Source organism: Triticum aestivum, chromosome 2B (assembly GCF_018294505.1).
Source record: "Triticum aestivum cultivar Chinese Spring chromosome 2B, IWGSC CS RefSeq v2.1, whole genome shotgun sequence".
In the NCBI taxonomy this organism is placed as follows: Eukaryota; Viridiplantae; Streptophyta; class Magnoliopsida; order Poales; family Poaceae; genus Triticum; species Triticum aestivum.
This window is the reverse complement of record NC_057798.1, coordinates 639706226-639778314: the sequence shown is the minus strand read 5'-3', so window position 1 is coordinate 639778314 and position 72089 is coordinate 639706226.

The following is a 72089-nucleotide window of genomic DNA, read 5'->3' as shown; positions in this document are numbered from 1 at the left end:
GCATATTCATACATAATGATCATATTGTCCACCATCAATTGCATGATAACATACACATGTTGAGCATCCATTGCCATATTCATGCTATTGATAAACCGTCTCACTATGACATCATTTTGCACCGTGGTTGCATTGATCATATATACAACACATTTGTGTGCACAATGATTGCATTTCCTCCCATGAATGCTTTGCATCTCATTCTAGATCATCTTGATAAGCTTCATGTGTTTTGTCACGACCAATCTTGCCGCACGGACTCATTCTTACATGATGGACACTTTGTGTGCGCTAACCATTGTATTTCCGAGTGTTGCTTGTGTTTGCTCTTTTGCACGTATACGAATCCGGCTACACCATACTTGGATTGCGCCATGCCTTCAACTTCGTCCAACTACAAGTCTGTCCACGACAAACCGTTTTTCCGTGGTGATGAGGATCACGATCCGAGGTCGGATCTTTCACAAGGGGGGGAGATGATGCGGAGCATCCCACGTTCATCCCCATGTACACTCCGACTACTCCCAAGCCCTGAGGATACATAAGATGAGACCTCGACTATGCGCCATTGGACACAAGGTGAATTCACTCTTCTTCGAACCGTCACTTTCCGCATGTGAGACATGGCTACTACCTCATGCATGGACCTTGCATATACTCAGGTACAACAAGATGATCATGGAAATCCAAGGACCAAGGCAAGCAAGGAAGAGGAGAAGGAAGAGAAGAACGGAGCGCTGCAGGAGCCAGGCCGGACATCCGGACCGCCGTCCGGATCATCCGGGCTTAGCCGGATCATCCGGGTCCCCCTTCGGATCATCCGGATAATTGCATCCGAAGACACCCGAAGGCCTCATGTGAAGCCGGATCATTCGGGCCCCCTCCCGGATCATCCGGACGACAGCTGGATCATCCGGACCCCCATCCGGATCATCCGGGCCTTGCCTGCGTGCAACGTTTCGGGCTGAGGCCCGTGTACCCCTTCGCCCTCACTTATCCCTTCATGGCTTAGCACTTTAAATAGACCTCCTCCTCCCCATTTTGAGGGTTAGCATTGATTTAGCTCAAGTTAGAGATAGAGCTTCGCTCATCCATCGGATCTCCTCCTCGTGAGAGACCGCGGCCTCTTCGGAGTAGATCCTATCGGATTCAAGACCCCCATCGTGGGAAGATCCCCTTGTGGATTCAAGCCCTCCTCACGGAGAAGATCGGTTACCTTTGTATCCTTACCTTTGTTGACTTTGGATCTCATGTATCTCTTTGTGTTCTTCGATCTAGCACTTGTGTGACCAATTCCTTGTTGGTTGAGTGTTTTCCCTCGTTCCTCCCCGTGATTCCCTCGTGTTCTTCCGTGCGTTCTTCGTGTTTCCCCGTAGGATCCACTCAAAACGTGAAAGATCGTCACCATAGGGTTCCACCCTACATCACTTTCTCAACTTCCTCAGTTCAATTTCTTCAGTCTGTCCATCTTCTTTCTTGTGTTATCCTGTGTTTACGCTTTTTGTACTCTGTGTGTGTCTTCATCTCGCCATGATGACTATGCTAGTATTCTGTTATGTTTACTTCTGAGTACTTATTCCGCTGCAATTAGTTCTTCAGTTAGGAATTTCCTCACCAGCAAATTCCTCAATGAAGAATTCATAAAAATCGCCTATTCACCCCCCCTCTAGTCGATATAACGCACTTTCAATTGGTATCAGAGCGAGGTACTCCCTTGTTCTGTGTGATTTTGGTTTAACCGCCTGGAGTTTTAGTTATGTAGACCGCAGGTATGATCAAGGTCTCTGCTGGGTGTCCTACCTTCGATGGAACGGACGATCCCTACTGGAAGAACAAGATGCGAATGCACCTTGAGGCAATTGACAATGATCTCTGGTATGTTGTGGAAAATGGTGTTCCCACAGTCTCACCCTCTCTGAACGCTACTGATTTTAAGAGATTCAAGCAACTCAATTCTCAAGCGAAGACTATCATATGTTGTCATCTGAGCAAAGGACAGTATGGAAGAGTGAGTGCTTTGGAAACTGCTAAGCTTATCTGGGATAGGCTGTCCAAAGTGAATGAAGGAGTCTCAACTCAACGTGACTCTAGTGTTGACGTTCTTCGCAATCTCTTCAACCGCTTCAAAAGACTCGATAATGAAAATGTTTAGCAAACCTTCGATCACCTCACTGACATCTCAAATGAGCTTCAAGCGCTTGGCGCCACTGACATCACTGACCATGAGGTAGTGAAGAAATTGCTGAGATCGCTAGATTCCTCATTTGACACTTTGGCACTGATGATTCAAGAGCGCGCTGACTACAAGTCACTTGATCCCGCTGATATCCTCGAGAGGCTAAACACTCATGAGTTCCAGCTTGCTGAGAAGAGAGATCTCTACGATTCGAGCTATGGCAGATCACGTGCTTTGAAGGCCAAGGTAGTCTCTGAGTCTGAAGATGAAGACTCTGCTAGCAGCCTTGGTGACCCTGAAGAATTGAGCCAGGAACTTGCACTGCTCGTGAAGAAATTTCAGAAGTTCTCAAGACGTGGTCGCTTTGGAAAACCCTCAAGGAGCAATGATTCCTCATCCAGTGACTACAAGAAGAGGCTATGCCACAAATGCAAAAAAAACCTGGTCACTACATCCAAGATTGTCCTCAGTGGGATAAGGAATCAAAGAAGAAGAAATACAAGGATTACAGTTCTGATGACGCAAAGAAGAAGAAGAAATCTTCAAAGTCTTCATCATCAAAATCCTCGAGGTCTTCATCTCACAAGAAGAGCAGCTCCAAGAAGGCTCGGGCATTCATTGGCAAGGAAATGGACTCTGAGGCTGAATCTGAGGAACATGAGGACGAGGAGGCATCTGAGGAGTCAGAGTCTGGTGTGGCGAGCCTAGCTCTTGCTACTGCATTCGTCAACAAGTCTATCTTCAACTCTGAAGAAAACGACTCCACCAACAAGGCTGATGAAGGCAATGATGACTACGCTCCCACCTATTGCTTCATGGCAAAGGGTGCCAAGGTAACTAAATACGCCTCCTCTGACTCTAGTGAGGATGAATCTGATGAAAATCTCAAGCCCAACTACTCTAAACTTGCTAAAATTGCTGTGAAACAACAAAAGGCCTTTGAAAAGGTTCAAAACATGCTAGACAAAAGTGATGATATGTTGGGTGAAGAAATGGATCGCACTAAAACCTTGACTGAAAATCTTCAGAGACTTCAGTCCAGGTTTGACAACCTTCAAGGTCATCATAACACTCTCTTATCTGATCACGAGAAGCTTTCTTATGAATTTCTTCAAAGAAAGAAAGATCTTGAAAAGCTAAGAGTGGATTATGAAGATCTTCAGAAGGAGCGCGATTCATTACTTGCTCAACAAATCAGCACTACCCAGGAAGAATTTGTTCCTCCATGTCTGAAGTGCATTGAATGAGAAACTGCTAATTTTTCACCTGAATGTTCAAATGCTTCTAATGCTACAAATTCTTCATATGTCTCTGCTGTCACTAATTCCTCATCTGAGGACAATGCAAGTATCACTGATGACGCAGGGCTGAAGGAATTGTACGTGACAGGCATGTACAAAAGCCTCAAAGGGCATCAGACTCTTTGTGATGTGCTCAAAAAGCAGATCCTCAACAGAAACCATAGGAAAGATGGTATTGCCTTTGAGAGGAAACTCAATGCTGATGGAACATACTGGAAGCCTGAACAGTACCCCAAAACCTCATGGGTTGCTGCAAAGGGACCTCCAGTTGATCCATCCAACTTATCTGGATTTACATGTGAATCTCCTCATTCCTCTGATGAGTCATTTAACTCCAACTATAAACTGTTCAAAAATCAGAATGGTGAAGTATTTGCAAGATATGTTGGCACTAACTGCAGGAACAGTTTCCCTATGAAGAAAATCTGGGTTCCCAAAAGTTGCCTTGAAAGTCTTCAGGTGAATGTCCTCATGACACCACCTGTGAAGAATAGGAACTCCAGATCAAATTCTTCATATGGACCAAATTCTTCATATGGATCCAAGTCCTCATACGGACAAAATTCCTCAAAAGGATCAAAGTCCTCATATGATCATTATCGTGCTAACTCTTCTGTGGTAGAGCTAAGGGCTATGAATATGTGCATTATTCTTCAAATCATTATGTTCATAAGTCCTCGAAGAATTTCTCTGCTTATTCATATGCTTACCCTAACCCATCTTATGTGAAATGAAGTGGACTGGCGTCCATGCCACCTTTCTCATATTGTGCTCGCAGAGTGATGAATTCTTTGCCACCCCTCCAAATGTGGGTGGTGAAGAAAAAGAACTGATCTCTTATGCAGGGTCAGGTCTCCAGTCGTGCTCAAAACGACTGAAGAATTTGCTGGAGACCTGAATAGTGCCTGATAGGACGCAGGCTAATCATGATGAAATGAACCTTCATTTCACATGTCCTCCTACTGATTATCTGTTTACATTGCTTGATGAAATTGACCTGATGATACTGATGTCATATTCTTCACTGATGAAGTATATGTGTTTGAAGCTGCACTAATTCATCTGCAGGATGATCAACCCAAAGCAAATGAGTGGGTCCTCGATAGTGGATGTACAAATCACATGACTGATGTCAAGAATCTCTTGATGGATGTTCCCTTATCACCGTCACATCTGAAGCATATCATCTTCGCTGACAAAGGCAAAAGTCAGGTATTGGGTCTAGGGAAGGTTGCGATCTCTAAGGACATACACATGGACAAAGTCATGCTTGTTGAGTCCTTAGGATACAACCTCATGTCTGTCTCAATGCTTTGTGATCTTGATATGGTTGTTGTCTTTGGCAAGTATCGTTGCGTTGTGATCATGGAAGCTAACAATTCCAAAGTCTTCGAAGGCTTTAGGAGAGGAGACTTGTACATTGTTGATTTCTCTATAGGACCACAACCTACCGTGTGCTTACTTGCAAAAGCTTCAGAAGGCTGGCTATGGCATCGACGACTTGGTCATGCTGGCATGAGGAATCTGCACACGCTCGCGAAGAAGAAGCATGTCATTGGCATTGAGAATGTCAAATTCCTCAAGGATCATTTATGCGGAGCCTGTGAAGTTGGAAAGATGACAAAGGCCAAGCATCCAGCGAAGACTATCATGACTACCACTCGACCATTTGAATTGCTTCATATGGATCTTTTTGGTCCTAATCATTATTCTGCTGTGACAAATGATGCATCTCTATATGGATTTGTTATTGTTGATGATTATTCTCGTTACACATGGGTACACATTGTTACTTACAAACATGAAGTGCAGGAAGTCTTCAAACGAATTTCCTCGAGGGCGTCAACCAACTTTGGTGTGAAGATCAAGCACATCAGAAGTGACAATGGAACTGAATTCAAGAATTCTGGTCTTGACGACTATCTTTATGAACTTCGTATTACTCATGAGTTATCTGCTCCTTATACTCCTCAACACAATGGCGTCGTGGAGCGCAAAAACAGAACCCTTGCTGAAATGGCACGCACTATGCTTGATGAATACAAGACACCTCGTCGGTTCTGGATTGATGCAATTGATACAGCTTGCCACATCATCAACAGAGTATATCTTCACAAATTCTTCAAGAAGACTGCCTATGAACTCCTCATTGACAAGAAACCCAATGTAAGTTACTTCAAAGTCTTCTGTGCTAAATGCTGGATTAGAGATCCTCATCACAATTCTAAGTTTGCACCGAAAGCACATGAGGGTTTCATGCTTGGTTACGGAAAGGACTCGCACACCTACAGAGTCTTCAACAACGTTCTTCACAAGGTTGTTGAAACTGTAGATGTGCGGTTCGATGAAACTAATGGCTCGCAAAGAGAGCACCTACCTTCTGTGATAGATGAACCAGCACCTGAGGATTCTATCAAGTTCAAAGCCACTGAGGATGTCATTCCTACTGAAGAATCTGCTGAAGAATTCATTCCAGAACGTGATGAACGTCGAGCTGGCGCACCTGAAGAAAATGGTGCTGAGGAAAATGCTCCTGAAGAAAATGCGGATCAAATTCCTCAAAGACAACCCGCTCATCCTCGTATTGCAAATGAAGTGCAAATCGAGAAGATTATCGATGACATTGAAGCACCAGGTCCTCTCACAAGCTCAAAAGCTTCACACTTATCTAACTTTTGTGGGCACTTTGCTTTTGTCTCTATCACAGAGCCCACTAAGGTAGATGAAGCATTTCTGGAGCCTAAGTGGATTCAAGCTATGCAAGAAGAATTACATCAGTTCGAGCTCAACAACATCTGGGAACTGGTCAAACGTCCAGATCCTCGCAAGCACAACATTATTGGCACAAAGTGGATCTACCGCAACAAGCAAGATGAAAATGGCCTTGTGGTGAGGAATAAGGCACGACTTGTAGCTCAAGGCTACACACAGGTTGAAGGAATTGACTTTGATGAAACTTTTGCACCTGTAGCTAGACTTGAGGCTATTCGCATATTACTTGCTTATGCTAACCATCATGGTATTATCTTACAACAGATGGATGTGAAAAGTGCATTCCTCAATGGTAAGATTGAGGAAGAAGTATATGTTGCTCAACCCCCAGGTTTTGAAGATCCAAAGAATCCTGATAAAGTCTTCAAGCTCAACAAGGCCCTGTATGGCCTCAAGCAAGCCCCTCGGGCGTGGTATGATACCTTGAAGGAATTCTTCGTGAAGAATGGCTTCAAACCCGGTTCACTCAACCCAACTCTTTTCACTAAGTCTTATGATGGTGAATTGTTTGTGTGCCAAATATATGTTGATGGTATCATTTTTGGCTGTACTGACCAACGATATAGTGATGAATTTGCCTATATGATGAGTTAACAATATCAAATGTCTATGATGGGAGAGTTGAAATTCTTCTTAGGTCTTCAAATTCGTCAATAGCGCAATGGAATATTCATATCTCAGGAGAAAATACCTCAAGGACGTATTGAGGAAATTCGGCATGCAAGATTGCAAAGGGGTCAAAATTCCAATGCCCACAAATGGCCATCTATGCACTGATGAAAATGGTAAAGACTTCGATCAAACGGTATACCGCTCCATGATTTGCTCTTTATTGTACCTATGTGCATCTAGGCCGGATATTATGCTTAGTGTTTGCATGTGTGCCCGATTTCAAGCTACACCGAAGGAATCACACCATAAGGTTGTGAAGCATATTCTTCGATACTTAGCTCACACACCAACACTTGGATTTTGGTATCCCAACGGCTCCACTTTTGATCTCATTGGATATTCAGACTCTGACTATGCTGGCGACCGCGTGGACCGCAAGTCAACATATGGTACATGTCATTTCCTCGGACGATCTTTGGTCTGTTGATCCTCGAAGAAACAGAACTGTGTATCCCTCTCCACTGCAGAAGCTGAGTACATTGCTGCTGGATCATGCTGTGCTCAACTAGTATGGATGAAGCAAACACTCAAGGACTATGGCGTCAACGTGAAGAATGTGCCTCTCTACTGTGACAATGAGAGTGCCATCAAGATTGCTCATAACCCAGTTCAGCACTCGAAGACCAAGCACATCCAAATTTGTCATCATTTTCTTCGTGATTATGTGTTGAAGGGCGACATCTCCATCGACCACGTCAGCACTGAAGATCAATTGGCTGATATCTTCACTAAGCCCTTGGATGAGAAGAGATTTAGCAAGTTGCGGTGTGAGCTAAATATCCTAGAATCTTCGAATGTTCTCTGAAATGGACACACATCCTAACACTTATGCTGACTTGATGACTTAGATGCGCAACACACGAAGTAACGTTTTTCTTCAATCAATGAAGACTAACCCTCTAAGTGTGAAGAAATTAATGAAGAAATTGATTCTCAGAACCCTACGACAATTGTGCGCGGTGTCTGAAATCAGCTTTCTTATACGGCGGGTTACGCCACCAACCAAAGTTGAAAATCTTCAATTTGAGTTTTTCTTCAATTTTTTGAAATTCCTCAGTTCTTCAAATTCTTCAACTTTGCATTGTCTTCACTCTTTCCGGTGTTGTTCTTCATTCGAATATATATATGTGTGTGTGTGTGTGTGTGTGTGTGTGTGTGTGTGTGTGTGTGAGTTTTAAGTCCTCTACAGCACATTCACTTATTGTTATCTCTTCATGTTGATTTCTTCTGCTAAGTGAATGTGATCGGACCCTTCCCCCTCTATGCTAAACTCAACCCAGTCTATTCACAAATTCCTCATATGCGTTCTACTTGAAACTCGCTCAAATTCTTCACTGTGTCCTTGACAGCTGAAGAAATTGTGAATGGAACTTTTAAATTATCTTATCTAAATTTTCGGTTTTGCCGCTCAAACCATTCCGCATCCCACAATACACTTATCTATTCACCCACGATCCTACATGATCGCCACCTCACAGTACATGGGTGACACATGTCAGGCAGATGAGAAGGGCCAGGGGCACGTTCGTCCAAAATCTTTGGGCGAACAGTTTTTCACTGCGACTATAAATACCCCCTCACCCCTTCCTCACTTCCTTTACTCCGCTCGAGCTCTCTCTCCCGCTCGAGCTTCTCAAACCCTAGCGCCGCCGCTACTCCATCGTCGCCGGTGAGGAAGAGCTTCACTGCCTCGACCTCGTCACCGTCGTACTCGCGCCGGTCGCGGAAATCTTCACTCCACCGCCGCCGTAGCCGTCTTCCTCTGCCAAGTTAGGGCGTGGAAGATCTGAACTGATGAACTTCACATCTGTTCTTCCCGGTTCATCATGTTCTTCACTTCGGGTAATTAAAAGTTACTTTTAACTGCTTGCTTTGATTCTCAAGTTTTTCTGAAAATCTTCAAAGGTGTTTATTCTTCAATTCTTCACACACATGAACACCTCACATATCATCTGTTCTTGATTCGTTTCTCTAAGCTATGATTTTCTTCAAGATTCCTCAATTGTGTGGATTTTCAATCTATACAACTCTGGAACCTAAGACAAAGAACGCTTAGTGAAATTCCTCAAGACGCTTCTGGTCAAATTCATCAAACTTGTTCTTTTTGAAAAACCCTCTGAGAACGCATATGACCTCTCCAAATTCCTCGCAACTACACTCTATTCACAGGTACAAATGACTGTTGCTGAATCACTAGGTTCTCATCAACTTAACTCATTTGCAGCATTCCTCAAAGAAAAGTTGCATACTCCCTCAGAGAATTCGATTGTTCAAATTCCTCAACTCAAGAAAATGGCAGATGGTAAGAAGCCATAGAAGGGAGGAAAGAAGCCTGCGGTCATGACTGCTTTTGAGATCCCTGAGGACATTTACGCAGGCTATTGCACACCTGATGAAGCCAAGTTTGGCAAGGAGAACAAAAATCAGCGCAAGGTGCGCATACAGATGATTCAAAGGAGATGGGCACGAGAATGGAGGGAGTACAGGTATGTAACTCCCAAGTACATGAAGAAATTCGCACTCAACCCTCCATGCCCAAGACCTCCATTGGCACCAGGCCAGTTGGCGGATCCCACTAGCCTCAAGCGCGGTGAGGATTATCCTGACGAATGGGCAAAACGCCAAGCCAAACTGGCCAAGCAAGCAAAGGAAGCAGTGAGGAAATTCAATGCTGACTCTGCTGCTGCTGCTGCCTCAGCTGAGGCCTCTGCCAGTCAGCCCAAGAAGGCTATGCCCAAGAAGCCTGCACACAAGTCCAGTGCTTCACCTTCAATGCCCTCACGGCCAAGCTCCTCTGCTATGCCATCAAGGCCAGATTCCTCAAGGCCCTCACGGCAAACTCCTCGGCCTGCTCCGTCAAAGTACTCAGCACCTCCGACAAAGTGTTCAGCTACTCCCACAAAATCCTCGGCACATGTGCACCTCGCCACGTGCCAAAGTACTCAAGGCTTCTCTATTGCCTCAGGAGCATCTGCAAGCTCCTCTGCTGCTCGAAATTCCTCAGCTGGTCCCTCTCTGCTGAAGAAAAAGGCCACTGCTGGACGAGGCACTCACCCAAGTCCTAACAAGAAGCGGGTAGCCTTCCATGTACCTTCTGATGATGATGAGGCTGATGATGAAGAACTTGCAGAAATCATTAGAAACAAGCAAGCCAGGGCCGCTAGAGCCAAAGGCAGCAATCTGCCACTGATGTTGGATCCCAAGCTGATCCTTGATTACATTGACTTATGGCACAAGGACCCCAACACACCTTTGCCGTAGATGAACCTCACTCCTGGTGAAAGCCATGTCCTCATTGCCTTCATTAAAGAAGAGAAATGGAAATTTGAACAAGGCAGAAGTCTGAAGAAAGCACAATACAAGAAACAGCGCTACCTGAAGGACAATGTCCTCACTCTCACTCCTAATCAGCTCCTTGCCTTGCAAGTGGAAATCAAACAACTGAGCGATGAATTTGATCGCTATTATGCTGACTGGAATTGCGCCAAGGTGCGTTTCCTCAATATGACGAAGAAATTCACTTCAAGTGCTGCTCCACCTATGCACGTTGAAGTTACTCAGGCTGAGGCATCTGCTCAGCCTACCGAAGAAAATGCCAGCACCACTGATGACAATCAGGCTGCTGAAGACAATGAGAGTGCCAGGGCTGATGACTCCATTCCAGCCGCTGAAGATATTGCCAGGGCATCCACTAGTGGTGCGCCTGAAGAAAGTGAACAAGTCAGAGCAACTGCATCAGTTGCGCCTAAGGAAAATGAACCAATGTCCTCTGGACCTCCTGCGCCTACACCAACTCCAATCCTTCCATCTGCATCAGATGCGAATAAGACCAAGGCTGCAGAACGTGCAGCTGTGAAGAAAAGGAAGGCATCAACCTCATCAAATTCTTCAGCTCCGAAGAAGATGAAGACTCTGATCAGTTCAATTGACAATCCAATTGATGCCGTTCCAGTTTCATCAATGCCATCAAAGGACCTTGTTCCTTTTGGTGAAGACTATGTGATTCCTGATGAATCTGATGAAGAAACTCCTTCTACTGCTTCTTCAGAGCAGTTGGACGAAGAAATTGAAGTGGGTGAGATACCTTCAACCCCAATCATTTTCTCACCTTTGCCTCGGTTTACTGCTGAAGAGGCAGGTGTTGAAGAAATTGAAGAGGAGGATGTGGACATTGGTTGTACCACTCTGGTCCTAAATGATGAATTTTGGGACAGTCAGCATCCCAACTCCCCAATGTTCACTCCCCTCCAATCTATTCCTCAGTCCCCTACTACCACTGAAGTACAAATGGGATCTAAAGAACCTCATGCAACCCCAAGTGTTCATGAAGAAATTCCAGCCACTAGTGCTGAAGAACTTGTCAATGAAAAATTGGCAACCCAGGCTGAAGTTGTTGAACAGCCTGAAAATCCTCAGCCTGAGGAACCTGAGATTGCGATTCCTGAGGGGGTGCTGCAATTGACTGACACTCCTCATCCCAAGCCAAAGGATCCCTTCTCTAAGAAGCAAAAATTCAGGGCTGATGATTTCTTCAGCGAGCACGTGTTCTTCACTGACTTCAACCCCTACGACAATGCTCGTCTTAGAAGGAAGCATTTCTGAACTGCCAGCCAGGCCAACTTCTATTCCTCAGTGCTCTTCAACAAGGACAAAGTCTTCGATCATAAGCATATTCCTCATGTGGACATGGAATCCATGCCGTGCTTCTCTCAAGTCCTCAGCATGATTCATGACGCTGGCATGCTAAATTTCTGTTCTGACATCGTTGATTGGAACGAAGAGCTTATTCTTCAGTTCTACGCAACTTTGCATATCACAGGCAATGCTGCTGACGTCAACTCATGGGTGTTGGACTGGATGACTGAAAACACGCATTAGAAGGCACCAGCCACTGAATTGCTTCGTGCCCTGCCAATCAGTCCTCCACTTGACAGTGCTCGTTGTCTGTATGATGAGCCTGAACTCACTGATCATTATATGCAAGTGCTCATGAAGCCGCTGAAGCCAGGACAAGCTCCAAGGACCAAATTCCTCATGAAGGAATTGCTCTATGTGCCGAGGACAATCTATCGCATTCTGACGAAGACCATGAGTCCCATCAAAGGCCATGACTCTTCTGATGAAGAAATTATCGGAATGATGAAGAACATGCTTTTCAACATCATGCATGGCTTCCCCATGAACTATCATGATTTCTTCATGAGGACTCTGGCAAATATTGCACTTTCTCCATTTGAGCTGAAGCCTTACGCGCCGTGGATCATGAGATTCCTCAGAACAAGGTCTTCACTCAACTACAAGGCTGATTTTCAGAATCACCTCAGCTACTTGCCCCCCATTGAAGTCCTCAAGCGGACAATTTCCTCATCTTATGAGAAGGGCAAGTCACCAGCTGTGATCGATGAAGGCATTCGTCCATTGGATGGTCAGTTCCGCAAAGCTGCATTTTACTCCACCAATGATGACTCTGCCACTCATGATACTGCTGCCAATGCTACCAAGACAAGTCCTCAAGCTACTGCTCCTCGTGTGCTAACTGATCGTGAACTGCTGATAAGTCTTCACTAGAAGGTGGATCGCAACCACAACTGGGTTAAGCGTCAGTTTGGTTCTATTCTTCACAACATGACTTCCACACATAATGCAGTGAAGAAAAACCACTACTACCTCCATGAAGTGTTTGATCGCACCTGGGCTATTCTGTCACATCTATATGGTGAAGAAGATCTGAAGCAAATGGGCTTCAAGGAAGATTTTGACTGGTCTGCACTTCCACCAAAGAAATTCAAGAGAGTCAGGGTTCCTTCCGTGGTGGCCAGCTCATATTCTTCATCACGCGCCATGGACGAGCATGAAGACTTGGACGACACTACACCAGGCCCTACATCGACTCAAGACCCTGACAATGCTGGCGCTCCTCCATCAACATGATATTCTTCAGGGGCGTTAGTCCTCAGTTTCAACCCTTTTGGTCATTCGATGACAAAGGGGGGGAAATTTGAGTTAGTCTTCAAGAGGGTCTATCTTATATGGGCGTTCTTTTTTGCTAAGTTACAACTCTCGTTCCTCTAATGACTTTGCTGGATCGAGTTGTAATCTTAAACTCTATGGTGACCTGATACTTTTGATGTGTTCTTCTGCATGCTTATTCCTCATTAATGTTAATGCACGCATGCTGAATTACATCAGTCACCATATTTCATCATGCATTTCAAATTCTTCATATTATATATCAAATGCGTGTAAGAGTTACAAGATATAGGGGGAGACCTCCATGATTATACTCTTCAAGTTTGCATTGCTTCAAAAGCAAATTCCTCACTATGCACATCTTCGGGGGGAGTTCTTCTATATCTTGCAACCAAATTCCTCAATATCAGTAGTTACACTTCATATGTTTATCCCCGTTGAAAACTTAACCTATATTGTCATCAATCACCAAAAAGGGGGAGATTGTAAGTGCATCTAGTGCCCCTTAGTGATTTTGGTGTATTGAAGACTTATAGGTTAAGGGACTGATGCGTTTGTGAGTGTACACAGGTCTATAAGTCTATTAGGAGTTTGATAATTACAGAGAAAGTCGACCCCTAAAAATGAAGTTCTTCGTCTGAAGACTTTGGATATCTGAAGACTTTGAAAGTGAAGAAATTGGTGTGACCTTGAAGACTTGGTATTCATTTGAGGAACATGAAGCATGAAGACTGTTGTTTTCGTAGTTTCATTTTCTCTTTCTTGAGTCATAGGAAACACCGTACTGTTAAAGGGGGTCGAGGAAATACTAAGGAAAAATTTCCATGTGATGCTCAAATCAAAATCCTACACCTACTAATCCCTTCGAGTGAAGCCATTGGAAATCTCATACAGTCCAGTCATATTCTTCAGTAACAGAAACAAAGTTCTTCTGGTCTCTGAGGAATTTGTTCTGACTGAGGAGTTAGGAATTCACCAGTGTGAATTACCTACACAGTGAGGAACATGATAGCCCTGAGGATTTTGATAGCCAAAATTCTGACCGTTGTTGTGCTATGCGCCAGCGGTTCCAAAATATCTACCCACCTAATGGTCATATCAGACAAGGGCATTTATATCTTATCATGTCGGGCTGCTCCCTAGGCTATAAATAGCCGCCCCCTTCAACCACTAGCTGGTTGGCTACTCCGAGAGAAACTGACACTTGTCAATTGAGAGCATCCCATCCTCCGAGGAATTTGAGCGAAAATCATCAAGTGAGGAAAACCCAAACCCAACACCTACAAACCCAAAGTGATTGAGCATCACTGAAGAGATTGATCCTGCATGGATCCGATGCTTGTTTCCTTTGAAGACTGTGCTTCTTCCACACGGTAAGGCGTCAAGGTCTAGAGCATACAATAGGAATTGTGGATCGTCGAGTGACCGAGTTTGTGAAGGTTCGGAAGTCACCTGAAGACTTACCACGAGTGATTGGGAGAGGTCTGTGTGACCTTAGCTCAAGGAGAATACGGTGAGGACTGTGTATTCCGGGACTGGGTGTCCTCGAGTTTAAATACTCAGCCGCTCCAACCAGATGTACAACTGAGACAGCAGTTGGAACTGGTCTACCAAATCATTGTATTCACCGAGCTAACTGGTTCTATCTCCTCAACTCTTTCAGTTCCTCATGTCTGTTGTTGCGTACCTGTTCATATCTGTTTGAAGACTTTGACTGAAGACCTTCTCAATTTCCTCAGTTCAATTTCTTCAGTCTGTCCGTCTTCTTTCTTGTGTTATCCTGTGTTTACGCTTTCTGTACTCTGTGTTTGTCTTCATCTCGCCATGATGACTATGCTTGTATTCTTCTATGTTTACTTCTGAGTACTTATTACGCTGCTAGTAGTTCTTCATTTAGGAATTTCCTCACTAGCAAATTCCTCAGTGAAGAATTTATAAAAATCGCATATTCACCCCCCTCTAGTCGATATAACGCACTTTCAAACCCTAGGAAAGAGGGTATTGCCTTTGAGAGGAAACTCAATGTTGATGGAACCTACTGGAAACCTGAGTAGTGTCCTGAAACCACATGGGTTGCTGCAAAAGGACCTCCCATAGATACATCTACTCTATTGTGTTATACATTTGAATCTTCATGTTCATCTGATGAGTCATTTGACTCCAACCATAAACTGTTCAAAAACCAGAATGGTGAAGTATTTGCCAGATATGTTGGAACTAACTGCAGGAACGGTCCCCCTATGAAGAAAACTTGGGTTCCCAAAAGGTGCCTCGAAAGTCTTTAGGTGAATGTCCTCATGACACCACCTGTGAAGAACAGGAACCCCAAATCAAATTCTTCATATGGTCCAAAGTCTTTGTATGGATCAAATTCCTCATATGGATCCAAGTCCTCATATGATCATCCTCGTGCTAAAGCATCTGTTTCGGAGGGAAAGTCTAAGGGTCATAAATATGTCCATTATTCTTCAAATCATTATGTTCATAAGTCCTCAAAGAATTTCTCTGCTTATTCATATGGATACTCTAACCCCTCTGTTGTGAAACGAAGTGCATTGGCTCCAATGCCACCTTTCTCTTATGGAGCTCGCAGAATGATGAATTCTTTGCCACCCCTCCAGATGTGGGTGGTGAAGAAAAAGAACTAATCTCTTATGCAGGGTCAGGTCTCCAGACGAACTTCAACGTCTGAAGAATTTGCTGGAGACCTGAGTATGCTTCAAAGGACGCAAGCGAGTCATGCAGAAATGAATTACTCATTTCTCACATCCATATATTGATGTATTTGTTGTACTGCTTATGAATTTCTATCTGATGAATTTGATGTCATATTCTTCACTATGAAGTATATGAGTTTGTAAGATGCACTAATTCATCTGCAGGATGAATCTCTCAAAGCTACTGAGTGAGCCCTCGACACTGGATGTACAAATCACATGGTTGGTGACAAGAACTTACTGATGGACTCTGCTCTATCTCCATCACATTTGGAGAATGTAACCTATGCTGACAAAAGGAAAAGGCAAGGTATTGTGTCTAGGTTGGGTTGCAATCTCAAAGGATCGACAGATGGACAAAGTCATGCTTGTCGAGTCCCTCAGATTCAACCTCATGTCTGTCTCAATGCTTTGTGATCTTGATATGGTTGTCGTCTTTGGCAAATATCGATCCATTGTGCTCATGGAATCTGACAATTCCAAAGTCTTAGAAGGCTTTAGGAGAGGAGACTTGTATATTGTTGATTTTTCTACAAGACCGCAGCCTGCCACATGTCTACTTGCAAAAGCTTCAGAAGGCTGGCTATGGCATCGATGACTAGGTCATGCTGGCATGAGGAACTTACACACACTCGCAAAGAAGAAGCACGTCATCGGCATCAAGGGTGTCAAATTCCTTAAAGGCCATCTTTGTGGGGCTTGTGAGGCTGGAAAGATGACCAGATCCAAGCATCCCTCGAAGACTATCATGCTACCTCTCGTCCTTTTGAATTGCTTCACATGGATCGCTTTGGCCCTACTCATTATGCCACACTAACAAATGCAACATCTCTATATGGCTTTGTTAATATTGATGATTATTCTCGTTACACCTGGGTGCATATCATCACTTACCAAACTGAAGTGCAGGAAGTCTTCAAACGATTTTCCTCAAGGGCCTCGACGAATTTCGATGTGAAGATCAAGCATATATGGAGTGACAATGGGACCGAGTTCAAGAACACTGGTCTTGATGACTATCTTGATGAACTTGGTATTACTCATGAGTTACCTGCCCCATACACTCCTCAGTAGAATGGCGTCGTGGAGCACAAGATCATGACTCTTGTTGAGATGGCTCTCACTATGCTTGATGAATACAAGATGCCTCGTCATTTCTGGCCTGAGGCTATTGATACTGCCTACCACATCACCAACATGGTATATCTTCACAAATTCTTCAACAAAACTTCTTATGAGCTCCTCACTGGCAAGAAACCCAATGTGATTTATTTCAAAGTCTTCGGTGCTAAATGTTGGATTAGAGATCCTCATCACAATTCTAAATTTACACCGAAAGCACATGAGGGTTTTATGCTCGGTTACGAAAAGGACTCGCACACCTATAGCATATTCAACACCTATCACCACATGGTTGTTGAAACTGTAGATGTGTGATTCGATGAGACTAATGGCTCGCAGAGAGGGCACCTACCTCCTGTGCTAGATAAAGTACCTCCTGGAGAATCCATTAAGCTCAAGGCTATGGAGGATGTAATACCCACTGAAGAACCTGCTGAAGAAGTTATTCCAGATCATGAAGGAAATCATGCTGGTGCATCTGAGGAAAATGATTCTGGAGAAAATGCTCAGCCCAATCAAAGTTGTCAACCTGCTCATCCTCGCGTGGCAAATGAAGTGCAAATTGACAAGATCCTCGATGACATCAATCCACCAGGTCCTCTCACACACTCAAAAGCTTCACATTTGTCTAACTTTTGTGGGCACTTAGCTTTTGTCTCTATCACAGAGCCCACCAAAGTTGATGAGGCATTTCTGGAGCCTGAGTGGATTCAAGCTATGCAAGAGGAATCGCATCAATTCAACCTCAACAATGTGTGGGATCTTGTCAAGCGACCAGATCCTCGCAAGCAAAATATCATAGGTACCAAGTGGATCTACCGCAACAAGCAAGACGAAAATGGCCAAATGGTGAGGAATAAGGCTCGTCTTGTTACTCAGGGCTACACACAGGTTGAAGAATTGACTTCAATGAAACTTTTGCACCTGTTGCTAGACTTGAGGCTATTCGCATATTGCTAGCTTATGCTAACCATCATAATATCATCTTGCGCATTCCTTAATGGTAAGCTTGAGGAAGAAGTATATGTTGCTCAACCCCCAGGTTTTCAAGATCCTAAGCATCCTCACAAAGTCTTCAGACTCAACAAGGCCCTCTATGGCCTCAAGCAAGCGCCTCCGGCGTGGTATGATACACTGAAGGAATTCCTCATGAAGAAAGTCTTCAAACCCGGTTCACTTGACCCAACTCTTTTCACAAAAACTTATGATGATGAATTATTAGTGTGCCAAACTTATGTGGATGATATTATCTTTGGTTGTACTGACAAACGTTACAATGATGAATTTTCCTATATGACTAGTGAAGAATATCAAATGTATATGATGGGAGAATTAAAATTCTTCTTAGGTCTTCAAATTTGTCAACAATGCAATGGCATCTTCATATCTCAAGAGAAATATCTCAAAGATGTACTGAGGAAATTTGGCATGCAAGATTGCAAAGGCGTCAAAATCCCTATGCCCACAAATGGCCATCTATGCACCGATGAAAATGGTAAAGACTTCGATCAAAAGGTATACCACTCCTTGATTGGCTCCTTATTGTACCTATGTTCATCTAGGCTAGATATTATGCTTAGTGTTTGCATGTGTGCCCATTTTCAAGCTATACTGAAGAAATCACACCATAAGGCTGTGAAACATATTCTTCGATATCTAGGTCACACTCCAACACTTGGATTATGGTATCCCAAGGGCTCGGCTTTTAATCTCATTGGATATTCCGACTCTGACTATGCTGGTGATCGGGAGGATCGCAAGTCAACATCAGACACATGCCATTTCCTTGGACGGTCCTTAGTATGTTGGTCCTCGAAGAAGCAGAACTGCGTACCACTCTCTACTGCTTAAGCTGAGTACATTGTCATTGGTTCTTGCTGCGCTCATTCTTGTGGATGAAGCAAACCCTCAAGGATTACGACATCAATGTAAAGAACATGCCTCTCTACTGCGAAAACGAGAGTGCCATCAAGATTGCTCACAACCCAGTTCAACACTAAGCACATCCAAATTCGTTATCATTTTCTTCGAGATCATGTGTTGAAGGGCGATATCTCCATCTACCACGTGAAGACTGAAGAACAGCTAGCAAATATCTTCACAAAGCCCTTGGATGAGAAGAGATTTAGCAAGTTGTGGTGTGAGCTAAATATCTTAGAATCTTCGAATGTTCTTTGAAAGGACACACATCCTAACACTTACGCAAAATTGATGACTTAGATGTGCAACACATGAAGTAACTTTTTTTTCAATCAATGAAGACTAACCCTCTAACTTCAATGAAGAATTTGATCTCAGAGCCCTACGACAATTGTACGTAGTGTCTGAAATCATCATTCTATATGGTGGGTCACGCCACCACCCAAAGTTGAAAATCTCCAAATTTGAGTTTTTCTTCATTTTGCAAATTCTTCAATTTTCAAATCCTCAATTTGCAATTTCTTCAAATTTTTGACTAATGTTCTTCATTGACAATATATATATGATTCGGGTTTTCATGTCCTCAATAGCATTCACTTATTGCTAATTCTTCAAGTTGATTTTCCTCTAAGTGAATGTGATCAGACCCGTTCCCCCTCTATGCTAAACTCAAACTAGTCTGTTCACAAATTCTTCATGTGCGTTTTATTTGAAACCCGTTCAAAATCTACACTGTGTCCTTAACAGAGGAAGAACTTGCAAACAAAACTTTAAAATATTCTTATCAAATTTTTGGTTGTTGCTGCCCAAACCATTTCGATTCCCACGATGGATTAAACTACTCAACCACGATCCCCTGTGATCTCCACCTCTCTGTATGTGGGTCACACATGTCATTAGGATAGCAAGGGTCAAGGGCATGCTCGTCCAAACTCTTCGGACAAGCAGTTTTTCACCGCGGCTATAAATATGCCTCACCCTCCTCATACCTCAGTTACTCCGCTCGACCTCAACTTCCCTCGCTCGAGCTCTCTGACCTAGTGCCACCGCTACAATCCATCATCGCTGGTGAGGAAGAGGTTCATTGCCTCGACCTCGTCGCCGTCGTACTCGCGCCGACTGCGGAAATCTTCACTCGGTCGTCGCCGTAGCTATCTCCCGCCGCCAAGTTAGGGCGTGGGAGATCTGGACAGACGAGCTTCCAAGTTCTAACTCCCAATTCGTCGTGTTCTTCGTTAGGGTAAATAAAATATATTTTTTGAGGAATTAGACAGTAGGCTCCTACTATGTTTTCATATATATATATATATATATATATATATATATATATATATATATATATATATATATATATATATATATATATATACATAAACACTATTCTGATCACGGGATCAGAATAATATTCTGATCACAACCTGAACTGTCTGAGTAACGCGACTGAAGTTCCCTCTATACTGGGTTGAACTTCAGCTAAAAAGTGTTCAAATGGGGCTTGTGATATACCGTTGGAAAGCTATGGAAACCAATATCATGATCCAAGTTAAATTTTTGGCAAAATGTAAGCGGTTTAAGAGCAGTTTTGAAAACCGTTTTTTCTTCATACAAAAAACGTGAATCGTATTTTTGATCGCATTTCTAAACCGTTTATCGGAATGAGGTAAATAATATAGCATTGGAAAGCTGCTGCAAAACCGCTCCTTCCACATGTTGAAAGTTTTCTCTAATTCCCTATGGATAAAGAGTAATTTTGAAAATCGTAAAATTTCGCAAACCGAACAGCCGAGTTCGTATTTTCAATGTAATTTCTAAATGGCTAATCCATTTGAGGCAAATAATATGGCATTGGAAAGCTTGTGAAAATGCGCTACTTTTTCATGTTAAAAGTTTTTTCTAATTTGGAACGGTTTAAAAGTAATTCAGAAAACGGTACAAGTTCCACCGAGTTCATATTTTCGAGATAATGTTTTAACCGTACGGCCGAATGCAACAAATAATACGGCGTTGGAAAGCTTGAGCAAATGCGAAACTTTTTAGTATATATTGTTTTTCCTAATTTCTGATAGTTTTAAGTCAAATTGGAAAATGGCTAAAAACGTATTTTTGGCATAATTTCTACATACTTTATCGAAATGGGGCAAATAATATACCGCTGAAAAGCTATGGAAAATCCAAAACTTTTTCATGTTGATGGTTTTCTCTGATTCCTAGCCGTTTTCAAATAATTGCGAAAATGGCGAGATCATTCGTTCTGCCTTTATCGCGAAACTGATTCTGCGAACATGCATCGCGTGAAGAACCTGAACTTCTCGACATGTGTACTTGAACTTCACTCTGTTTTTCACGTGCTTTTTTTGCTCGTATATCTCTATCCACTGCTCCTAGCTCTCCATCCACTCACCGGAATTGAGCAAGTGATATACCGATGGAAAGCTGCTGTAAACACGCAACTTTCCCGTGTTGATCATTTTTTCATACTCGCAACGATTTTAAAAGTTTTTCATCTCAAAATTCATTCAGCATAGTAGTTGAACTTCATGCTGTTTTCATGTTGAACTTCTGTGACGTATTTTTGTTTGTATGCGCGCCTGAACTTCTCTCTATACGAACCCGACCTTCGGGCTATCTTCGCAACTGTGTTCCATGTGATGTAAGTGTAATCTTCAAACGATTTTTAGCAACTAAATACTCGTTTTAGATAGGAATCTCGCTCATAGGAGGATTTTGCACTCGGGTCGTGAAGAACTCGCGTTTTTTGCGATTTTACTGCCTGAGTTGTTCGACCTGAACTTCCCCCTGTACTAGGTTGAACTTCCCGCAACATTGCCCAAATAGGGCTTGCTATATACCGTTGGAAAGCTATGGACACGAGTATCATCACCCAAGTTAAATTTTTTGTAAAATGTAAGCGGTTTAAGAGTAGTTTTGAAAACCATTTTTTCTTCACACAAAAAACGTGAATCGTAATTTCGATCACATTTCTAAACCGTTTATCAGAATTAGGCACGTAATATGGCTTTGGAAATCTGCTGCAAAACCGCTCCTTCCACATGTTGAAAGTTTTCTCTAATTCCCTACGGTTAAAGAGTAATTTAGAAAATCGTAGAATTTCGAAAACGGAACACCCGAGTTGGTATTTTCGATGTCATTTCTAAACGGCAAATCCAATTGAGGCAAATAATATAGCGTTGGAAATCTTATGAAAATGCGCTACTTTTTCATGTTAAAAGTTTTTTCTAGTTTTGTACTGTTTAAAAGTAATTTAGAAGACGGTACAAGTTCCACCGAGTTTGTATTTTCGAGCTAATTTTTTAACCATACATCCAAATGCAACAAATGATATGGCGTTGGAAAGCATGAAGAAATGCGAAACTTTATTGTATATATTGTTTCTCCTAACTTATTACTGTTTTATGTCAGTTTTGAAAATTGCTAAAAACGTATTTTTGCCGTAATTTCTACAAACTTTATCGGAATGGGGCAAATAATATACCGCTGAAAAGCTACGGAAAATGCGAAACTTTTTCATGTTGATGGTTTTCTCTGATTCCTAGCCGTTTTTATGTAAAATTTTGAAAACGGCGAGATCGCTTGTTCTGCCTTTATTTCGAATCAGATTCTTCAAAAATGCACCGCGTGAAGAACCTAACCTTCTCGACATGTGTACCTGAACTTCACTCTGTTTTTCATGTGCTTTTTTTGCCCGCAGCTCTCCATCCACTGCTCGTAGCTCTCCATCCACTCACCGGAATTGAGCAAGTGATATACCGATGTAAAGCTGTTGTAAACACACAACTTTCCCATATTGATATTTTTTTCATACTCGCGATGATTTTAAAAGCTTTTAATCTGAAATTCATTCAGCGTAGTAGTTGAACTTCCCGCTGTTTTCACGTTGAACTTCTGTGACGTATTTTCAGTTGTAATTTTCTCATACATTCGTCAGTGTTACACAAATAATATTCCTTTTGTACAAATCTCTCTCATAATAATTTTTTAAACTTTCTTCGACCGAGGACTTGCACTCATAACAACAAAACTTTGAGTCTTTGCTCTTTTATTCCTTTTTAATACAAAATTCACACCGTGTAGTACGTGAACTTCTTGCAGTTATTAATCTGAACTTCTCTCGGTTACGTGAAAATATCTGAGTTTTTTATGAATATTAATCTGAATTTTTAATCCTTTTTTATGAATTCTGAAGTGCTCTATTTTTTAAAAGTTGAACTTCTTGTTATTTTATTTTTGAACTTCTTGTTTCCATTCTTTAATAACGAGGGAAATCTGAGTTTCTATAATCATCGAACTTCTCCATCTTTTTAATATGGACTTCCTAGTTTTTATTAATCTTTTTCATGAAATTTTGAAGCGCTCTATTTTTAAAAGTTGAACTTCTTGTATTTTAATTTTTGAACTTCTTGTTTCCATTCTTTAATAACGAGGAAAATATGAGCTTTCTATAATCATCGAACTTCTCCATCTTTTTAATATGGACTTCCTGGTTTTTATTATTCTTTTTTATGAAATTTTGAAGAGCTCTATTTTTAAAAGTTGAACTTCTTGTTATTTAATTTTTGAACTTCTTGTTTCCATTCTTTAATAACGAGGAAAGTATGAGATTTCTATAATCGTCGAACTTCTCCATCTTTTTAATATGGACTTCCTGCTTTAATTTCTTTTAGCAACGGAAAAAATCCTACATTTTGATAGGCATCGAGCCACCCCGTTTTTAAATTTGAACTTCTAGGTTTATTTTAAGAGAGAAAATGTTTTTTTATAAAATTATTTGAGATGCCTTTTTTAATGACCTTCTTTGGGTTTGTAACAAGCATTAAACCTGTTGCGCTGCAAACATTATTTTTTGTAAATTGAACTCCATAGTTTTATTTTTCTTACAACGGTAATAATTTGAGTTTCCCGTATACATCAAACTACTCCTCTGTTGTAATTTGAACTTCATCATTTTTATTCTTTAGTAACAAGGAAAATATGAGTTTCTTTATAAGTATCGAACTTCTCTATTTTGTAATTTGGACTTCTTGGTTTATTTTCTTTCAGTGACGGCGAAATCCAAGTTTTCTAATAAATATTGAACAGGTCTGTTTTTAAATTTTGAACTTCTAGTGTTTTTCTAGAAATGGTGATAATCCCATTTTTACGATTTTTTGAACTGCTCTATGTTTAAAATCCGAACTTCTTAATTTTTTATTAGAAACGATGAAATATCCGTTTCAAAGTGCTCTCTTGTTTTTGTACTATTGTGTTATTTTTTGTATGAACTTCTTATGTCCTTCCCATCAACAGATTCAGATTTTCCATTTTTTTATACATCAAACTTTTGCATTACTTTATTTTGAACTTTCTTGTTTTTCATTTTTAAATAATGAGAAAAATCATAGTTTCTATAATCATCGAACTTCTCCATCTTTTTAATTTGGACTTCCTGGTTTATTTCTTAGTAGCAGAAAAAAATCTAGTCATGTAATAAACATGAAACCACTTTTTGAAAAATAGTATGCTTGTTGGCAATATCAAAGAACATGTATAGAGCGGAGAAGCACAATTGATTTAACGAAACATTTATGAGGATTTTGTAAAGAATAAACTACATTCCCTTTTTTTATTAATTTTTGTTTCTGTTCGAGAACAAAGAGAACATTCTTTTTCCTATTAATGATTTGAAGTGAATTTTATAGACTTAAATTTTGTTTATGCTCTTTTTAAATTTGTTTGTCACTTCAAGTTCTAAAAAATCGCAAATCTCCCATGTTTTTCTTTTGCATGTTTAAATTATTTGAACTTGCTGAGATACACATAACACTCTTGACCTTCTCGAACACAACATTCTGACCTTCACAAATAAAAATTTAGGCATACAAGACAAACAGTGCATTCTCTGCATCCATTTTTTGGGATGGCAACATGGGTCCAGGGGCTCGTCGATGCGTTGTACATTTTTGCAGATGGCAACAAGAATGAAATCAGTTTAACAAAACCAAATAAACTGATTGTAGAACATGTGTAAACGAACCGAGGGGTACATTTCTTTTTTCAACAAACAAAATAAGTGATACATGTAGCCAGACCCACACAAATTACAGTAGCAATAATAACATCTAAAAGGTATTTGCTGAAGATGATCATTGCATCGTGTTGCTGCAACTTCTCTAAGCAGAGTCTCCATGTGCTTATGTGAGTGTATAGGGGGAAGTTGGACTGCATGCATGCACTTTTTTGCAGACAACAGCTGCTGCAGTCAAACAACAGGATGTTGGTGTGATCCAGGCGCTGCGGTGGCGAACGTCCTGGGGCCGCGTCGTTGAACGCCCAAGTCGATGGAGTTGAACGGCGTTCATGCTGCCGCAGCCATTGGAAGGAGACTCCGTGGTGGTAGGGGAGCCTCGCCGGGGACTGAGAGTAGTTGCACGGTGCCGTCCGAGCTTTGCCGTTGGCATCGGCCGGGAGGTCGAGGAGCGGCACGGATCCGCTGGGGAAGCAACGCATCTGGCGATGGGTAGGATCCAGGGGGAGCTCCCTGGAGGTAGAGAAGGAGAAGGGGAAGGCAGAAGGAGGCAGGGAGGAGGAGCGGCGCACCTTGCCGGGGACCAAGCCGGGAGCAGGCACTGGGCGGCGTGGCCGGCCATGACAGTGTTATTGGGGCAGAGCCAAGAGGAGGAACGAGAGAAAGGGGGCGCGGACTGGAGTTGGGAGGCGCGCTGGGGGAGGCGGCGGCGGCATCCGATGGTTGGGATCCTCGGCAGGAGCAGCAGGAGGGCACGTCGGAGCAGAGGGCAGGCCAAGCCATAGTTGAAGGAAGGCCGCGGCGGAGTAGAGGGAAGGTGGCACCGCGGGGAGGTTGGGGGCAGGGCGGAGGTGGTCAGGGCGGGTGCAGTGCCGCGGCGGGAAGCAGGTGTGGCGCGGCGGCCGGAAGCTGGTGCGGTGCGGCGGACGGAAGCATGCGGGAGGCGGCCAGAACCAGGCGGGAGGTGGCCAGAACCAGGCGCGGGGGCGGTGCAGGCATCAGATCCAGGCGAGGGGGTTCTGCAGGGCCGAATCCAGGTGGGGGCAGCTCGAGCGCAGCTGGGTTGGTCGGCCGGCGGGAGGAGGCGCGCGGGGCGGTGAGATCCAGGGAGGGTGGCGGCGCTCGGGGGAGGGGATCGAGGGTGGTCAGGGTGGCGATCGGGCAGCGGGTAGGGTGGGATGGTTTTTTTTTATGTAATCGTTCCGGTGGGGTTTTCGGGAGTTCGGGAACACCTCGTGGCTCCTATATAGGGCTGGCTGTGATCCAAATAGTTATTCTAATCCCAGGATTAAAATAGTGTTGTCCTATATATATATATATATACATATATGGGGGGTGTTTACATAGTTACAACTCATGTACAAGGGGTTGCACATATTCACCCCTAGGGTGGGGGTGAGCAAGCTAAAGAAAAGTACAAACGTTAGGTTATAGAGTGTACAAACGAGGCAATGGAGGCACTAAGGGCCTCTTTAGTTCTATGTTGTAGCAAGCTAAAGTCTTGGATGAATCTATTAAGCGAGGTGTCGATACTGGGATGATGCCTCTGAAGTGTTTATTGTTCCTTTCTTTCCATAGGCTCCAAACAGCGATCAGAAATATATCAAAGAAGAACAGCGGACCGTCCCATGTTTGGTGCATCCCATGGAGGAGTTGGAGCCTGCATGAATATAAGGGCCAAACAATGCCAAGTTTATTCCAACAGGCTTGACTGAACAAACATGAGAACATCATGTGGTCAACCGTTCCCTCAACTTGCATCCCACAGAGCAGGCACGTGTGGTCGTCGCCAATGTTGAAATGCCTTTGTTTCAGCATATTCCTAGTGTCGAGGCAATCATGAATGAGAATCCACCCGAAGACCTTGATCCGCATAATGTAGTGTGTTCCATAAGTGCGAGAAGGTAGGATGTGTATCAGCCTCTCTGAAGTAGTACTTATAATAATCAGTTGCTCTAAAGTCATTTTCCCCCCAACCATAAGACCAAACATCATTCGTGGAGGTGGAGGGTTGCAAGTGCATGGATACTTCCTGGAGATTACGGACCTCATCCAGCGCTTGGGGAGACAAGGGTAGGTGAAAGGTTTAATCAAGCATCGTGTTGCCCAAGAAATCTTCAACTGACATGTCCTCATTGGTGGCGAAGGAGAAGGCACGGGGGTGAGTGGTCTCAAGCACATCATCACTCCAGAGATCTTTCTAGAATAGGGCCATCGAGCCAGAAACGATCTGAACACGTGAGACTCCCCTATAGATGGGTGTGAGATTGATGATATCACACCACCAGAAGGAGTCCATAGGCTCATGTGCGTGTGGGATTTTATCCGTATAGTAATTGTCCCAAAGAAGATTTACCCAGGGGACGTCCATCTTGTTATAAAATTTGTGTAAGAATTTCAAGAGGAGCGCTTCATTCCGAAGCTTAATTTTGATCACCCCAAGACCACTATGTTTCTTGGGCTTGCAAACCATCTCCCACGCAGCCAAAGAGCTGCAGTTGTCACCTTGATCTGTCTTTTTAGTCCAAAGACATCTTCTTCTTATCTTGTTGACCATCTCGATCAATTTTGGAGGGAATTTCAGGGTACACATGGCGTATATGAGGAGGGAAGTGACCATGGCATTGAGCCAAGAAACTTTGCCTCCATAAGACATCATGGCAATTGTCGAGGTGAGGCGCCATTCTGCAGAGCAAACCAATGGCATAAGATTCAGTACCATTGGTTTGGACATGCCAAGAGGTAGCCCGAGGTATGTGAAAGGCATTTGGCCTACAGAACAGCCGAACACGCGCCAAATCAGCTGCCACGTCAGGAGGGGTGTTGATCGGCACAAGAGTGGACTTGTGAAAGTTGATGTTCAGGTCGATGAACGACGTGTAACCCTTTAGAATCTCTTTGACAGTGGCGGCCTGCTGAGGACAGGCAGGTAAGACTAAGATCGTATCATCCACGTACTAGATAATTGGATAGTCTGTCTGGCCTGCGCACGAGAAGGGGAGTTGAATTCGCCCTTGCCTAAATGCCTCATTAATGGCAGCTTGTAGGAGATCGGCAGCAAGGACAAAAAATAGAGGCGATAGAGGGTCGCCTTGCCGGACACCATTACGACAGTGGAATTGTCGACCAGGAACGCCATTAAGGAGAACCGAAGAACGACCAATGGAGAAGATGCACTTGATCCAGGAGAACCACTTGTTGTTAAACCCCATGTGCTTCATGATATTGATCATAGGAGTATGCTCGATGGTATTAAGGCCTTTGCAAAGTCTAGCTTCAAGAGAATGATTGCGCGTTTGGATGTTTGGCACTTGTGGATGTATTGGAAGGCCCAAGCGAGGTAGTCTTGGATCGTGCGTCCTTTGATGAATCCATACTGGTTCCGGTAGATGAGCTGAAGAATGACACGTTGAAGGCGATTAGCAAGAATCTTGGTGAGAAGCTTGACACAGCAATTGAGTAGTATGATCGGCCTATAGCCATTGACTGTCTCAGGAGAGTTTGTATTGGGAATGAGGGTAATGAGGCCATCATTTATACTTGTGAGATCAAGGTCACCAGCATGAAACTGATCACAGAGGGCATAGAAATCATGTTTGATGATAGGCCAACAGGCTTTTAAGAATGCCCCACTAAAGCCATCGGGACCCGGGGCACGATCTGCTGGCATTTCTTTGACAATATTATCAATCTCAGCGTGAGTGCAGGGGTCCGTTAAGTGATCAAGGTTGTCATTATGTTTGATTATATCCTGGAGATTGAATTTCATCCCAGATGGATTTGAAGTACCCAATCGATCTTTATAAGTTTGGAACAATAGGGCTTCTTTGCTTGGATAATCTTCCAGAATCGTGCCATCATCAGTGTGGAAATTGGCGATATTGTTTTTCCTGTAGCGTTCAGTGGCCTCTGCTTGAAATTTTTTGGTGTTTTCATCCCCGAACTTAATCCAATGAGTGGTGCAGTGCTTTTTTCAATACTGCTTCTGATAGTTAAGGAGCCGTAGCACGTGCTTTTTCAGAATTTTTCTGAAGTTCATCCAAATCTGCTAAAGTTTTATTACAGTTGTCAATTGCCACAGAGAGACGGGAGATGTTCTTGGTCCAAATTTTGAGGGCATGTCTGAGCGTTTTGAATTTGCGATAGAGAATGGTGGCAGCATTGTTGGATCGGACAGGTCAATCCCACACCTCTTGAACAAGATCAAAAAAGTCGCGGTGCAAAATCCAATAAGGTTCAAATCGGCAAATCTTGCTGCGAGGGATAGAGGTTTGGATGGATACTTTACATGGCACATGATCTAAGACAGGCTTGCCCAAGGGTTTAACAATAGTATTGGGGTAGACATTAGTATAGTGAAGCGAGGTAAAAAAACCAGTCGAGTTGTTCCAAAAGGGGTTCCTATTGCATGTTGATCCACGTGTACGATCGACCTTTTATGGGGAGCTCAATGAGATTTTGCGTACGTATAATATCGTCGAACATGAACATATAATTAGGGCAGCCCCCAGGTTTGTTTCGATTGTCAGGGGCACAGATGTAGTTAAAATCCCCAAGTAAGAGACAATCTTGATCGCTTGGCATGTCAAGAGCATATAACCAATTAGTGAAATCAGTACGTGCATCGCTAGAGCAAGGGCCATAAATATTGGCTAACGTCCATTTTTACGTAGATTGTGTACTAATAAAATCAATCACCAGGGCGTATGAATCAGAAGACACCACACAGCCAGTAAAAATAGAGCTTTTCCAAATGGTAATTAACCCCCCAGATGCACCTTGCGAGGGAACATAGGCAAACTGGTCGAATTGTCTAGGACAACAAGACTTAATAAAATGCAAATCGAAAGAAGTCTTTTTTGTCTCCTGCAGACAGACAATGGAGCAACCACTAGAGCGAATGGCATTATTAAGGGCTAGCTATTTGTCTTCGGAGTTAAGCCCACGAATGTTCCAACACAGAACATTCCAACTACACAAAAGAGCCATAAAGAGCAGGAGAATTAAGCAGCAGGCGAAGCTGGGGCTCCCACATGATCTTCAGGTGGTGGAGTACCTGCTTTCGAGGTTGGCGCGGCGGGAGCTTCAGCTAGCAGGAGAGCTTCAGTCACATCTTCAGCGGGGACATCACATCTATTAATGGCAATATCTTGCATGGTGCTGATAGGAGTAGGTGGAATCACCTCAGACTGATGCCCAGAAGCGTTGGCAGATGAAGAAGTGCCAATGGAGGGGATCACTCTTGGTTTAACCCTAGAAGTGACAGGACGAGCATCAGACACTGGTGGCACCTTGAAACCATTGTACCTGGTTGAACGGCTACTGTGGCGAACTTCAGCAGTAGAGACCGGAGCAGGGGCACGAGCACGACGACCACGAGTCACAAGTGGACCTGACGGGTACTCAGTGGCATTGATAGCAGCGAGACCAAGGTTGTCCTGCACCATCCTGGGAGAGGGTGCGTCAGAAGGCAGGGAAACAGAGCCATTCATCAGGTTATCTTCAGTGTTGTGTGGCTCCATGAAGTTGCATTGGTATCACAGGCTCGATGGCAGTGTGAGGGACAGAAGAATCCAAGTTCTGAGGCACAACCTGAGAAGGAGTAGTGTCCAAGATTTCTTCTGGCACCACTGTGGAGGAAGGCAGAGAAGGTTGTGTATAATGAAGACCTTTGGCATCAGCAGACACAGTGATGGACACCTGGGTGACATTATCCCTGAACCCATAGCCAGAATGCTAGGGACCAATGGTAGCAAACGCGGGGCGTAAAGCATGAAAGATCATCGAGTTGAGCTGCTGCCTTGGAATGGGATCCGCTAACAGGAGGTTGATCAAGTCATTACCGTGAGTAGAAAGACCAAAGTGGAGGCCCTGGTTATGCATAGCCACTGTGACAGTAACAGCCGACTAAACTTCAATCTGAACAGGAAAGTTTGCAGCATGTGGCACCAAGAGCAGAACAGGGATGTCAGTAGAGCTACCATCAGAAGAAAAGATTGCATCATTCCAGGCTTCCATGGCATTGTCAGTGACGTTGTTCTCAGGAACCACACCATGTTGGACAGTAAGCCCATGTGCAGCAAGCCAGGCCTGGTAGTTGACAAGGTGGGGCAACATAGGCGGAAGAGGTGGGGCAGGAGGTGTTGGCCACTCTCCCCACCCTGTATTGTGATGCGCAGGGTGAGCATTTCCATTGTTGGTTGCTCCAGCAACCGGCACAACATTCTGAATTAACCAGTTATGCACTTGCTGCTAGTAAAGTTGTTCAGCAGCAAGTTCAAGTCCAAACTGTGGGTGGGGGTTTCCGTCAGGTGGTGGTGGTTCTTCTCCAGCTGGAAGAACTTCAGGAAGCAGGCCGTTCCAGTCATTGCTGCGAAGGATAGTGATTTGCATGGTCCAATAATCCCTGGCTCCACCAAGTTGCCACACCACAAAACTTTTTGGAATTAAGTGGAGCCTAATGACACAAGCCTTCAGCAAAATAAAATGCATGTCCTGCCTCGGATTGTACCAGGAGACAAGAGATCCATAGCCACCCAGAGCCTTGGTAATGTAGTAGTCGGTGTTGGGGAACGTAGCAGAAATTCAAAATTTTCCTACGTGTCACCAAGATCTATCTATGGAGAAACCAGCAACGAGGGGAAGGAGAGTGCATCTACATACCCTTGTAGATCGCTAAGCGGAAGCGTTCAAGAGAACGGGGTTGAAGGAGTCGTACTCGTCGTGATCCAAATCACCGGAGATCCTAGTGTCGAACGGACGGCACCTCCGCGTTCAACACACGTACAGCCCGGTGACGTCTCCCACGCCTTGATCCAGCAAGGAGAGAGGGAGAGGTTGAGGAAGACTCCGTCCAGCAGCAGCACAACGGCGTGGTGGTGATGGAGGAGCGTGGTGATCCAGCAGGGCTTCGCCAAGCACCGCGGGAGAGGAGAAGGGAGAGAGGTAGGGCTGCGCCAGGGAGAGGTCAAAACTCATGTGTTGGCAGCCCTCAAGACCTCAACTATATATAGGGGAGAGGGAGGGGGGTGCGTCCCCTCTAGGGTTTCCACCCCAAATGGTGCGGCAGCCCCCAATACCATCTAGGGTGGCGGCCAAGGGGGGGAGAGGGGAAACTTGCCCCCCAAGTTAGGTGGGTTTGCTCCCTCCCCCAAACCCTAGGCGCCTTGGGCCCTTGTGGGGGGGGGCGCACCAGCCCACCTGGGGCTGGTCCCCTCCCACACTTGGCCCATGCAGCCCTCCGGGGCCGGTGGCCCCACTTGGTGGACCCTCGGGACCCTCCCGGTGGTCCCGGTACGTTACCGATAAAACCTGAAACTTTTCCGGTGACCAAAACAGGACTTCCCATATATAAATCTTTACATCCGGACCATTCCGGAACTCCTCGTGACGTCCGGGATCTCATCCGGGACTCCGAACAACATTCGGTAATCACATACAAACTTCCTTTATAACCCTAGCGTCATCGAACCTTAAGTGTGTAGACCCTACGGGTTCGGGAACCATGTAGACATGACCGAGACGTTCTCTGGTCAATAACCAACAGCGGGATCTGGATACCCATGTTGGCTCCCACATGTTCCACGATGATCTCATCGGATGAACCACGATGTCAAGGACTCAATCAATCCCGTATACAATTCCCTTTGTCTAGCGGTATAGTACTTGCCCGAGATTCGATCATCGGTATGCCGATACCTTGTTCAATCTCGTTACCGGCAAGTCTCTTTACTCGTTTCGTAACACATCATCCCGTGATCAACCCCTTGGTCACATTGTGCACATTATGATGATGTCCTACCGAGTGGGCCCAGAGATACCTCTCCGTCACACGGAGTGACAAATCCCAGTCTCGATTCGTGCCAACCCAACAGACACTTTCGGAGATACCTGTAGTGCACCTTTATAGCCACCCAGTTACGTTGTGACGTTTGGTACACCCAAAGCATTCCTACGGTATCCGGGAGTTGCACAATCTCATGGTCTAAGGAAATGATACTTGACATTAGAAAAGCTTTAGCATACGAACTACGATCTTTGTGCTAGGCTTAGGATTGGGTCTTGTCCATCACATCATTCTCCTAATGATGTGATCCCGTTATCAACGACATCCAATGTCCATGGTCAGGAAACCGTAACCATCTATTGATCAACGAGCTAGTCTACTAGAGGCTTACTAGGGACATGGTGTTTTCTATGTATCCACACATGTATCTGAGTTTCCTATCAATACAATTATAGCATGGATAATAAACGATTATCATGAACAAGGAAATATAATAATAACTAATTTATTATTGCCTCTAGGGCATATTTCCAACAGTCTCCCACTTGCACTAGAGTCAATAATATAGTTCACATCACCATGTGATTAACACTCACAGGTCACATCACCATGTGACCAACATTCAAAGAGTTTACTAGTGTCATTAAACTAGTTCACATCATCATGTGATTAAGACTCAATGAGTTCTGGGGTTTGATCATGTTTTGCTTGTGAGAGAAGTTTTAGTCAACGGGTCTGCAACATTCAGATCCGTATGTACTTCGCAATTCTCTATGTCATATTGTAAATGTTGCTTCCATGCTCCACTTGGAGCTATTCAAAATGGTTGTTCCACTATACGTATCCAGCTTCTCTACTCAGAGCTATCCGGATAGGTGTTAAGCTTGCATCGACGCAACTCTTTACGTCGAACTCTTTATCACCTCCATAACCGAGAAACATATCCTTATTCTTCTAAGGATAATTTTGACCGCCCTCTGGTGATCTACTCCTTGATCACCTTTGTACCCTCTTGCCAGGTATGTAGCAAGGCACACATCAGGTGCGGTACTTAGCATAGCATACTGTAGAGCCTACGTCTAAAGCATAGGGGACGACCTTCGTCCTTTCTCTCTCTTTTCAGCCGTGGTTGAGCTTTAAGTCTTAACTTCATTCCTTACATCTCAGGCAAGAACTCCTTCTTTGACTGATCCATCTTGAACACCTTCAAGATCATGTCAAGGTATATGCTCATTTGAAAGTACCATTAAGCATTTTTGATCTATCCTCATAGATCTTGATGCTCAATGTTCAAGTAGCTTAATCCAGGTTTTCTATTGAAAAACACCTTTCAAATAACCCTATATGCTTTCTAGAAATTCTACATCATTTCTGATCATCAATATGTCAACAACATATACTCATCAGAAATTCTATAGTGCTCCCACTCACTTCTTTGGAAATACAAGTTTCTCATAAACTTTGTATAAACCCGAAATCTTTGATCATCTTATCAAAGTGCATATTCCAACTCCGAGATGCTTACTCCAGTCCATGGAAGGATCGCTGGAGCTAGCATACCTTTTAGCATCCTTAGGATCGACAAAACCTTTCTGATTGTATCACATACAACCTTTCCTTACGAAAACTGGTAAGGAAACTCGTTTTGACATCCATCTGCCAGATTTCATAAATGCAGCTAATGCTAACATGATTCCGACGGACTTAAGCATCGCTACGGATGAGAAAATCTCATCGTAGTCAACTCCTTGAACTTGTGAAAAACTCTTCGCCACAAGTCGAGCTTCATAGACGGTGACATTACCGTCCACGTCCGTCTTCTTAAATATCCATTTATCTCAATGGCTTGCTGATCATCGGGCAAGTCTACCAAAGTCCATGCTTTATTCTGATGCATGGATCCTATCTCAGATTTCATGGCTTCTAACCATTTGTTGGAATTTGGGCCCACCATCGCTTCTCCATAGCTCGTAGGTTCACTGTTGTCTAGCAACATGACCTTCAAGACAGGATTACTGCACCACTCCGAAGTAGTACGCATCCTTGTCACCCTACGAGGTACGGTAGTGACTTGATCCAAAACTTCATGATCACTATCATAAGCTTCTACTTCAATTGGTGTAGGTGCCACAGGAACAACTTCCTGTGCCCTGCTACACACTTGTTGAAGTGACGGTTCAATAACCTGATCAAGTCTCCACCATCCTCCCACTCAACTTTTCGAGACAAACTTTTCCTTGAGAAAGGACCCGATTCAAGAAACAATCCCTATTGCTTTCGGATCTGAATTAGGAGGTATACCCAACTGTTTTGGGTGTCCTATGAAGATGCATTTTATCCGCTTTGGGTTCGAGCTTATCAACCTGAAACTTTTTCACATAAGCATCGCAGCCCCAAACCTTTACGAAACGACAACTTAGGTTTCTCCAAACCATAGTTCAAACGGTGTCGTTTCAACGGAATTACGTTGTGCCCTATTAAAGTGAGTGCGGTTGTCTCTAATGCCTAACCGATGAACGATAGTGGTAATTCGATAAGAGACATCATGGTACGCACCATATCCAATAGGGTGCAACTATGATGTTCGGACACACCATCACACTATGGTGTTCCAGGCGGTATTAATTGTGAAACAATTTCCACAATGTCTTAATTGCGTGCCAAAGCTTGTAACTCAGATACTCATCTCTATGATCATATCATAGACATTTTATCCTCTTGTCACAATGATCTTCAACTTCACTCTGAAATTACTTGAACCATTCAATAATTCAGACTTGTGTTTCATCAAGTAAATATACTCAACATCTACTCGAATCATCTGTGAAGTGAGAACATAACGATATTCACTGCATGCCTCAGCACTCATTGGACTGCACACATCAAAATGTGTTACTTCCAACAAGTTGCTATCTTGTTCCATCTTACTGAAAACGAGGCTTTTCAGTCATCTTGCCCATGTGGTATGATTTGCATATCTCAAGTGATTCAAAATCAAGTGAGTCCAAACGATCCATCTGCATGGAGTTTCTTCATGCGTATACACCAATAGACATGGTTCGCATGTCTCAAACTTTTCAAAACGAGTGAGTCCAAAGATCCATCAACATGGAGCTTCTTCATGCGTTTTATACCAATATGACTTATATGGCAGTGCCACAAGTAAGTGGTACTATCATTACTATCTTATATCTTTTGGCATGAAAATGTGTATCACTACTATCGAGATTCAATAAACCATTCCTTTAGGTGCAAGACCATTGAAGGTATTATTCAAAATAGAGTAACCATTATTCTCCTTAAATGAATAACCGTATTGCGATAGACATAATCCAATCATGTCTATGCTCAACGCAAACACCAAATGTCAATTATTCAGGTTTAATACTAATCTTGATGGTAGAGGGAGCGTGCGATGTTTGATCACATCATACTTGGAAATACTTCCAACACATATCGACAGCTCACCTTTAGCTAGTCTCCGTTTATTCCGTAGCTTTTATTTCGAGTCACTAACACTTAGCAACCGAACCGGTATCTTAATACCCTGGTGCTACTAGGAGTACTAGTAAAATACACATTAACATAATGTATATCCAATATACTTCTATCGACCTTGCCAGCCTTCTCATCTACCAAGTATCTAGGGTAATTCCGCTCTAGTGACTGTTCCCCTTATTACAGAAGCACTTAGTCTCGGGTTTGGGTTCAACCTTGGGTTTCTTCATTAGAGCAGCAGCTGATTTGCCGTTTCATGAAGTATCCCTTCTTGCCCTTGCCCTTCTTGAAACTAGTGGTTTCACCAACCATCAACAATTGATGCTCCTTCTTGATTTCTACTTTCGCGGTGTCAAACATCACGAATACCTCAAGGATCATCATATCTATCCCTGATATGTTATAGTTCATCACGAAGCTCTAGCAGCTTGGTGGCAATGACTTTGGAGAAACATCACTATCTCATCTGGAAGATCAACTCCCACTCGATTCAAGTGATTGTTGCACTCAGACAATCTGAGCACAAGCTCAACGATTGAGCTTTTCTCCCTTAGTTTGCAGGCTAAGAAAATCGTCGGAGGTCTCATACCTCTTGACGTGGGCACGAGCCTGAAATCCCAATTTCAGCCCTCGAAACATCTCATATGTTCCGCGACATTTCGAAAACGTCTTTGGTGCCTCAACTCTAAACCGTTTAACTGAACTATCACGTAGTTATCAAAACGTGTATGTCCGATGTTCGCAACATCCACAAACGACGTTTGGGGTTCAGCACACTGAGCGGTGCATTAAGGACATAAGCTTTCTACTATCCGCATAATCGCTACTGTCAACTTTCAACTATATTTTCTCTAGGAACATATCTAAACAGTGGAACTAAAGCGCGAGCTTACGACATAATTTGCAAAGATCTTTTGACTATGTTCAGGATAATTAAGTTCATCTTATGAACTCCCACTCAGATAGACATCCCTCTAGTCATCTATGTGATTACATGATCCGAGTCAACTAGGCCGTGTCCGATCATCACGTGAGACGGACTAGTCATCATCGGTGAACATCTTCATGTTGATCGTATCTACTATACGACTCATGCTCGACCTTTCGGTCTCTTGTGTTCCGAGGCCATGTCTGTACATGCTAGGCTCGTCAAGTCAACCTAAGTGTTTCGCGTGTGTAAATCTGGCTTACACCCGTTGTATGTGAACGTAAGAATCTATCACACCCGATCATCACGTGGTGCTTCGAAACGACGAACTTTCGCAACGGTGCACAGTTAGGGGGAACACTTTCTTGAAATTTTAATGAGGGATCATCTTATTTACTACCGTCGTTCTAAGCAAATAAGATGCATAAACATGATAAACATCACATGCAATCAAATAGTGACATGATATGGCCAATATCATTTTGCTCCTTTTGATCTCCATCTTCGGGGCTCCATGATCATCATCGTCACCGGCATGACACCATGATCTCCATCATCATGATCTCCATCATCGTGTCTTGATGAAGTTGTCTCGCCAACTTATTACTTCTACTACTATGGCTACCGGTTAGCAATAAAGTAAAGTAATTACATGGCGTTGTTCAATGACACGCAGGTCATACAATAAATAAAGACAACTCCTATGGCTCCTGCCGGTTGTCATACTCATCGACATGCAAGTCGTGATTCCTATTACAAGAACATGATCAATCTCATACATCACATATCATTCATCACATTCTTCTTGGCCATATCACATCACATAGCATACCCTGCAAAAACAAGTTAGACGTCCTCTAATTGTTGTTTGCATGTTTTACGTGGCTGCTATGGGTTTCTAGCAAGAACGTTTCTTACCTACGCAAAACCACAACGTGATATGCCAATTGCTATTTACCCTTCATAAGGACCCTTTTCATCGAATCCGTTCCGACTAAAGTGGGAGAGACTGGCACCCGCTAGCCACCTTATGCACCAAGTGCATGTCAGTCGGTGGAACCTGTCTCACGTAAGAGTACGTGTAAGGTCGGTCCGGGCCGCTTCATCCCACAATACCGTCGAAACAAGATTGGACTAGTAACGGTAAGCATATTGAACAAAATCAACGCCCACAACTACTTTGTGTTCTACTCGTGCAAAGAATCTACGCATAGACCTAGCTCATGATGCCACTGTAGGGGAACGTAGCAGAAGTTCAAAATTTTCCTACGTGTCACCAAGATCTATCTATGGAGAAACCAGCAACGAGGGGAAGGAGAGTGCATCTACATACCCTTGTAGATCGCTAAGCGGAAGCGTTCAAGAGAACGGGGTTGAAGGAGTCGTACTCGTCGTGATCCAAATCACCGGAGATCCTAATGCCGAACGGACGGCACCTCTGCGTTCAACACACGTACAGCCCGGTGACGTCTCCCACGCCTTGATCCAGCAAGGGGAGAGGGAGAGGTTGAGGAAGACTCCATCCAGCAGCAGCACAACAGTGTGGTGGTGATGGAGGAGCGTGGTGATCCAGCAGGGCTTCGCCAAGCACCGCGGGAGAGGAGAAGGGAGAGAGGTAGGGCTGCGCCAGGGAGAGGTCAAAACTCATGTGTTGGCAGCCCTCAAGACCTCAACTATATATAGGGGAGAGGGAGGGGGTGCGCCCCCTCTAGGGTTTCCACCCCAAGGGGTGCGGCAGCCCCCAATCCCATCTAGGGTGGCGGCCAAGGGGGAAGAGGGGAAACTTGCCCCCCAAGTTAGGTGGGTTTGCTCCCTCCCCCAAACCCTAGGCGCCTTGGGCCCTTGGGGGGCGCACCAGCCCACCTGGGGCTGGTCCCCTCCCACACTTGGCCCATGCAGCCCTCCGGGGACGGTGGCCCCACTTGGTGGACCCCCGGGACCTTCCCGGTGGTCCCGGTACGTTACCGATAAAACCCGAAACTTTTCCGGTGACCAAAACAGGACTTCCCATATATAAATCTTTACATCCGGACCATTACGGAACTCCTCATGACGTCCGGGATCTCATTCGGGACTCCGAACAACATTCGGTAACCACATACAAACTTCCTTTATAACCCTAGCGTCATCGAACCTTAAGTGTGTAGACCCTACGGGTTCGGGAACCATGTAGACATGACCGAGACGCTCTCCGGTCAATAACCAACAGCGGGACCTGGATACCCATGTTGGCTCCCACATGTTCCACGATGATCTCATCAGATGAACCACGATGTCAAGGACTCAATCAATCCCGTATACAATTCCCTTTGTCTAGCGGTATAGTACTTGCCCGAGATTCGATCGTCGGTATGCCGATACCTTGTTCAATCTCGTTACCGGCAAGTCTCTTTACTTGTTCCGTAACACATCATCCCGTGATCAACCCCTTGGTCACATTGTGCACATTATGATGATGTCCTACCGAGTGGGCCCAGAGATACCTCTCCGTCACACGGAGTGACAAATCCCAGTCTCGATTCGTGCCAACCCAACAGACACTTTCGGAGATACCTGTAGTGCACCTTTATAGCCACCCAGTTACGTTGTGACGTTTGGTACACCCAAAGCATTCCACGGTATCCGGGAGTTGCACAATCTCATGGTCTAAGGAAATGATACTTGACATTAGAAAAGCTTTAGCATACGAACTACGATCTTTGTGCTAGGCTTAGGATTGGGTCTTGTCCATCACATCATTCTCCTAATGATGTGATCCCGTTATCAACGACATCCAATGTCCATGGTCAGGAAACCGTAACCATCTATTGATCAACGAGCTAGTCAATTAGAGGCTTACTAGGGACATGGTGTTGTCTATGTATCCACACATGTATCTGAGTTTCCTATCAATACAATTATAGCATGGATAATAAACGATTATCATGAACAAGGAAATATAATAATAACTAATTTATTATTGCCTCTAGGGCATATTTCCAACAGTCGGACTGATAATCGTACGGGAAACCAAAGAACATGAGCCAAACCTCAGGGCCGAAGGAAGTGGTGCGGTGATTGAGCGCCTCATTATGAGGCACAAACATGATGAGCAGATGCTCCTCTTCAAGCAGAGGTGTGTTGACCGTAGTATCCCGCATGAACGAGTCGACGAAGCCGAAGAAACCAATCCCAAACGGGTAATCACTGGACTCGGTGGTGAAGAGATGGGACTGTGGGGCAGGCCCTCGACCATGGTGCGGATGGCCGCGCAGCATTGTAGAGGAACGTAGGCGCTGGCCTCTGTCATAGCAAGAAAGTCATGGTTGAGCGAAGGGATCGGGCCGACGACCATCCCGCTGCGAACCAGATGATCGGCAGGGCCAGGCTCGACGGCAAAGCCCGGCGGCAAGAACGGCACCGGGTTAAGGGGGTAGTTCGCCATGGCTAAGGTGGTGGAGGTGGGCGGTGGAGTATGCTGCGATGATGGGACTGGGCGATATGGTGGTTGCTACGTCTTGAGCTTGTGTTGGTTTTCCTCGAAGAGGAGAGGGTGATGCAGCAGAGTAGCGTAAGTATTTCCCTCAGTTTTTGAGAACCAAGGTATCAATCTAGTAGGAGGCTCCTCAAAAGTCCCACACACCTACACAACCAAACTGAGAACTCGCAACCAACGCAATAAAAGGGGTTGTCAATCCCTTCACGGCCACTTGTGAAAGTGAGATCTAATAAAGATAGTAAGATAAGATAGATATATTTTTGGTATTTTATAATATAGATGCAAAAAGTAAAGATGCAAATAAAAGTAGATTGGAAGCAAATATGATAAGAGATAGACCCGGGGGCCATAGGTTTCACTAGTGGCTTCTCTCAAGATAGCATAAGTATTACAGTGGGTGAACAAATTACCGTCGAGCAATTGATAGAAAAGCAAGTAATTATGAGATTATCTAGGCATGATCATGTATATAGGCATCACGTCCGCAACAAGTAGACCGACTCCTGTCTGCATCTACTACTATTACTCCACACATCGACCGACTCCTGCCTGCATCTAGAGTATTAAGTTCATAAGAACAGAGTAACGCATTAAGCAAGATGACATGATGTAGAGGGATAAACTCAAGCAATATGATATAAACCCCATCTTGTTATCCTTGATGGCAACAATACAATACGTGCCTTGCAACCCTTTCTGTCACTGGGTAAGGACACCGCAAGATTGAATCCAAAGCTAAGCACTTCTCCCATGGCAATAAAGATCAATCTAGTAGGCCAAACCAAACTGATAATTTGAAGAGACTTGCAAAGGTAACTCAATCACACATAAAATAATTCAGAGAAGATTCAAATATTATTCATAGATAAACTTGATCATAAACCCACAATTCATAGGATCTCGACAAACACACCGCAAAAAGAGTTTACATCGAATAGATCTCCACAAGAGAGGGGGAGAACATTGTATTGAGATCCAAAAAGAGAGAAGAAGCCATCGAGCTAATAACTATGGACCCGCAGGTCTGTGGTAAACTACTCACAACTCATCGGAGGGGCAAGGATGTTGATGTAGAAGCCCTCCATGGTCGATTCCCCCTCCGGCAGAGAGCCGGTGAAGGCTCCAAGATGAGATCTCACGGATACAGAAGGTTACGGTGGTGGAAATTGTGTTTCGTCTGCCCCTGGATGTTTTCGGGGTACGTAGGCTTATATAGGAGGAAGAAGTACATCAGTGGATGACCGAGGGGCCCACGAGCCAAGGGGGCGCGCCCTATAGGGAGGCGCCCTCCTATCTCGTGGGATCCTCGGCAGCTTCTTGACTTGCACTCCAAGTCCTCTGGATCACGTTCGTTCCAAAAATCACGCTCCCGAAGGTTTCATTCCGTTTGGACTCCGTTTGATATTCCTTTTTTCGAAATACTAAAATAGGCAAAAAAACAGCAATATGGGCTGGGCCTCCGGTTAGTAGGTTAGTCCCAAAAATGATATAAATGTGTGAAATAAAGCCCATAAACATCCCAAAGGGGTAATATAATAGCATGGAACAATCAAAAATTATAGATACGTTGGAGACGTATCAGTGGTGCTGGGAAAACCAAGGCAGAAGTTGGACCGTGAGGGGTGAGGGTGGGCGAGTGAATAGCCTTGGGTCTCCACATCCATTTTTTGCTAAAAACAGCATGCGACAAGATTTCGCCACGTGTCCATAGAATCCACAGATATTACATCAGACAGTCAATTTCGGTCTAGGCTTCGAAGCAAGCAAATTGGGGGCGCCGGGTTAGCGGGCTCAAAAATATAGTTGCCCAAAATTGCATCATTAGGATGGGCAAAAGGATTTGTTGGTGGAAACGACACCTATGGGATCACGGGAATCCCTACTACGGTTGCGGGGCATGGGGTCATGAGAAGAGCGGGATCAACAATCAGCACAAGCACACGGGTCGTTTACCCAGGTTCGAGACGCGAGGATGCGTAATACCCTAGTCCTGCTTTTGGGTCTATTTGAGTGTTCTTGAAGTTCTTGAGCAACTATGATGAGTGTAACTTGTCCAAGGGTCTGAATCCTTCTCCTGGATGCCTCGGGCCTCCTTTTATAGTCAAGGGGATCGCCACAGTGGCACACAGGAGGTGGCATCGGTGTAGAGTGGCTAAGCTCATTGATAACCCACAAGTATAGGGGATCGCAACAGCTTTCGAGGGTAGAGTATTCAACCCAAATTTATTGATTCGACACAAGGGGAGCCAAAGAATATTCTTGAGTATTAGCAGTTGAGTTGTCAATTCAACCACACCTGGATAACTTAGTATCTGCAGCAAAGTGTTTAGTAGCAAAAGTGGTATGATAATAATAGTAACGATAGCAAAAGTAAAGATAAATGTTTTTGGGTTTTTGTAGTAGTTGTAACAGTAGCAACGGAAAAGTAAATAAACGAATAACAATATGTGAAAAGCTCGTAGGCAATGGATCAATGATGGATAATTATGCCGGATGTGATTCCTCATGCAATAGTTATAACATAGGGTGATATAGAACTAGCTCCAATTCATCAATGTAATGTAGGCATGTATTCCGTAAATAGTCATACGTGCTTAAGGAAAAGAACTTGCATGACATCTTTTCTCCTACCCTCCCGTGTTCAGCGGGGTCCTTACGGAAACTAAGGGGTATTAAGGCCTCCTTTTAATAGAGAACCGGAACAAAGCATTAGCACATAGTGAATACATGAACTCCTCAAACTACGGTCATCACCGAGAAGTATCCCGATTATTGTCACTTCGGGGTTGTCGGATCATAACACATAATAGGTGACTATAAACTTGCAAGATAGGATCAAGAACACACATATATTCATGAAAACATAATAGGTTCAGATCTGAAATCATGGCACTCGGGCCCTAGTGACAAGCATTAAGCATAGCAAAGTCATGGCAACATCAATCTCAGAACATAGTGGATACTAGGGATCAAACCCTAACAAAACTAACTTGATTACATGGTAAATCTCATCCAACCCATCACCGTCCAGCAAGCCTACGATGGAATTACTCACGCACGGCAGTGAGCATCATGCAATTGGTGATGGAGGATGGTTGGTGATGACGACGGCGACGAATCCCCCTCTCAAGAGCCCCGAACGGACTCCAGATCAGCCCTCCCGAGAGAGATTAGGGCTTGGCAGCGGCTCCGTGTCGTGAAACACGATGAAACTTTCTCCTTGATTTTTTCTCCCCGAGACAGTATATATGGAGTTGGAGTTGAAGTCAGCAGGTGTCCAGGGGGGCCACGAGATAGGAGGGCGCGCCCTAGGGGGGGCTGTCTCGTGGACAGCCTGTGGCCCCCCTGGCCTTGATTCTTTCGCCAAAAATTCTTATTAATTCTGAAAAGTGCCTCCGTGGATTTCCAGGACATTCCGACAACTTTTCTTTTCTACACATAAAACAACATCATGGCAGTTCTGCTAAAAACAGTGTCAGTCCGGGTTAGTTTCATTTGAATCATGCAAGTTAGAGTCCAAAACAAGGGCAAAAGTGTTTGGAAAAGTAGATATGTTGGAGACGTATCACTTATCGCTTAGCCATTACGGGACAAGACGCATTAAATGCACCTCTGAGGTGTCCCTTTGCTTTATCGCCGCCTCGCCCTGCTTTGACATGCGCCCTGGCCAGCGAGGCGGTCAGCGCCATGTAGGCTGGCAGGCTACTGAGGTGGCGTGGTGGCAGTGTCTTCACGAAGATCTGCATGCCACCACGCAGGTGCTTGCTGAGTTTGCCTGGAAGCCTCATGCTGACAGCAGGTGCCTGCCTAGCTGGTGGGCTGGCAGCTACATGGGAGCGGTGGTGGAAACTTGGCGGGCATGGGCCTGGCTGTGGCCCCACGGATGTCCTCGGCAAGGGCCTTGTCGGGCCCTGGCAAGGGTCTTGTCATGGCGTCGTGGTCGTCCCCGGCAAGGATCTTGCCGGAGGTCTTGTGAGTTTCCTCGGCAAGGATTTCACTAAGGTTTGTCGTCTTCTAATCCTCATCTGACTTGGAGTTCATGATCTTCACAAAGATCTGCATGCCATCATGGAGGCGCCTCCCGAGCCTTGGTCCCAACGTGGTTGGTGGTGTTGGAAAACCTGGGGCTCAAGGGTGGCGCTCTCCGCTGGTGTCGGGCAAGTTGCCTTGGCAAGGTTCTTGCCGTGGCTGCGGAGGCTGTCCCAGCAAAAAGGTTTCACCGGGGGAGCCTGTCCTGCCCTCTTGCTCTTTGTCTTTGTGTCTTGGTGTTGCTTTGACCATCCTGCGGCCTTGACCCCTCCCTCGGCCCTGCTAAGTGTGGCCGTGGGCGCGGCTCTGACTGCCCGTGCACAAGTAAGGGGTACAAAGGAGTGCCCCTACTTTAGTACACCGACAGGATTGTTGCCTTTTGACGGGCAATTAGCTGATTTGTGTCCCGGAGCGAAGCAATCAATGCAAATTAATCGAGCTTGGCAAGATAACTTTTGGTTCCCCCATTGTAGGCAACGAGAGAAAAGGGTCGCCTAATTATGCGATAAATCTTGAATTTCCTTGTGAGAGTATTGGCCATGGGCCAGATTAGCTTTGTGACGGGCCGAAAGCCTCGCGGGCCATGTAACATCTGGGGGGCATATTTGAAAGCCGACGACAGGAAGAATTGTGGCAGCGGGGGGTAAGGCACCGATAGAGGGCAATTAAATTGTCCCAACTTAATGCATGCTAAATTTTGCCGCTCCTCAAGCTCCGCCTGGTGCAAGAAATGCTCAATTAATGACGCTTGGTCGGCGGGCTCCGTTGTCAGTGAGGAAGAACCCAAATTTTGAATGTCCAAATCTTGCATGGGTTGAGCATGAACATGCTCCAAATTGTGAGCTCGCATAGGCTGTTGATTAGAAGAATTCCGGGATGCCGTAGAGGAGGAAGCTTCAGCAGCAATAGCATTAGAAAACCTCATATGATCAATAGGTAATAACCCAAATTTGCATAAAACCTCCTTGGAATTAACATCCAGAGCTGAGCCATGATGGAGAAACTTCGATGAAGATTTAAGCGCGACCGGCCGACGGATAGAAATATCCAAAAGTTCTTCGTCTGCATGCCAAGCAGAATCCAAGATCGGGGCTCGTGAAAAACGACCATTAAACAGATGGAAATGGCATATGAAATCAGACCAGACATGATCCTTGAGGCGATAAATGAAATGCCCAACTTTGTTATTTTCCACAGAGAAGCAAAAAGATCGAGCATTGATCTGAGTAACACGGAACCCTGAGCTGACACCACCAATACAACATTGAAGAGCCACTCCCACAGAATCCACAGAGAGAGTGAACGGGGCCGAAGAGATGGAGACCACTAGAAAGAATTCCTTGGAGTCTCGAGAAGGTGAGAAGTGTATGGTGGATCCAAACTTTTTTCTCACCTGATCTGCAAGGGCTAGGCCAGGAGCAAAATCCCAATGCAGAAGACCTTCCATGATGATCTAGATCAGAGGAAGCCATGGGTTATGGTGGAGAGAGGAGAGGAGAGCGTGGTGGGAGGAGGAGGGGAGGGGAGAGCCATCTCGGTGGAACCGTTTTGTGGTCTTGGACCAATAAAATCTAATTTTACTATCCTACTTTGATTCTTATGATTTCCACAAAATATTCAAAAGGTGTTTATTCTTCAACTTCCCACTCCTTAAACACCTGGATGATTTTGTTCCTTGATTTGTTTGGTTTCATGCCTGGGAGGTCGACCATGGAAGCCATTTTCTTGGTACGACAGCTTATGGAGAGATATAGGGAGCAAAAGAAGGACTTGCATATGGTGTTCATTGACTTGGAGAAGGCCTATGATAAGATACCGCGGAATGTCATGTGGTGGGCCTTGGAGAAACACAAAGTCCCAGCAAAGTACATTACCCTCATCAAGGACATGTACGATAATGTTGTGACAAGTGTTCGAACAAGTGATGTCGACACTGATGACTTCCCGATTAAGATAGGACTGCATCAGGGGTCAGCTTTGAGCCCTTATCTTTTTGCATTGGTGATGGATGAGGTCACAAGGGATATACAAGGAGATATCCCATGGTGTATGCTCTTTGCGGATGATGTGGTGCTAGTTGACGATAGTCGGGCGGGGGTAAATAGGAAGTTAGAGTTATGGAGACAAACCTTGGAATCGAAAGGGTTTAGGCTTAGTAGGACTAAAACCGAGTACATGATGTGCGGTTTCAGTACTACTAGGTGTGAGGAGGAGGAGGTTAGCCTTGATGGTCAGGTGGTACCTCGGAAGGACACCTTTCGGTATTTGGGGTCAATGCTGCAGGAGGATGGGGGTATTGATGAAGATGTGAACCATCGGATCAAAGCCGGATGGATGAAGTGGCGCCAAGCTTCTGGCATTCTCTGCGACAAGAGAGTGCCACAAAAGCTAAAAGGCAAGTTCTACAGGACGGCGGTTCGACCCGCAATGTTGTATGGCGCTGAGTGTTGGCTGACTAAAAGGCGACATGTTTAACAGTTAGGTGTGGCGGAGATGCGTATGTTGAGATGGATGTGTGGCCACACAAGGAAGGATCGAGTCCGGAATGATGATATACGAGATAGAGTTGGGGTAGCACCAATTGAAGAGAAGCTTGTCCAACATCGTCTGAGATGGTTTGGGCATATCCAGCGCAGGCCTCCAGAAGCTCCAGTGCATAGCGGATGGCTAAAGCGTGCGGAGAATGTCAAGAGAGGGCGGGGTAGACCGAATTTGACATGGGAGGAGTCCGTTAAGAGAGACCTGAAGGATTGGGGTATCACCGAAGAGCTAGCTATGGACAGGGGTGCATGGAAGCTTGCTATCCATGTGCCAGAGCCATGAGTTGGTTGCGAGATCTTATGGGTTTCACCTCTAGCCTACCCCAACTTGCTTGGGACTAAAGGCTTTGTTGTTGTTGTTGTTGTTGTATTTGTTTTTCTAAGCTATGTTTTTCTTCAAGATTCCTCATTTGTGTGGATTTTCTAATCTGTACAACTCTGGCACCTAAGTCAAGAACGCTTAGTGAAATGCCAGAAGACAACAATGGTCATATTCCTCAAACTTGATGCTTTTTGAAAAATTCTGAGAATGCATATGACCTATCCAAATTCTTTGCACCTATACTCTGTTCACAAGTACAAATTGGCTGCTGATGAATCACTAGGTTCTCATCAAGTTAACTAATTTGCAGCATTGCATGAAGTAAGTTTGCATACTTCCTCAGAAACATCCAAAGTTCAAAGTACTCAAGTGAGGAAAATGGCAGATGGGAAGAGACCTCAGAAGGGAGGCACTGAGACAAACACTGCGTTTGAAGTCCCTGAGGACATTTATGATGAATACTGCACTCCTGATAAATAAACTCATGGGAAAGAGAACAAGAATCAGCACAAAGTGCGCATGCAGAGAATTGAGAGGAGATGGGCGAAGAAATGCAGGGAATGCCGCCATGTAACCCCCAAGTACATGAAGAAATTTGTTTTAAACCCTCCATGTCCAAGACCACCTTTGGCCGCTGGCCAGCGAGCTAATCCCACTAGCATCAGGCGCGGTGAGGAATTTCCAAAGGAATGGGCCAAGCGCCAAGCTAAGCTTTAGAAAGTTGATCCAGAAGCAGCGAGGAAATTCAATGTGGATTCTCAAGCTGCTGCCGCTGAGGCCTCTGCTAGTACAACAGCGTCGAAGAAGGCCATGGTAAAGAATTCTGTTGTGAAGAAATTTTCAAGCTCAATGCCCTCACGGCCAAGTTCTTCAACGGCAAAGCCCTCTGGGAAAATTCCTTGAGTAACTTCTTCAAGGGCAGTGCCAATCCCCTCAGTTGCCTCAAAATCTTCAACTGCTGCAACAAAGTCCTCAACACCTATGCACCTTGCAACGTGTCAACGGACTGCAGGCTTTTCTATTGCCTTAGGAGCTTTTGCATCTTCCTCAGCTCAACCACATTCCTCAAGTGGTCCAACTCTGCTGAAGGTCAAGTCCACTACTGGACATGGAAAGAGGCCAAGTCCTCACAAGAAGTAAGTGGCATTCCATGTTCCTTCTGATGATGATGATGAAGCTGATGATGAAGAATTGGCTGAAATCATCAAGGATAGACTAGAAAGGGCTGCAAGAGTCGAAGGCAGCTATGTGCCTCTTATGCTGGATCCGAAGAAGATCCTCCACCTCATTGACATATGGCACATAGATGCCAACACACCACTCCCTGAATTTAACCTGACTCATGGTCAAAGTATTATGTTGAATGCCTTCATAGGTGAGGAAAAATGGAAGTTTTAGAAGGCCAGACAAGTCAAGAAGGCCCAGTATAAAAAGGAAAGATTTCTGAAGAAAAATGTGCTGAATATGTCTTATGAAGAACTTGTAAATATGCAAAAGGAAATCAGAGACCTCGGTGATGAATTTGACCCAATCATGCAGATTGGCTCGGTGCCAAAGTCAGATTCGTCAAACTCTCGAAGAACCTCAAGCTAAATGTTGCAGCTCCATCGCAATGGAGAATTCCTCAAGCTGAAGCATCTGCTCAGCATGCTAAAGAAACTACAAGAACATCCCATGAGAATCAGGCTGCTGAAGAAGCTACAAGGGCTGCTGAAGAAGCTACAAGGACTGCTGAAGAAATTCCAGCTCCTGATGACAATGTCAGGGCAACCACCAATGTTGCGCCTGAAGAACAACCCAGGCCAGGTGAAGAAACTGAGAATGCTAGGGCGATTGCATCAGTCGTACCTGAAGAAAATGAACCAACTTCATCTGCTCCTCCTGCAAAATCTTCAAAGGTGAAGACAACCACTCTTCCTTCTACATCAGAAGTGAAGAAAACAAAGGCTACGGGGAAGGAAGCCGCGAAGAAAATGAAAGCATCAACCTGATGTCTGCTAGAACTATGTCGGTATTTCCCCAAAGAGGAAGGGATGATGCAGTATAGTGACGGTAGGTATTTCCCTCAGTGATGAGACCAAGGTTATCGAACCAGTAGGAGAACCTCCTCGCACCACGTAAACAGCACCTGCACACAAATAACAAATACTCGCAACCCGACGTGTTAAAGGGGTTGTCAATCCCTTCCGGGTACGGCGCCTCAAGATAGGCAAATAACGTGAGGTAAAAGTGGTAGATAGGATAATTAGATCACGGAACAAATAAATTGCAGCAAGGTGTTTTTGTATTTTTGGTTTAATAGATCTGAAAATAAATGAAAGAGAAAAAAGATCGCAAAGGCAAATATGATGAAAAGAGACCCGGGGGCCGTAGGTTTCACTAGTGGCTTCTCTCGAGAAAAATAGCAAATGATGGGAAAACAATTACTGTTGGGCAATTGGTAGAACTTCAAATAATCATGACGATATCCAGGAAATGATCATTATATATGCATCACGTCCAAGATTAGTAGACCGACTCCTGCCTGCATCTACTACTATTACTCCACACATTGACCGCTATCCAACATGCATCTAGTGTATTAAGTTCATGGAAAATGGAGTAATGCAATAAGAACGATGACATGATGTAGACGAGATCCGTTTATCTATTGCGGAGATATAGATCTCATCTTGTTATCCTTAGTAGCAACGATACATACGTGTCGGTTCCCCTTCTGTCACTGGGATCAAGCACCGTAATATCAAACCCACTACAAAGCACCTCTTCCCATTGCAAGATAAATAGATCAAGTTGGCCAAACAAAACCCAAATATCGGAGATGATATACGAGGCTATAAGCAATCATGCATATAAGAGATCAAAGAAGACTCAAATAACTTTCATGCCAACAACAGGTCTATGTTTATTTTTAGTATCGGGTCTAGCAATTCTAGCAGCTTCATCACAGAAGTAAATAACATGCCCATCAATGTTATCGACCAAGAGATCTTTAACCATAGCAATACTAGGTTCAACTTTAATTTTCTCAGGGCGTGTAGGTGTTCTAGCATTACTCCTACAAACCACAGTTGAAGCTTTAGCATGATCCTTTATTCTAACAGGGAAAGGTGGTTTCTCAATGTAAGCAGTAGGAATAATAGGATCAACATTATAAGTGATAGTATTCTCTTCAACTTTAATAGGTTCTACTGCTTTAACTTCAATGGAAGGATGATATTTAAACCACTTCTCCTTAGGGAGATCAACATGAGTAGCAAATGATTCACAGAAAGAAGCTACTATCTCAGAGTCAAGTCCATATTTAGTGCTAAATTTGCGAAAAGCATCGGTATCCATAAAAGATTTAACACAATCAAACTTAGGTGTTATACCTGACTCCTTACCTTCATCGAGTTCCCAATCTTTAGAGTTGCATTTAATTCTTTTTAATAAATCCCATCTAAATTCAATAGTCTTCATCATAAAAGAACCAATACAAGAAGTATCGAGCATGGAGCGATTATTGAGAGAAAGTCGAGCATAAAAATTTTGAATAATAATTTCTCTTGAGAGATCATGATTGGGGCATAAATATAAAATTAACTTAAGCCTCCCCCAAGCTTGAGCGATACTTTCTCCTTTGCGAGGCCAAAACTTATATATATATAATTACGATCACGATGAACCAGATGCATAGGATAAAACTTCTGATGAAATTCCAATTTCAATCGGTTGTAGTTCCATGATCCAATATCATCACATAGCCTAAGCCATGGCAATGCCTTTCCCTTCAAAGATAAAGGAAGACCTTCTTCTTGATAACATCCTCGGGCATACCTGCAAGCTTAGATAATCCACAAACTTCATCCACATAGATTAGGTGCATATCGGGATGTAATGTTCCATCTCCTGTAAAAGGATTAGCTAGCAGTTTCTCTATCATACCTGAAGGAATTTCAAAGTAGATATTTTCAGTAGGTTCAGTAGGTTCAGTAGGTTGAGGAGAAACTCTTTGCTCTACTGGTCAGGGTGAAGATACCCCAAACAAGCCCCTCAAAGAATTATTTTCCATAGTAACAAGTGACAGTAAATTTCAGCACACTATATAAATTTTTTCCTTACCAAAGGCGCTTCACTCCCCGGCAACGGTGCTAGAAAAGAGTCTTGATGACCCACAAGTATAGGGGATCTATCGTAGTCCTTTTGATAAGTAAGAGTGTCGAACCCAACGAGGAGCAGAAGAAAATGACAAGCGGTTTTCAGTAAGGTATTCTCTGCCGGCACTGAAATTATCGGTAACAGATAGTTTTGTGATAAGGTAATTTGTAACAGGTAACAAGTAACAAAAGTAACTAAGGTGCAGCAAGGTGGCCCAATCCTTTTTTAGCAAAGGACAAGCCTGGACAAACTCTTATATAAAGGAAAGTGCTCCTCAGGACACATGGGAATTATTGTCAAGCTAGTTTTCATCATGCTCATATGATTCGCGTTCATTACTTTGATAATTTGATATGTGGGTGGACCGGTGCTTGGGTACCGCCCTTCCTTGAACAAGAATCCCACTTATGATTAACCCCTCTCGCAAGCATCCGCAACTACGAAAGAAGAATTAAGGTAAACCTAACCATGGCATGAAACATATGGATCCAAATCAGCCCCTTACGAAGCAACGCATAAACTAGGGTTTACGCTTCTGTCACTCTAGCAACCCATCATCTACTTATTACTTCCCAATGCCTTCCCCTATGCCCAAACAATGGTGAGTGTCATGTAGTCGACGTTCACATAACACCACTAGAGGAAAGACAACATACATCTCATCAAAATATCGAACGAATACCAAATTCACATGACTACTTATAACAAGACTTCTCCCATGTCCTTAGGAACAAACGTAACTACTCACAAATCATATTCATGTTCAAAATCAGAGGGGTATTAATATGCATAAAGGATCTGAATATATGATCTTCCACCAAATAAACCAATTAGCATCAACTACAAGGAGTTATCAACACTACTAGCAACCCACAGGTACCAATCTGAAGTTTTGAGACAAAGATCGGATACAAGAGATGAACTAGGGTTTGAGAGGAGATGGTGCTGGTGAAGATGTTGATGGAAATTGACCCCATCTCGATGAGAGGATCGATGGTGATGACGATGGCGACGATTTCCCCCTCCCGGAGGGATGTTTCCTCGGCAGAACAACTCCGCAGGAGCCCTAGATTGGTTCCGCCAAGGTTCCACCTAGAGACGGCGGCGCTTCGTCCCAAAAGCTTCCTTATGATTTTTGCCAGGGCAAAAGACACCATACACCAGAAGATGGGCATCGGGGGGCTTCCAGGTGGCCCACGAGGCAGGGGGCGCGCCCAGGGGGGTAGGGCGTGCCCTCCACCCTCGTGGACAGTGGGTGGCCCCTCTGGTGCTTTCTTCGCCCAATATTTTTAATATGTTCCAAACTGACTTTCGTGGAGTTTCAGGACTTTTGGAGTGGTGCGGAATAGGTCTCTAATATTTGCTCCTTTTCCAGCCCAGAATTCCAGTCTTCATGTGAACCATGTAAAATAAGAGAGAAAAGGCATAAGTATTGTGACATAATGTGTAATAACATCCCATAATGCAATAAATATCGATATAAAAGCATGATGCAAAATGGACGTATCAGTGACATCAAAGGAGCTCATTCCATTTGGTGAAGAATATGTCATTCCAGATGACACTGATGAAGAAAATGCTTTTGCTGCTTCCTTAGAGAAGTTGGATGAAGAAATTAATGTGGAAGATGTTGTACCCACTCCATTGGTATCATTGCATGTGCCTCAGTTCACTGCTGATGAGGCAGGCGTTGAGGAAATTGAAGAAGATGTGGATATTGGCTCAACAACTCTTGTGCTGAATGATGACTATTGGGAAAATCTTCACCCCGATTCTCCAATTACCACACCTCTGCATCCAATTCCTCAGTCCCCTATGTAGACTGAAGAACTTCTAACAGGATCTGAAGGATGTCAAGCTTTACTTCAGTCCATACCTTAAGAAATGGAGAACTAGACTGCTGCTAATGAAACTGCCACTGAAATTCCTCAGTTTGAGGTTCCTGAAGTTGTGACTCAAGAGGTTGTGAGACCGTCAACTGCAAATCTTCAGCCCAAGCCACAAAATCCTCATGCAAAGAGGCCAAAATTCAAGGTTCACGATTTCTTCATTGAGCATCACTTCTTCACCGATGAAAATCCATATGACTCAGCAAGACTTAGGCGCAAGAGGTTCTGGAGTGCAAGCCAGATGAATTTCTATGCATCGCTTCTGTTTGATAAGGACAAGGTATTTTAGCATCGTCAAATTCTTCATGTGGATATGGAGTCCATCCCATGCTTTCAACCTGTTCTCAATGTTCTTCATGAAGATGGGCTCCTAAGTTTCTGTGCTGATATCTGTGACTGGAATAGAGAGCTATTTCTTCAGTTCTATGATACTCTGCATCTCACTAGCGATGTCTCAGATGTCAATTCCTGGGTGCTAGACTGGATGACTGAAAACACTCACTACAAAGCTCCGGCCTCTGAATTGCCCTATGTCGTTCTAGCCAGTCCTCCTACTGAAGGCGCAAGGCTGATTTATGATGAACTTAAACTTCCAAATCATCTCATGCAAGTGCTGATGAAGCCTTTGTGGCCTGGTCAACCTCCAAGAACCACCTTCCTAGTGAAGGATTTGTTATATGTGCAAAGGACCATCTACCGCATATTGACCAAGACCCTTAGTCCAATCAAAGGCCACAATTCTGAAGAAGAAGACGTTGTTGGCATCATGAAGAATCTGTTGTTCAATATCATTCATGGAATTCACATTAACTATCATGATTTCTTCATGAGAGCTTTGGCAAACGTTGCACTGTCACCATTTGAATTGAAGCCCTATGCTCCCTGGATAGTGAAATTCATCAGAATCAGGTCTTCAATTCCATACAAGGCTGATTTTCAGAATCATCTCAGATTTTTGCCTCCCATTGAAGTCCTCAAAAGGACCATTTCTTCAATTGATGAAAAGGCAAAGCTGATGTTATTGATGAAGGCACTCGTCCAATGAATGGTCAGTTTCGTAAGGTTGCATCTTATTCCACCAATGATGACTCTACTACTCAAGATTCTGCTAGAGCCCATGAGCAAAATCCTCAAGCCACTGCCCCGCGAGTGATGACTGGTCGTGGCTTCTTCTAAGTCTTCATCAGAAGGTCGATCGCAATCTCAAGTGTTCAAGCCTCAATTTGGCTCAATTCTTCAGAACATGACCGTCACGTAGAACACTGTGAAGAAGAATCACTATTATGTGCATGAAATCTTCGATCGCACTTGGGCCATAATTTCTCATCTATACGGTGATGAAGATCTTAAGCAGATGGGATTTCAACAGGACTTTGACTGGTCATATCCTCCTTCGAAGAAATTCAAGAAGGTCAAAGTTCCTCAGTTAGTCACAAGTTCATAGTCTTCATTGCATGAGACGGATGAAGCTAAGGATCTCAACGACACTACGGCATGCCCTTCACCGACAAACAATTCCGACAATGTTGGCGCTCCTTCATCGACCTCGTGATGATATTCTTCAGGGGCGTTAGTCCTAATTTGTTGTCCCTTTTGGTCATTCGATGACAAAGGGGGAGAAATTTGAGTTAATCTTCAAGCGGATCTTATATATGGGCTATTTTTTTGTTAAGTTACAACTCTCGCTCCTCTGAAGTGTTTGTTGGTTGAGTTGTAAACTTAAGTCTGATGGTGGTCTGATACTTTTGAACTGCTTTCTGCATGCTTATTTCCTCAAGTACCTTAATGCAGCATGCTGAATTTCGTTAGACACCATTTTCATCATCCATTTCAAATTATTCATGTTATATGTTAAAGGCGTGTATGATTTACAAGATATAGGGGGAGATCTCCATGATTTTACTCTACAATATGCACTTTATATTCAAAACAAATTCCTCAAATATGCACATCTTCAGGGGGAGTTCTTCTATATCTTGCAATCAAATTCCTCAATATCAGTATTTACACTTCATATGTTTATCCCCATTGAAAACTTACCTATTTGTCATCAATCACCAAAAAGGGGGAGATTGTAAGTGCATCTAGTGCCCCTTAGTGATTTTGGTGTATTAAAGACTTATAGGTTAAGGGACTAATGTGTTTGTACATGTACACATGTTCTATAAGTTTCTGAGGAGTTTGATATTTTTGAAGAAAGTCGACCCCTAAAAATGAATGTCTTCAGTTGACGACTTTGTTTTCTTGAAGACTTTGAAAATGAGGAAATTGGTGTGACCTTGAAGGCATTGATATTGATGCGAGGGTTGTGAAGCGTGAAGACTGTTGTTTTCGTAGTTTCTTTTTCTCTTTCTTGAGTCATAGGAAACACCGTACTATTAAAGGGGGTCGAGGTAAAACTAAGGAAAAGTTTCCAAGTGATGTGCATCTCAAAGCCTACACATACCCAATCCTTAGAGTGAAGCCTTTGGAAATCTCATACAATTCAGTCAATTTCTTCACTTACAGAGACGAAGATCTTCTGTTCTCTGAGGAATTTGTTCTGACTGAGCAGTTAGGAATTCGACAGTGTGGATTGCCTACAAATGAGGAACATGATAGCCTTGAGGAATTTGAGAGCTCAAATTTCCGACCGTTGTTGTGCTATGCACCAGGTGTCCCAAATATCTTATCCACCTAATGGTCATATCATTGAAGGACATTTATGTCTTATCATGTCGGGCTGCTCCCTGGCTATAAATAGCCTCCGCCCTCAACCACTGGCTGGTTGGCTGCTCCGAGAGAAACTGATAATTGTCATTTAGAGCATCCAATCCTCCGAGGACTTTGAGAGAAAATCATCTGTGAGGAAAAACCCAAAACCCCAACACCTAAAAGCCAAAGTGATTGAGCATCACTTAAGAGATTCTTCCTGTGTGGAACTGACACTTGTTATCTTTGAAGACTGTGCATCTTCCAGACGGTTAGGCGTCATGGTCTAGAGCATCCAAGAGGAATTGTGGATCGCCGAGTGACCAAGTCTGTGACGCTTTGGAAGTCACCTGAAGACTTACCACGAGTGATTGGGCGAGGTCTTTGTGACCTTAGCTCAAGGAGAATACGGTAAGGATTGTGTGTCCTTTGGTTTAAATACCGAGCCGCTCTAACCAGACGTACAACTGTCACAATAATTGGAACTGGTCTACCAAATCATTGTCTTCACCGAGCTACTGGTTCTATTTCCTCAATCTTTCATTCCCTTGCTCGTGTGTTGATGAAATTGATCGTTACTGTTTGAAGACTTTGACTGAAGGCTTTCTCAATTTTCTCAATCCTATTTCTTCAGTCATCTTGTTTTCAGCCTGCTTATCCTGTTTACTCGCTACTTGTGCTCTGTGTATATTTCATTTCATCATGATGACCATGCTACTATCTTATGCATGCACCTGAGTATTTATTCCGCCGCTTGTATTTCTTTGCTTAGCAAATTCCTCAAGTTGAATTTCCTCAGTGACGGATTTGCAAAACTCACCTATTCAACCCCCCCCCCCCCCCAGTCGATGCAACGCACTTTCAGTCACGACATGCTTTCCATGTTGAGTTGATATTTGGCAAGTTTCTTTTGGTGCATCCGGCGACGGTTGGATAAACGCCACCCACAAGCACGCACACTTCATGCACTTTGGGTAATGAGATGTTAGTGACGCGCGGGTGGGCGTTGGTTCCACATGTCAGTTAGACGTGTGGTGATTTTTCCCGCAATTTTATTAAACCTTAAAAAAATGTGTGCGTGGTGGGGGTTGGGGTGGGGGTGGGGTGGACTATAGAGAGTATCTTTCCCTGAACTAGTGCCTTTTCAGGGAGGCAGCTTCGGTGACTTAACTGGATTTGCCTTTGAGTGTATGACATGTGAGCCAGCCCCCTGTGGGGTCCACATGGCATGCACTCAAAGGCAGGTGCAGTGAGGCACTGAAGCTCAATCCCTTTTTCAGCCAGTGCTGCAAATGTTGGTAAGAAATAGTTTCATTGTATCAGACAACTCTAAAGGGATTGGCGTTCACAGGCTAGCTAGCTAGTGACAATTAACTGGCTAGGGATGTAAATGGTACGAATAATTTTCGTTTTGAATCCACTTCATCATCTGTTTTTAAGTATATGGTCACTTACATAAATCCGATGGATATGAATGCGGATATGAATTTTGATCAATCGGATATCCGGCGGATAAGGTAACGGATATGGTATTTGTAATATCCTGTGGATATGGATTATCCAGTATTTTTAAGGATTATCCGATGTTGTCAAATAGGATTATCCGATAAATTTAGCCCAATTGAGAAGCCCAAACATATACGTGGGCCACTAATTAAAATCACCACATATAAATAGAATTTAACCTAACCCTAGTACGAGACGACCACAATCCACAATCACAATTCACAGGCAGCCGTTGACCGCCGTCATCGCAACGCCGTCTTGTCTTGCACCGCCAGTGGCGGCCGCATCTCTCCGGCAACTTGGTTGTCCGGCACAATCGGTAAAGATGTTGGCGCCGGTCCAAGCAACGGAGGTGATCCCTCTGTTTGACATTCCATGATTTTTTAGATGCAAAATGAATCACGTAAGTTTAGGCGTCGAAGTAGGTATGCATCTAAGCCATGCTACCTCTACATGCACAGCTAGTCGTGGTGGGTAGCCTGGTAGGTCACCGTGCGGAGCGAAACTGGTGCTGCTCGCGGCAATGTTCTACACCCGTCCATGACAATGGGCAATACTTGCGGCCCTAACCAATGCTCATATACGCCGGCGGCGTCGAAACAGCAGTCTGCGTACATATATGTCGGCGAAACGTCGCCGGCGGCGTCGAGACAGCAGTCTGCGTACATATATGTCGGCGAAACGTCGGCGGTCTGTGTATATATACGCCGAGACGGCGGTCTGCGACTCTGGCGGTGCGTCATGACGGTGGTATGCGTACATATACGTAGTGAGCGATCACTAGCACTGTTAGTGGTTCCTTACATGCACTGATGCACGATCACAAGATGAACACCAAGTTTGTAGTAGTCGAGTAGGCTTTATCTCTTTCGCGGAGAAAAAGAGAGTAGGCTTCATAATAGACTGCAAAACACTGTGAATTTATGATGTTTAATGCACTGATATCATATTGTTTGCGTAAAAGAAATAAATCATGTTTATTTGTACGTATCATCCGATATTTTCTGTCCATTTTCGATCCGAATCCGCTCCGAATCATAGTCCGATATAATTCGAATTCGAATCCGCATCTAGTCATTATCCGCTCCGCTCCGAATCCGACAAAGGAATATGGTAAAAGCATTTACATCCTATAAGTGGATAGTCGGGCAACACCATATATATAGTAATTAGCACTAACCAGTTCTGCTTTGCAACAGTCTTCAGTCTTCGATGCGCCGACCGACAGATGAATGGCTGGGATGGTAGTGAAGGACATCGTCGCAAAAAAATGGTAGTGAAGGACATGATTTAGAAGCTGGAACTATGGCACTAGTCAGCGCGCACCGGTGTCTTCCCTTATTTTTTTTCTCGGTTACGCTCGAGTGTACGTAGCGTATATATTGTATTGAAGAAGAGAGCGGGGAGAAGAACCCCCTCCATATGATTTATGTTACATTGACATTCACACCTCCACATGGCCCCTGTTTTTGTATCTTTAGTGCCTTTGATCTGGAGCAGTTGATCCAACCTTGTTAGTCTCTACTCTGCTTAACATCAATGAAGCCTGGATCTTAAAAAAAAACTATAGCACTAGTCAGCATCTGTAGCTAGTCCATTTTTTAGCAACCTATATCCTGTAGCGGCGAGACCACAGTAATAATTAACCTGGTTTGGAATAGTCTACTGTCTGGATATCTCCAGCATCTGTAATGTGTAATCCTGACCCTTTTGCAGGTGCCAACATATGAGTGAGTGGCTAGGGCCTAGGTGGGTGCCGATGGACATGATCTAGTAGCTGTACTAATCACTATTTCTCTTGATATGGGGGGACCGGTTCGAAGCATTCATTTTTCTTTTTCGTAGGACAGGGATTTGAAAGGAACATCTGGTTACCCTAAAACACAGAACAAAAGTTTTAGCTGAACAAACTATGTGCATTAGGGCATCTCCAATGGAGATCCGTAAATTTCCTTTCACTTTCGTCCGCGGATAGGGGATCAATCCACAGACACAGATGCGGAAGGCTGTCATCCAACGATATCCGCATACATCCGGCATTCCTTTTTTTTTTGGGATAAGTATATTTTTCGTCCCTCAATTATATTCAAAGTATAGAAATGGTCCCTTAACTTCAAAACCAGTAAAAGATAGTCCCTCAACTTCTTAAACCGGATAATTTTAGTCCCTGATACCGCTTTAGGTGGTTTTACTGATGAGATGGCATGGTTTTGGCTGTTTTGGATGGTTTCGTTAATACCGCGCAGTCCACCGGTTGCTGCAGCATGCACATGGCCGCGTGATAGGCTGGCGACGTGCTTCTCCTGCTGCACCACCAAGGTGACTTGGCGTTGCTCGGCTCCCTGCTGCCTTCGACACCGACGAAGGTGCCATCCGTATTGGGCTGCCACCCTTGAGTCCTTACCACGTCCATGGCGAAAATGCCAGCACCATGCATGTACTCTACCTGCAAACAACATGTCGTGGTGCGTCACCTGCGTCCCGGCCATGAGAGTCGTGGTCTCCTAGCCTAGCTACCACCCTATGTGCGTGCATTTCGTCAAATAACTCACATGATCTACAATCTACATGTTGTGTCCAATGACCACGGGCGGCTGGTAGCCATGCCAAGGTGATTGTATTGTTGTAGACGACGGGCGAGCATGCTGGGGCGGATGACCGGAAGCCGACATGGGCGCAGCTGCATGTGCATGACGCCAGCTCGCTCGCCTTCTTGTCAAAGTCTTCGGCACCCCGGCACGGATGGAGAGCATCGGCATCATGGACCACCACCACACCTCGACTTCGACATATACGACGGGCAGGCCTTGGGCGACGGCGCAGGCGGCGTGTTGCTGACGCTGGGGCTGCAGCAGCAGTACAACAGGCATGACGGCGATGGCGGTGACTGAGTGAATATCGCGTTCGATGGTTGTCCGAGCAGCACGACGCGAGCTCGGTAGATGCGGCAACCAGGCAGAGTGCAGCTCCAGCAAGCACGGACGCAGGTACACTTGGGGTGGTAATGGTGGTGCGCCCGCTACAGCCAGCTGGGCATGGCAGCTCGGTGTAGTCAAAGGGAGCTTGGCCGGAGTAGTAGCAGACCGAAGCTGGCGTACATGGTTTCCAGCGTTCTGTGACCGGCAGCCTCCACTTCATCGACGAACATGAAACCATCTGAATTAGTTAAAACCATGCCACGTCAACCGTAAAACCACCCAAAGCAGTATCAGGGACTAAAGTTATCTGGTTTAAGAAGTTGAGGGACTAAGCTTTGCTGGTTTTGAAGTTGAGGGACGATTTCTACACTTTCGATATAGTTGAGGGACGAAAAATATACTTTTATCCCTTTTTTTTAATGTCCGCACGTTCAAATAGCCACATACATAGAGTCCAGACGTTCAAATAGCCACATACATAGAGTACAAATGTTCAAATAGCCACATGCATCACTAATTCAAATTTTAAAGAGTTCAAATATTACACTCCAACATTGTTGTCCCCTTTAACCGTCCATTAATGCTCAATCAGATCTTCCTTCAGCTGCTCGTGAGTTAGTCGATGCCAAATTTGTTCATGCATTTGAATAAACTCTCCAAATGTGGCCGAATTCTGGTCTGGAAGTTCGATAGGATCACCCATGTTCTCAAATTCTAGAGCCGCGACAACATCCTCATCCTCATCTTCGACGATCATTTTATGCATGATCACACAACATGTCATCACCTCCCACAAGGTCTCCGAATCCCATTGTTTAGCAGGTTCACGAACAACTGCAAAACATGCCTGCAAAACTCCAAATGCTCTCTCAGCATCATTTCTAGTTGGTTCTTGTCTTTGGGCAAAGTGAGCATTTTTCTGGCTAACTGGGTCAGAGATGGTGCTGACGAAGGTAGCCCATGGAGGATAGATACCGTCAACCAGATAGTCCCCATGTTTTACTAATGTCCATTAACAATATAGTGGCAAGGAGGAGCTTTTCCTTTAGTCAGCCTCGCAAACAATGGTGATCGCTGCAGCACATTGATGTCATTGTGAGACCCGGGCATCCCAAAGAAAGCGTGTCAAATCCAAAGATCATATGATGCAACTACTTCAGGAATGATGGTGGGCTTCTTAACATGATCCTGATATTGCCCTTCTAAAGCCGTCCGGCAATTCTTCCATTTCCAATCCATGTAGTCAAAAGATGCAAGTAAATCTGGTCACCCTCTTGCTTCTGAGATTGCCATGAGCCTCTCGGTGTCTGTCACGGTTGGTTCTCTCAGGTACCGAGGTCCAAACACCTTGACCACGGCAGTTGCAAACCTGACCATGGCATCTCCGCATGTGCTCTCAAACATCTGTAGGTACTCGTTCCACGAATCAGTGGTCATGCCATATGCAAGCATCTGGAGTGCAGCCGTGCACTTCTGGTAACCAGAGAAGCCCATTGTTCCCATGACGTCCTTCTTCAAGATGAAGTAGTCATCACAGGATCAAACGCCATGGTACAAACGATCGAAGACAGTCTTGTGCATCCAAAAGCACCGGCGAAAATGGTCAGCGAAGAGTGTATCTAGGGCATAGTAGTCGGCCATCAGTGTCAAATTTCCGTGTGCCCTATTGTGGTTGAGCACTCGATGACCCTTGATTGATCCCTTGAAATTGAGAGCATGCTCCTCCGCACGCTCCACGTCTTCAAGGACGGCCTGCATCGTCGTCGTCTCATCCGTGTAGTCCTCCTCATCGGATGAGCCGTCAGACGACTCAACATAATGCTCGTATATGTACTCCAAATCGGAATCCATTGCTAAAAAGAAGAAGGGAAAAAATTTAAGCTCTGACAATTCATCAAATATTTGCCGGGCAGAGTGAGTATAGCAGTAGCGGACGATACCTCGCGGAACAGCCAGAGGAAAGGGGTTGAACGGCGATGGGGGATAAGCAGGGTGGAGTCCGGCTGGAACGCTAGAGGTGACAGAGATAGAGTTTCAGCAGGGGTGTGGCGTGGCGGCCGGGATGGTGGAGCAGCGGCGAAGGCAATAGAAAAAAAAGAAGAGAAAATGGGAAGGATGGAGGCGCTGGGTCCGGAAAGGGTTTTGGGTGGGCCGGGGGTGTCGGAGTCCTACGTGTCTGCTGTCTAGACCCCGCAAAGCTCCCCACGTATGTCTCTGTTATGTCTGAAAAATTCGTCCGGACCGCTCGGCAGACCAATATAAGTCCGCGTTGGATGGTAAACCGCATCCGAACAGTGTGGTCCAAACGTATGCAGTCAATTTGCGGGTCCAGCCTTGAAGATGCCCTTAGACCCATGTGATACTCATTTTTCCACAAAATCCTCAAGTGAACTTTTTGTAGGCGAAAGCTGGATGACAAGGGCCAAAGGAAAAGATGCCATTTTAAAGCCTACATATGTGGGTGAAGCCAAAAGTATACCACATTCCATGCACCAACTTCATTGTACTAGTAAATAATAACATATTGAGATGAGTCCAAAGTTTTCAACATGCGCTGCTCACCATCCTCCAAAGATCGGATGAATGAAAGGTCCATCTCAGCACACCCATGCTGTCATGGAATGATGAAAGAGGTTGCATTTTAATTTCTGAGTACAAAATGATTTTTTTTACGTCCAAAGAACTTGTGAGATTTTAGGGGGTTTAATGGTTCACCCACGCCTTTGCATTTTTCACTTTTATCCAACTAGAAGTTGAAACGTCCGACCTGTACGTCATTGTGATGCGCACATTCATGATATGAATAAACTTATCAACAAGTGGAAATGTGGAATACTACAAAATAAAACTAACTACGGCAGAACCATTACATGACATGAATAAAATACTTATGACAAAGTCTGATTTCATCCACAACAACGTCTTCAAGAAGGATAAATAATCTCACGATGTTCTCATGCTCGGCCTGAGATGGCCAAGACAAGGGTTTTCATTTTAGTGTCGCGGTCAACCACTAAATGCCGGCACAACAGCAAAAAGACAACACATTCAACAAGATAGCGACATAAATTCATCGCCGTTGAGCTCGGCCATTCAAGACCAGACAAAGAGTTTTCACCTCAAACATGAAGCGACGGTTTAATCACCTTCTTGAAAACGAACCCTCTGTAGTCACGTCTGGCAATATTCCAAGCTAGGTCATAGTGGCGCTAGCAAATTGGGGGTTGGGGGGGTTATGTTCCTAACATAGACCATCAACATAGTCATCGGGAGGTAGGACGTGATGCGAAGCGGATGTGTCGTACTTCATGCTGACGTGAACCAACCTGCAACATCCATTGTGTCCTCATGGTCACTGCCCTCGGGTCCCTTATGTGAACAAATGACGCCTAGCAAGATGTCGATTGGGAACCAATGGCACACCCAACCCCATCAACATCGAACACTTGCGTCGGGAGCCAAATGATCGCTAGTGCGCATCGAACACAGTGTGCCAGATCTGCCACGTGCGGGGCTATCATTGCCGCCGCCTCATCATTCTACATTGTCTGGAATGCCGCTCGTAGTCGTCACGGTGTCATCACATTACTCTACGTCGTTTGGGTTGGCGCTTGCAGCCAATTCACACGTCCTTGGTGAGGCTGATCCATCCCTGGTGGGAGCCATTGGTGACAATGGCTTGGGTCAAGGGCCGGTGGAGCACGTCATATTTCCCATAGTGAACCATCACCATGCTCCCGCACTTCAGGTTGAGGCCGGCCCGACTTGAGGTTTCGCCCCTGGTACTCACGCAGGAGCCGCCGGACATTAGCATAGAGCACGCTGCTACTTACCACCATGGCCAAAGACGGCCCCAGGTCAAAACAACGACCACCACATCAACGGCGGAGCTATGTTGAAGGCTGAGGGGGCCGTGCCCCCCCCCCCCCCCCCCCCCCCAACCCATGTGCAATTTTTTACTCCCTGCAGCTCTTGGATGTCACATGCACATGTACGTAGAAGGCCTTTGATCGATTTCTTGGCTACCTGTAGACGTATGCATGTGAACCTGGGCTTTCACTAGCGCTAGTATCGGATCGATTGATCTTTGACGCAGCGACTCTCTCAACGGAACTCGCATAAACTTAGGAGGTCAAGATGAAGGAACGAGGGCACGCCTGAGACGGCTGTCTTTGGTTCTTCGCCACTAGCCGGTTGTCGTCGCTGTCGGCCGGCCGGCACGCCACTCCTCATCGCAGGCCGCCCCCATACGAATTTGTCTACTTGATTTTGCAAGTGCCATCTACCCAGCCCAATTAAACCCTAAACTACTGGATCCCTTCTTGAAATGTTCCTCGTACGAGTAAACTGGGGGCAACACTAAATTTTGGAATATCTTGTTTTAATTTAGCAATTAGTATACTTAATTATTCATTTGACCTAATTTGGGGTATTTTAACGGAATTCAGTGTCTTCCAAGTTTGAACGCTAAGCGGCAACTTGTATATTTTGGTGTGTTTAGTTCTCTTATGAAGCATATATATTGCTAATCATACATGTATTTTGCGATAAATATGGGTAATATAAGTATAAATTTCCATGAAGGCTACAAGTTCTTGTTTGTTGAAGTTGGTTTTTTCTTGCCTCCCCCCCCCCCCCCCCACCACCACCCCCATAGATTCTCATCAAGCTCCGCCACTGCACCACATCACCACTGCCTAGGAGAGGCCACTGAGAGCCTTTGATTGGCAGGCCAGGCAACCGAAAACCGTTACAGGCAACCATTGCATGCTGGCACGCATAATGACCGAGCTGCGGGAAGCCAACACGTCTACATAGCGTATGAATTTGTTGTTATAGTTGTTCTTTTTCTGCGACGTGTAGTTGTTGTTGTTGCTGCTAGTAGTAGTACCTTTATATTTTGATTCGATTCACCCTTCTCTATCTCTTTCCTTTTTACAGATTGTTGATGGACTATGTGGTGTACATTAGGGTTAGGGCTTATTTGGTTTGCAGGATTTTATAACTCTGAAATAGGAAAAATACATGAATACAATAGGAATGCATGTGCAAAATAGAGGGATAATAAACACATGAATGTTGTCAAATTGGATGTTTGGTTCACAGGAATCTAAATACATGGTCAAATTAAATTCAATCCCTATAGCTAGAATGTTATTATGTCATTAAAGTTCTTAGCTTCGTACTTTGTGCATAGGAATATGAAAAGGAGGTCCAAACGGAGTTTAGAATTCTTGTGTTTTCTTTTTAAATTGGGTTTAAAGAAAAATTTCCTCAATTATTTCTTTGCCTCATTCCTTTAAACCAAACACATCAATAGAACCATCATAGATATTATTTTTTCTATTCTACAATTTACCTTCACTTTTCCTATGAACCAAATGAGCTCTTAGGGTTGGGTTGGCGGAGGTAGGAGGCCGGAGATAATAGCCGTTGTAGCTAGTCGTGCAAGGGCAGCCATTGGAAAGAAAATAAGTAAATACTATTACCTCCGGTTCACAAATATAAGATGTTTTAAATTTTTTTGTAAATCAGGTGTATATAAACATGTTTTGTTGTGTTTTATCGACTCATTTCAGTCCGTATGAAGTTCATATTAAAATATTCAAAACATCACCATTTTGTGAACGGAGGGAGTATTATTTTAAGTGAAATTAAAAAAATCTACTTCTCCCTCCTATTCACATTAGTTGTCGCTGGTTGTACTAATATGAATCTCTACTACTTAAAAAGAACGTAAGGTTCCCATTTCACCTTTCTTCCAACCAACCCTTCGTCCAACCTTCCTTGTATGATAATCAATCAACTTAATTTACTTACCTTCTAAACCAATTCCACTTTAATTTGCTTACCAAACTACTGATCAAAATACAAGGTAATTCACAGGCAGAATTTAATGAACATTTATTTACATAATCACATTATTATGGACAGGTAAATCACAGGTAAATATAGTAAAATATTTATATCCCGTTGCAACGCACGGGCATAAACAAAATGACAAGTCCATGTGCATGGAAAGACCCTTGGAATCTCACAGGGCATTACTGTGGTACACGGGGGTGTGCGGCAGATAACATCCAATTACCCCGGTCCCCCACCTCGTTTGCTAGGCTAGGCACGGCCATACATGCAGCCACCGATATCTCCAAGTACAGTGCACGTACTGGGGCCAGAGTAGCACTCTACTCTCACTCGCGGGTTTTGGGCAGCCAATCCCACTCGCCTATTCCCGATCGGACGCGTGGTGTTCGTCCACTCGTGGCCCGGGCGTCGGATCCGAGACCGAACGGCCGCCAAGTGGACCACAGGAGAGGAGAGAGGAAACGTGCCACTGTTGCGTGATGCCCTCGGGGCGGGATGGCGCCAAATCAAAGGAGGATCAGCTGGCCTGGCATGGCCATGACCATGATGATGGTGATCTGAATTTCTGGGGGATATCACAGTGACAGTGTGGTCAAAAAAGCAGCACGGAGGCAGGGCAGGGGCCGCTAGGCTAGCTGTGCTTGCACTAGTACGTAGCACTAGCGTGGTCTCCCACCCTGCCGCAAAACCCAACCCTATCCTGCCCCGCACCGCCCTCGTCGCTTCTCCCAGCCCAGTACAGACGTACGTACACCCGTCCGCGGTCCACGGACAGAAAAATTCACTACTCCGGCATCGTTTCTCTCTCTGGTCCGCCCCCTCCACAGTTCCACTGCACGCACGCTCGCTCGCTCAGTTACTCTTAATTTCACACGCACGGAGCTGCAGCCTGCAGAGCCCCTCTTCACGCAGCGGCGGGAAACGGGGCGACGTGGGCGACGCGCGGCCACGCGCGAGGCGGCAGCGTCCGGGCGCTTTCTGGCTACAGGAAGCTGTACCACGGCCATCATGGGGCCGGGGCCGGGGCCGCCGACCGTGCGCGCGCGGGGACTCAGAGACTGGCAGATGAGAAAAGGCTGCGACCGTTTGGCGTGGTGACGTACCAAGTGGATTCAGGTCCGGGGTTGGGTTGGCCGGTTGCGGTTCAAGTTCTTGGCAGCGGGGACGTCGTCCTTCCCTCGCCGTTTCGGGTGCGGCAAGAGCCCCCAAGAGGCATCTCTCGGTGACCACCTTAATGGTACGTACGCGCGCGCCGTCTTCATTGCCTGCTGCATCTCTCCTCGTGAATGATACGTACTATGGGAGAAGGCAACATGTCGATGTTTACATCAATTCATGGCGTTTGCGGTCACGTCGATATGTTACAAGGACTACCTCTGTCTGTGTTTTATTAGGCCCAACGATCATTTTGGCAGGACCAAGGCACTACAGGAAAGATGTTTGCAAACCTTTAGCGGTGTGTTTGATAGCATTCTCAACATAGCATGGTTGTTCTCCTCTGATACATGTTGAGTACATGCATTTGTCATTGTTTGGTAGTGGTGTATGTACTGAGACATGTTGAGCTGAGATTTTGTTTGACAGCTGCATCTGTTTAGATATGCTGAACAATTTTAAATTTTGAATATATTTTTTGAATGGTGAACAAAAACTCAAAAACATGAACAAAAAATCTGATCATTTTATAAGAATTTATTAAAATTTTGGAATTCTCAGCATTTTTCAAAAATTTAAATGAGATTTGTATACTCAAAGAAAATTTGAAATTCTAAATATTTTTTGAAAATTTGAACTAATTTTGAAATTCTGAATAATTTAAACAAATTTTGAAACTCTGGACACTTTTTGAAATCCTTAACACATTTTGAAATCAGAACATTTCTTAAAAATTAAACAAAATTTGAATGTTTAAACAAATTTTGAAAATCTATATTTTTTCAAAATTCTGATTTTTTTTGAAAATTTAAATAATTTTTCGAATTTTGAACATTTTTAAAATTTTAAAAATATTGAAATTCAGAACATTTTTTGAAAAATTGAACTAATTGTGAAATCCTGCTTTTTTAATAAATGTAAACAAAATTTGAAAATCTGAACATGTTTTGAAATTCTTAACAAAATATGAAATATGAACGTTTTTGCATATATAAACAAAAATTTGAATTTTGAACATTTTTTGAAAATTTAAAGAAATTTGTGCATTTTTTAAACACACCGTCGCTCGCTTCGCTCATGCATGCTGACCAGCGAACAACTGCTGGGGTGTTCTATGTCCGTGCATGCTACGGGGTGTATTTGGGCTGAGGTCATGCATGCTAAGGAGGCCCCGTGCAAGCTACCAAACACCTAAAAGCGGGTTGAGTAGGGAAGTTTTGACCTCATACATCCTACCAAACACACCCCTAAGTGAAGGAAATATGCCCTAGAGGCAATAATAAAATTATTATTTATTTCCTCATATCATGGTAAATGTTTATTATTCATGCTAGAATTGTATTACCCGGAAACATAATACATGTGTGAATACATAGACAAAACATAATGTCACTAGTATGTCTCTACTTGACTAGCTCGTGAATCAAATATGGTTAAGTTTCCTGACCATAGACATGAGTTGTCATTTGATTAACGGGATCACATCATTAGAAGAATGATGTGATTGACTTGACTCATTCCGTTAACTTAGTGATACGTCTCCAACGTATCTATAATTTATGAAGCATTCATGCTATTTTATTATTTGTTTTGAATGATTACGGGTTTTATTTTACACTTTTATATTACTTTTGGGACTAACCTATTAACCGGAGGCCCAGCCCATATTGCTGTTTTATTGCCTGTTTCAGTATTTCAAAGAAAAGGAATATCAAACGGAGTCCAAACGGAATGAAAACCTTTGGCAACGTTATTTTTGGGAAGAATATCACCCAGGAGACTTGGAGTTCACGTCAGAAGAGCCTCGAGGAGGCCACGAGATAGGAGGGCGCCCCCCCCCCCCCCTACTGGGCGCGCCCCCCTGTCTCATGGGCCCCTCGAGCACCCCCCGACCGTTTTCTTTCGCCTATATAAGCCTACGTACCCTAAAACCATCGAATATCAAGATAGATAGGGAGTTCCACCGCCGCAAGCCTCTGTAGCCACCAAAAACCTCTCAGGAGCCTGTTCCGGCACCCTGCCGGAGGAGAAACCCATCACCGGTGGCCATCTTCATCATCCCGGCGCTATCCATGACGAGGAGGGAGTAGTTCACCCTCGGGGCCGAGGGTATGTACCAGTAGCTATGTGTTTGATCTCTCTCTCGTGTTCTCTCTATGGCACGATGTTGATGTATCCCGAGCTTTGCTATTATAGTTGGATCTTATGATGTTTCTCCCCCTCTACTCTCTTGTGATGAATTAAGTTTCCCTCTTGAAGTTATCTTATCGGATTGAGTCTTTGATTTGAGAACACTTGATGTATGTCTTGCCGTGTTTATCTGTGGTGACAATGGGATATCACGTGCCACTTGATGTATGTTTTGGTGACCAACTTGCGGGTTCCGCCCATGAACCTATGCATAGGGGTTGGCACACGTTCTCTTGACTCTCCGGTAGAAACTTTGGGGCACTCTTTGAAGTACTTTGTGTTGGTTGGATAAATCTGAGATTGTGTGATGCATATCGTATAATCATGCCGACGGATACTTGAGGTGACAATGGAGTATCTAGGTGACATTAGGGTTTTGGTTGATTTGTGTCTTAAGGTGTTATTCTAGTACGAACTCTTGAATAGATTGATCCGAAAGAATAACTTTGAGGTGGTTTCGTACCCTACCATAATCTCTATGTTTGTTCTCCGCTATTAGTGACTTTGGAGTGACTCTTTGTTGTATGTTGAGGGATTGTTATATGATCTATCTATGTTATTATTGTTGAGAGAACTTGCACTAGTGAAAGTATAAACCCTAGGCCTTGTTTCCTATCATTGCAATACCATTTATGCTCACTTTTACCACTTGTTACCTTGCTGTTTTTATTATTTCAGATTACAATTATCTTTATCTACTATCTGTTATGCACTTGTGTCACTATCTCTTCGCCGAACTAGTGCACCTATACAATTTACCATTGTATTGGGTGTGTTGGAGACACAAGAGACTCTTTGTTATTTGGTTGCAGGGTTGTTTGAGAGAGACCATCTTCATCCTACGCCTCCTACGGATTGATAAACCTTAGGTCATCCACTTAAGGGAAATTTGCTATTGTCCTACAAACCTGTGCACTTGCAGGCCCAAAAACGTGTACAAGAAGAAGGTTGTGTAGTAGACATCAAGCTCTTTTCTGGTGCCGTTGCCGGGGAGGTGAGTGCTTGAAGGTATATCTTTAGATCTTGCAATCGAATCTTTTTGTTTCTTGTTTTATCACTAGTTTAGTTTATAAAAGAAAATTACAAAAAAATGGAGTTAAGTTTGTCTCATACGCTTCATCTTTTTAATATCTTTTGTGAGTATGATGAAAAGGAAAATTGTGCTCAAGTGCTAGAAGAAGAAATCTATAGAATGTTTGATACTAAATCTTTGAATGATGAGCACGATTGCAATGTTGTTAGTATGAATTCCTTGAATATCCATGATGCTAATGATATGCAAAGCCACAAGCTTGGGGAAGCTATGTTTGATGAATATGATATATTTTGTCCCCAAGTTTTGATGAGCAAATTTATTATGATGAAAGCATGCCTCCTATTTATGATGATTATATTGATGAAAGTGGTTTGGAAGAGTGTCAACTTTAGGAAGTAGTGATCCCACTATTTTGGAGGATGTTGAATCTTATTGTGATGAACATGAAAGTGGATTTGGAAGAGTGCCAACTTTATTTAGTGATGATTCCACTATTTCGGAAGAGGTTCCAATTGATTATGAGAATAAAGTTGCTATTTATGATGATTATTGCGATGACTTGTATGCTATTAAGAATAATGATAACCATGAAACTTGTCATCATGATTTTAGTTTTCAATTGGATTATGCTTCACATGATAATTATTTTGTTGAGTTTGCTCCCACTACTATTCATGAGAAGAAATTTGCTTATGTGGAGAGTAGTAAATTTTTTATGCTTGTAGATCATGAAAAGAATGCTTTAGGTGCCGGTTATATTGTTGAATTCATTCATGATGCTACTGAAAATTATTATGAGGGAGGAATATATGCATGTAGGAATTGCAATAATGTCAAGTTTCCTCTTTATGTGTTGAAAATTTTGAAGCTATACTTGTTTTACCTTCCTATGCTAGTTGATTATTGTTCCCATAAGTTGTTTGCTCACAAAATCCCTATGCATAGGAAGTGGGTTATACTTAAATGTGCTAGTCATATGCTTCATGATGCTCCCTTTATGTTTCAATTATTATCTTTTACGTGAGCATCATTGCCATCATCATGCCTAGCTAGGGGCGTTAAACGATAGAGCTTGTTGGGAGGCAACCCAACTTTATTTTTGTTTCTTACTTTTTATTCCTGTTTAGTAATAAATAATTCAACTAGCCTCTGGTTAGATGTGGTTTATTGTTTTAGTTAGTGTTTGTGCCAAGTAGAACCTTTGGGAAGACTTGGGTGAAGTTTATATGATCTTGCTGTAAAAAAACAGAAACTTTAGCGCTTACGAGATTAGCTGCCATTTTTTACTGGAGAGCGCTTTTAGTTTGATTCTTTTTGAAGATGATTAATAGATAAATTCCTCAGGTCCTGCAATTTATTTCAGATTTTTTTGAGTTCCAGAAGTATACGTTTGATACAGATTACAACAGACTGTTTTGTTTTTGACAGATTCTGTTTTCATTGTGT